General features: G+C 39.9%; 2 long non-coding RNA genes across 2 annotated transcripts; one reads left to right on the top strand and one right to left on the bottom strand.

Annotated features, from left to right (window-relative positions):
• Positions 1 to 13,674: 13,674 nt before the first annotated feature.
• LOC135942672 (uncharacterized) lies at positions 13,675 to 52,542 on the bottom strand. Its single transcript, XR_010575117.1, has 4 exons — positions 52,400 to 52,542; positions 47,484 to 47,513; positions 27,801 to 27,923; positions 13,675 to 13,804 (listed from the first exon to the last, which is right to left on the bottom strand). It is a non-coding gene; the product is annotated as an uncharacterized LOC135942672 (long non-coding RNA).
• Positions 52,543 to 52,591: 49 nt separating this feature from the next.
• LOC135942673 (uncharacterized) lies at positions 52,592 to 68,897 on the top strand. The gene is made up of 3 exons (XR_010575118.1): positions 52,592 to 52,854; positions 52,904 to 53,066; positions 68,319 to 68,897. It is a non-coding gene; the product is annotated as an uncharacterized LOC135942673 (long non-coding RNA).
• Positions 68,898 to 72,089: the final 3,192 nt, after the last annotated feature.

Genomic DNA, 72,089 nt, shown 5'->3' with positions numbered 1-72,089 from the left:
GTCTTAATAACCAGCAGTTGTAATGAGCAAAGTTTTGCCTTAATCGAGGCGCCATTTTTGCTCAAATTCCTGGTTTGGCGAGGGGCTGCTGGATTTGAATTGAGCCATAAAGCGGCATTTCGTCTAAATTTATTACCGCTGCGCAGAATAAAGGGAGCTGGGTGCTGGGCCGGGCTGCCTCTGTGAAAGGGATGAAATTAAAATATGTACGACAGAGTGTTATCTGTTGTCTACACGGGGTAGGATTAATTACTTTATAAACACACTATCTGGCCGCGCCACACATGCGAGCAGCGTGGGCCACGGTCTTTGTTACAGCCAGCAGTTTACTTGATAAAACACCGCAAAACACGGTCGACGGCCCAACGAGAACGCGACTCTCCAACAAAGCGCAATCAATTTTCGCCTGCGCGTCGGCTAAATCCTAAAAATCTGCTGCTTTATAGTCGCTCTCGCGCAGGGGCTTTTATGAATGTTCGTATATGTATGCGCGTACGCGCGCAGATATCTTATTCGCCTGCGCTGCCGCGTTAAATAATGAAGTTTTAAAGCCTTTATCAATTAATTTACACCCCTCGCATAAATACGGCGGCGGGGCGGAATTAAATTGACTTATCCACTCGCTGCCGCTGCTGCTGCTTCACCCTCGCTGCTCTCTCGCTCGCAAGCATTAACAACACATCACGGCGACGTCGAGGAGGAATATTTAGCAGAGCCGACAAGAAGCGCTGCAGCAGCGGCCCTGCTTGTTTGTATGGTGACGGCTCCTACTGTTCGCTGTCTGCAAATTTTGTGTTATTGAATAAAACTAAATAAATGAATATATTTGACAAAATGTTTTCTTTAAAAAAAAAGATTAAAAAATTAATAATTGATTAATTATCTATTTTATCTCAATACTCTTCCAAAGAGAAAACCGCAGAGACCAACTGGTAAGCTTAAATATATAATTTTATGGCTTCTAGCCCGAAAAATGTGAGTGGAGTATAAAGGAATCCGGAATCCAATTTCGTAGAAACGTCCCCGCAATGCATTTTTCTTTCACTGTAAGAATGTATCAAAGAGATAAGTTTTTCTCACTCATCACTGACTCCCATTCATAGGTTTTTCAGCTACTATCCATCCGGTCAAATGTCAAAAATGTAATAGAAAAAATATGTTTATCAACGGTCAAACCTCATAAGCAAAATCTATAACAAAAAAATAGCGTTTCACTAACTTTTTCGGCGGTTAAAAAATTTGGTTAGCTATTAGAAATTTTTAATTAATGGAATAATGGAAAAATTAAATAACAAATTTTCGTACGGAACAGAGGCTGTTTTGGCTCCTCAAGTCTCATCTACTTCACCTCCAAAACAAATTTCATTCCACGTTATCACCTGCAAATAATTTTTTCAACAAGTTCGCAGCCATATGGCAAAAAAGAGAATTGTATAGATTATTTGGATCCTTTGGGTATTCTGAAACTATTAAGGCAAAACTGTTATACGACTTGCATATCCATTCGTAATTAGGTCTGCTGCGAGCTCCGACGATGTGGAGCAGGATTTTTCTCTCACTCAGAGCGTGTATTCCCTTCTGCGGAGATAATGACATGTATCACTTTTAATCAGCCAGATTGACTGCGTTTTAAGCAGTCAGAATAATAACTCTCCCACTGACGAGCTGCTGCTTGTGCACGGAGGCGACGGGGGAGCTCTTTCTCTCTCTATCTGCTGGTCGTGTATTATAAAGGATTAGTGCTGCTGCCGCTGCCGCTATAAGAGAGTGGAGCACATGAAATACTTATAAGTTAGTCACCCAGCTAGCAGGCAGGCAGGCAGTCGCGAGCATTGTGGATGTGTTCAACTGAGATGTAGACAAACCACTCGAACATGCATATCTGCAATATCCATTAATTAACTGCCGCTCTCGCTCGCTCCGTCGTTATTCTCCAACTCGCTCGCTCTCTCGTCCTGCGTCTGCAGTCCTTGAAACCAGAATTATATGTACTCACGGAGAGCGAGCGGAGACGGCACTCTGTCGCCTCACGGGCCAATTGCTGCATAAGTAATTACACGCTGCGCTGATTAATGAACATCTTCATTCGTTCACCCACGCTGTTCGCTCTCTTGTCGACTTTTTTCAGCAGACTTCTCGACTTCATTACCCTTTCCCAATTTAAAAACCGACAAAGTGCCAGTGATTCGACCCTTGCCAACAGACTTTGTAAGCGATCGTTACTTTTGTTCCGCAATCTCCATTAAAAACGAATTTCCGAGCATCACATCGCAGGCGTCTGGGCTTGGTCCGTTTTTGCCGGCGCACTCGATCATCTGCTCCTTGGGCCGACCGGCACCCCCTATCAATAAGTCAAATTGGTTTGGCCGGCCAGCCGGCCGCCTGCAGTCTCATCCAATATATCAAACGTGCCGCAGCGTCCCCCGACCCTTGCGCGCAGAATTATATCTTCCAAATACACCCTCTCTATCATTTTCACACCCTTGAGTCGTTTATTTATCTAACACTGGCCGAGATGACTGGCGCACCGACCAGTACTGGACGTGCAAACGGGTAATAAGCCGCTTTTGCCGCCACTATTTGCTGCCACCCGTCCATCGCCAATATGCTTTTCTAGCAGGGAAAACCTGCTGTCGAATAGTTCAATCGGATCAGGCGGGATTTTTTCAATAACGATACCTTTTTCGTTCCTCTGAATTCAAAGTAATTTTAGACTTTTGTAGCTAACTTTTTGCAGAAGAAAACAATTTATTAATTTATTTATCTAAAAACGTCATCCCGCAGTAAAATGACAAATAAATTTAAAAATTTACTCTTTATGAAGGCATCAGGCTTTATCATAAGATATTAACTCGCTGAAACCCGTATTTTAAATAATTTTTGGTGATACTAAACATTTTTGGCTATGTACACTTCCGGGTTAGATTTTTTAAATCTAAATTGAGATAAACATATTTTTTTATTTCTCTTGTATCACGTACACAGGATCTCAGCAGATAGGCAAACTTCGAAAATTTTCCTAACAATTATAATAGACTCCATCATCTGTTTACATCTTAAAGTATATTCATTCAAATAATTAGGAGGATCCATCTAAATTTTAGATTATAAAATAAAAAACTAATCTTACAGCATCCAAATTTTAAAATCAAAATAAGTTTGAATTTTTTGGCGTTAGTTGCCTCGTTTGTTTGTGCGTATATGTACAAAAATCGGCCACTTTAGGACGTCAGAAATGTTAAGGCGGTGTGGCATAAGAATTATTATCTTCCTTAGACTAATGATAGCATAAATGAAGGTGTGTACAGCTTTACTAATTCTCTGATTGTTGGCCATTATTAATAGTTCAGAACAAATAATATGTATGGAGAAGAAGAAAATCCAACCTAAATCACAAACATCGCGAGCAACAATAATTTCCACCGTGTTGGTAACTTTATAATTTCCTGAAACCCCTCTTTGCTCATTGTCAGCGTTAATATGGCCATTTGTACCACGCTGCTTCTGATTCTGAAAAATTCTACGTCTCTTGATTCCAGATTTTTGACTAAATTTTTGAATTTTACTTCTTTTAAATACTTGGATTGAGACATTTTCATTTTCTACCACAAAGAGCCTTTAGTAAAGTGTAAGTTGGAGGAAGTACAAGTGCTGGAGACGAAAGAAAGTGACATTAAATCATTGCTGTCCCCGAGGTGTAGTGTGCCATGTATTATATGCATGCAGAGCAGAAGGAAATCGTTGTCGAAGCGCCCAGATGACAAGCGAATGGGAGTGTGCGCCTCAATGAAAATATACACGCCAGCCTCTCGCTCATTTGCCTTTGATGGACAGCTCACGGTGCTTTTGTCGCACTCAGACAGACAGACATTCAAGAGGAAAAAATCGGGTGACGTGAAGGGCGACTCGATGCGCGGGGATGACACCCTTGGGCTCTCTTGAAGCGAAACACAGCGAGTTGCGTTTCACTCCCCAGGGTCGCTTCAATTTACCCGAAAGAAAACAAAAGTTTCGACCGTTTGCGTCATGTTTAAACTAAATTATTGCAATCTGTTCTGAAATCTGGGTTTAGACTCAAAGATTTAACTTTCCCATTGGTGAAGTAAGTGGTTTATAGAAAATTTTCAGTTGGCAAGGGACAGACTTAGGCAAAGGAGGGCTACCCGCTGCGGTGTGTTACTGAAATGAAGGATTAATGCCGCACACCCGGCCTATTTTTACATTTACCGTGCTGACGACAAGCGTGAAAAATAAACACAAATTATATGCATGTAACAGAAATTGGCCGTGTTTGGGGAGAAAATATACTGAAGTGTGTGAAATACTACCGACGTGAAGCTCACTTCTTGTTTTATTTTCCCTCGCAGAAAAATACGATTCCATGGATAAATTATGGACAGGTAAAATGTTATTGCATGACTTAGCCTCTGGAACTAAAATGCATGGTTTAGCATACGGACAAAGCTTTAATATGAGACTCTGATTTACGGCATCAATTAAAACAAAAGCAGTGGCTCTCGCAGCGTCTATGCACTCGGTAATGAATAAATAAGCAAATAAACACGTCTCTTAAAGCCCGATCGAGCGTGTGTTTGTACTGTGCTCGCTAAGAAATAAATCGCTGCTTTACAAACACCAGCACATCAAATGAAGAAATCGGCTCTCTCGCTCGCTCGCTTGCTCCGACCAATGCATTTGCGAGTGTGAGTGCTGTGCAATTAAACATGCCTGACTTTATTATTAAAACTTATTAATTACCACCACAAGGTGAACACTTACACGCTCAAGGGGCTTTAATTTAATCTGCTGCTCGGCTGTCTCTCTTTCTCTCGCTATATATACACGCCGCGTGTAAAAATCTCTCGCACTCGCAGCAACAACAACCGATCGAGATATGTTTCCAGTGCCTCGCGACGGTTCTCATTTTTACAAAATATTAACTTCACTGCTTGAGGATATTCGCACTTTTTCTGCATCATCAGGAAAGAGAACTAATAGGTGCGGTTCAGCGACGTGGAACGTGATTTATTTACTTTGATTACATTTTTTACAGAAAATACTGTGATAGAAGTGTAACTAAAAGGCAATTAAAAAATCGACCTGATGAAGCCTAGTAAAATAATTGTCAGGTACGCTTTGGTTGCCTCACCTGACGAGTGTGCCTCTTGAAGCCAAATCATACACAAGCAAGCCGCACAACTGCTGAACTCCGAAATTAATTAACCGGTTGTGTGGGTCAGCAGAATTTCCTTTTTTGACTAAAATTTTCGCTCCCACGAGGCCATCATTTTTTAAAGAAACCCTTGAGTCAAAATAGGGTTTCGTTTGTCCAGAAGCGGCAGCAAACCGGCTGGGAAAAGGCCAATTATTCGCACATTCCCTCTCTGCGCGCTGCAGAAGCGAAAAACAGATTCTCTCTCTCTCTCGTCGCCGGCAACAGCAGCAGCGCGTTTATTAGTGCCTGCTTAATTAGTGCAGGCCTTTGTAGCTGGCTATATATTTATGTGTAACACACACTCACGGGCACACCTGCCTTCGTGTACCTTTTAACAGCAGCAGCAGCAGCACTAACTAAACGACGACGACGACTCTGTGCTTTAGAGCTGCTTGTCCTCCTTAACTCTCTGCATGCATGTCATGTTCTTGCAGCGCCCTTTAAATGGCCAATGCCGCGCGCTCTTTGCTGCTCTTCCAACGATCGCTCTTTTCTTTGCTACATCGCATACACGTTCGCTCGGCAATAACGAGCCGACAACAAATAATGCCAGCAGGCCAATGTCTTATGATTTGTGCCACCTAAGCTGCCGACTGTTACTTAACAAAACGAGAACCTCGGCATCAGCATCGAAACCACTCTAGAAAAAACTTTGATCTCTCTTACAAAGGGATGTGTTAGTTTTTTTATATTTAAATTTTGAAATCACTGACTGCAAAATTTGCTGCATAACATAAGATGAAGTAGAAAAAAATTAAAATCACGCTGTGATCATGCGTTTTCTACGATTAAAGTTAAATAAATATTATGTTTTTTGTTTGTGCAACACACACAAAAAAACAGCTGAAGAATGATTGATTTAAACTTATAGAATATCGAGGATATTGACAAATTTTCCTCTTCTTTCAACAAGTTTGTTTCCCTATTTAGACGAGTCAGTTAATTAAATTAACACTAATATACATAACCTGTGTGTGTAGTAAAACGTCTCAAAATGTTATTTTCAACTTTGTAATTTATTCCCGATATTCGAAACAAACACCCCTTAAAACAATCAATTCTGCTCCAATTAATGATTTTCATTTGATATTAATTTTTCATTAATAATTGATATCCGGAAGTCAGTCTATTTTCCCGTATTTTTGTATGTATATTTACTCATTTACAGGAAATTTCCTCAGACTTCCGGAATAATTGCTCCAAAATTGACTAAGAAGTTATTAAGCTCCATTTATATCTAGGAGAAAATTAATTCTATTAACAATTTAACTAGAAAAACTTGACTAGCTGGTAATAGGCCAAAACAGTAATTAGATTGCTCCTATTACATCATTCATATTATCTCGGATATCTTTTAATTTTTAATTGGTCAATATCCTGCTGCAGCAAACCTTCTAGAATAATATTATTAACTCATGTCGTTTAATCCAGATGCTAAAAAGATTCTCAGTACTATCATTATAAAATTCTGACTTTGTTGAAAACAAAAACTTTGCAGCACCAGTTGATTCTGATTTATCCGGTGCGGGCAAAAACGCCTTGGAGTGCGAACGAAAACGTCTGGATTTTGCGATAATTACTGCCACTCATCGTGCCCGCCGGCGCTCGCTCGCTCGCAAACAATGAACAAACACCACAGCACTCTCTCACATATGAATATTTACAATTGCACGAACTCGCGCGCACATGATATGCACGGATTGAGATATTATACACAGCAGAGCGCGTTTACCGAGAAATGAGTGACAGCTCATTATGCCGTTTGATAAATGATCTCATTTAATTACACTCGGCTGTGTGCTGGCGGCACTCGCAGCGAGTACAAAGACCGCTACACAGTTGTTTGATTTCGTTTTAATTAATCCTTCACAGAAAATTGAGCCATCGTGTGCACTGCTGTGCCACCAGCAAAAGCACTTTTTTCAAACGGAGGCAATAACTTCTTAGAAAGATATATTTATCGAAAGCCATTCATAAACGAGGGGTCAGCCTGCGGGGTAAATATAGAACTGCTATTTATTTAGCGAGCAGTGTAATTAAGGGCAATAATGTTGTAAGATTACAATAACACAAGTTATTTATAGAATTATCAGAGTCACGCCAGGTGCGTCAGTTTAACAGTAATCGCTGCAATTATGCCGTGTAAACGGACGTATATATTTAAATAATAAACGCATTATTTTTAATTTTACGCTGCTCAATCAATACGCGTAATTACCACTATCAGCGACACTGAATTGAAAAATGGAAACTAATAGCGCATGCAACCGCGGAATCAATTACCATCTTATTTGCAACAGCAAAAAATACGCATTGATAGAATTCTCAACTTAAAACTCATACAATACATACACCAATTATAAAACTTTAATCAATATTTTAAATAATCTGCTTCAGTCCATTTAGGGATCCAGTTAATTAGAAATGGAAATGCGGGCCATCAATTTGCATTGGCGATTTTAGAATTGAACACGTACAGCAGCTTTATTTTGTTCCAATCTCTCCTACTCGGAAGGCGCGGCAAGAATAAATAGTTCTCTGCATTTTTATTATTATTATCAGGGAGGAGCAATCGCGGGCGACTTTTGTGGGCAGGCAGGCACTCTCTATGAGATATCGGATGCTGGACACGCTTCTGCTTGATGGGGCTCTTCATTAAGTAAAGGCGCGCGAAGGTAATCAGTACCGACCACTGGGGGACCATTCGGCCACAACAAGTATCCCGACACCAAATGAAAACAATTACAAGAGCGACCACGCTTGGAATACAAATGCAATAACACTGCCTGATGGCTGCTCTGCTCGCACTCGAGCCTTCTCCTCTTCGAGACACACAAAATTAATTAACTTATCTCCGGGCAACTCCCTTGAATTCATCTCAAAGCCTGATTCACATAATTTAGTAGCGTGCCAAACGTGAAATGCTAATTACCATTCAATCTGATATCCAAACCGAGGGAATTTGACTTAACAAAGAAGAAATTTTGGTTCACAAGAATATCTAAGCGGGCACTTAGTGTCAGGAGCTAGCTAAAAAATTTATTTTTGAATTAAACAGCGTGCAGTAAATGCACTGAGATTTATTTTTAAAAAATTATTAGAATCTTTCAAAGGCAATGATGATTTTATGTTTGATCTAAATTTATCTAAACAAAAATCAGGAAAATTCGACCTAAAATTAGTAAAAATGTTTCAATATTATTCTGACACAAACTAAATTGCCAATAAGAGCTGGGGAAATAGTTTCTTGGCTATAAAAATCACATTGAAAATAATTTTAACTTGAAAAAGGGTGCTTCTGTCACGCCGAAACGTTTTGGAATGAGAAATTAAAGAAGGATGGAATCCGTTTTTAATTTTGAGCGATTATATGCTTAAAACTGTCTAAAAGCTACAAATTATAGTCAGGTAAGTAGACTGTTTCCTATGACAAAACCACTTTTAAACAAAGCTCTTTAAAGCCTTCTAATTTTAATCAAATGTATTCCTTACCCTTGCCAGGTCCCTCTAGTATCACTCTCTCGTTCAAATTAGGATAATGAAAGTGAAGTTCATAAATTAAAATAACATTACCTATACATGTAATGTGAGATGGGTGGTTTTTTTAAACGTGGGTGGTTAAAACGAACAAATAATTGGAATTTTGCGAATTTTGCTGAACTTCTATTTATCTGGGCTGAAAATTTGAAAGCATTAGCAATAATTAATTGAAACTTTTTTTTCAATTAAATTTCGATAGGACTCAAATCCTGATATTTATCATGCTAAATACCTGGTTGTGACAAAATCGCACATTATTTTCATTTTCCCCTAATTTACAATATTTGGATTTTCCATTTGGTTGGAATTTCGGGGCATATTTCAATTACAATTAGCCTCGAGCTCTCTTGAGACTCCAGTTCTCTCACATTAATGTACACCTTGCCAGGCATGTGCGCGCAAATATAATTTATCCGTGCAAGTCGTGTGCATTTATTTTATTTATTTACACCTGCAACCGCCGAGTTTTGTTGCCGAGGCGACCAACCGGGGCGCATAACTCTGCTCGCGCGCCGTTAATGCTGAGTTATTAGCGCCGTTTTCACCCCTATCCTTAATTTCTTTAAAGCACGCCCGTCCGCCTGTCAACACCCCCGCGGCGCTTATAAATTTTGATCTCGCTCATTTGTGTGCACATTCGCGACGACGCCTCAGGCAAGCACTGCTCTGTGTGTTTCCCCAATGGCTCCGATTCGAACACCAAAACTTGATGAATTTGCAACCAGCTAGGGATTGCGTTCTCTGTAATCGGAAAATTTCCTAAAGCTTTTCGGTGTTTTGAAATATTTTTCAGACATTTTCAAAACTGCAATATTAATTCAGATATGTTACACCTCTCTATGCTAATTAAAAACAAAGCTAATTGTAAGAATTAATGCTACAGCACAAAAACATAATAATTCTGCAGAAAATTATAAAAAATTACCACTGAAATATTTCACAAGTAAAATATTTATACCAATATATATTTTATGCAATTTTAGCATATATTTTATACTTTGGTTCCTCTGCGTTTTTGTTTAATTACTTATATCGTGCACTCCTTTTAATTTTTCAACGGGCCTCTATTCCCTTAAGGAACGTACATTTAATTTATTTTACTATCACTACCTAAACCTAAATTTGGCGAGTACACACCCTTTTCTGTGATACAAATGTTTGTAACAATCAAATTGAGGTATTTAAATTTGTATTTCCAGCAAATTTCTACGATTATGTGGCTGAAACTTTCAGGGAATTTGTTTTTATGTCTTAATCAACAATTGTAAAAATCAGAATGGTCGTGTTACATTTAAAATCACGCAGCAATAACCCTCAATCCTATAAAAAACAAAAAAGGAGAAATCCCCTTGATTGAGAATTATTTCCATTATTTCCATCCATGTAAATTCAAAAGGGGGAAAAAAGAAATTGCATCTTCTCGGCACGGGTGCAGATTTAAAATTGAGAACATTAGAAATAATTATCCTGGAGGGCGACAGACGCACTCGCTGCCTTCTCTCTCATTTCGAAAAGGAGGCTGCGTGCAAAAAAGTGGTGTGTCCCGCCTTTTCCATGCTTCTGCCAAAAACCCAATTCCCAATAATTCTTTTTAATTAGCCCTCGAGCAGGCGGGCAGCTCGAGAGCGGAGCCGCTGCTGCTTTTGAATGGAACCAAAGGGTTGTGACACGTAAGAAGGGCCCCGCTGAATTACTTGCAATTACCATTGTCGAGAGAAAAATTTTCCCATGCAGCTCTGCCGCGCGAGCGCGTTGCTTTGTGCCTGTTTATTTTCGTATACGCTCGCTGCTGCTGTGGGAGATTATAAAAGTGCTGGGTTCATTTTTCATAATGATTTCGGACCACACGTGGTATAAATACAGAGCTTTACAACTGGTTAGCATGCATTGCCACCCAAACACTGAAGAGAATTTTTATTACATAATAGATCGGAATTAGACACATTATTCGTCGGATTAAAACCGTTTCCGTCTCCCACAACCGGGCGCATCCGAAACTGAGCCGACAGCCACACTAAGCCCCAGCTGCTTCCCAACGGATTGTTTTTTTTCAAAATCTGCACTCAAATTTTTCTGTTATTGCCGGGAGAAGCCGTAGAATTGACTGAAAAAGTCCGGTTCTGGCGCCAGTTTCGAACAACGAAGCAACGGTTTGACAGTCATGTTGCTCGTCAGTAGCTCATCTCGGCTCATTTGTCTGTGCTTCTTTTTCAGTCACGATACGATGAGACGAGCCAACAATGCATGTCAAAATCACACACACGAAGTGTGTATATATATACACGAATTAATATATGTGTGTGCTATGTGCATTCTGGGAAGCCACAATGCCTCCTCGGCCCGCTGACGACCAGACTTGTTAAGTAAACATTTTTCGTATATTTTTATTAGTACACGAATACATTTTGACTCAGCAAATACCCACGTTTTCAATGCATGTTCGTCCGAGAAGAGCATGGCCATTGTTGCTCTTACTACCTGGGTGACCGCCAGCACGGATTTCTACTCGCCGCGTTGCATGAGAATCGGCCAACTTTTGTCCGACAACGCATTCCGAAATGTTTTATAGTGGTTCAATTTTAAAAGTAACTAGCGGTCTTGCTACCTCACCGGCCCAACTCCTACCGCTTTGACTACGTCGAAAAATCTCCGTGGATTGGCATGGTTTTTTGCGAATACCTCAGATTTAAAAGCCGATTCAATAAATGTAAATAGTAAAGTTATAAAAGTTGTATGATGGTTTTAAAAAAAAGATATTAAAACAAATGGAGAAAATTCTATAGTTGGACGTTAAAATTGGTGATTATTTGCTTCAAATTACTGTAAAAAATCTATTAGCAAAACGTTCCAAGAGCGCTAACTCTATTGAAATCTCGGTGTATACTTTTGTGAGTTTAAAGAGTGAGAGGGTCTCCAATCAATCTGGGACACACTGGGTTTACTGAAGTATCAATACATAAAAACCTAATTGAGGACGAAGCCTCAGACTTGAATACTCACTTAAACTTAACCAACCGAAAATTACAAATTAATGGGTTTTAATTTTAACGCACCCGCGCTCATAATTGGAGTTAAGTCCTTTTTCATTGCGTCTTAAGAAATTAAAAATAGCATGTCCATGTATATAAAATAGTATGTAGTAATTTTTATTGATAGATGTCATCGAAAGCAGATGTACTCAAGGAATTTGTTGCTTCCTTGGTGTGTAAGCAGCTGTTAATTTTTAAGTAATTCTATGAGAATCTCTGTGGAAATACGTAACAACGTCATACACCAAGGAAGCTGCATTTAATTTTAACTAAAAGAAATAAAAAAACATTTTCTATGATTGGTTGCTTCCCAAATCCACCTAAACAAAGGGGGATCAGCCTAGAATGCGCAGACAGAATGAAATCTAACGCTTGATATTATTTTACATTGTTGCTAAATATTTTTTTTCATGAATATAGTGACAGTTAAAGCCGAAACATGTCGAGGACAATAAAAATCAATGCGTCCTGGTCCCGGCCAAATTGCGCAACGTTCAACAAACACCCAAATTTTCATTGTCGAATCGAATGTTAACCTTTTCTTGCAACAAGGAAATTCGCGTTTGGTTGTTGAAAGTTACGCAATTTTGCCGAGACCAGGACGAATGACTCTTTAGAACCGAGAAGTCCAACTTTCAAATAAATCACTGAAAATGCCTTTATCTTGCCTGTTTTTCTTGATCCTATTCAGGAAGAACGTCAAAAGTGTCAACATGTTGTATTTTTCGATTGAGTAAGTGCAGTCAATAGTAGTTCGTTTTCCACGGTCGTGGGCTTTTCCAGGTTGCTGTGATGTTGCGGTGACAGGTGAATTGCTGCTGGTGAGGCCTGATTAAGGGGACAAAAATATTGCTTGTGTCGAGTATGCGAGAACGAAAGGGATGATTTTTTTTCTGAAATTTTCGTTTTTCCGCCTTTTCCCAATTTTTAGTGATTTTGCTTCAATCTTTCTTTTGTGATGTTGTGGGGATGTCAATAAAAATCGAGGAAATTGTCGATTTTAAAAGGTATAAAAATGGTAGAGAGCATGCATTTCCCTTGAAAAGCGTGTGTCCCACCTTGTTGGAGGCTGCGAGGAAGATTGTGCTCATAAAAGCCGCGCATTAATAAATGCATGGCGGGCAGAAATTGCATCAGCAGCCGGATCATTATCGCTGGCAACACATAATAAAGGCGCGCGACGTGTTCGCTTTATGGCCGAAAAGTGCAGGAAAGAAAGAAAGTCAAATTACGCTGGCGCCGCGCGTATAAATATTTAATAACCTGCACATATCGTCCCGTGCTGTGTGTGTTTGAATGTATAAAACATTTTTACGAGAACGAGCGAGCGAAATTTTAATATCGCTCCATTTCAGGTCTTTATACCAGCAGAGAGCATAGCAGGAAAAGAGACCCTTTGGGACGACTTATAAAATAAATAACGAGCCATCTCGCACCCGGCCGTCATAATTCAGCGCCAGCATTTTTATTTGCCCGTGTGTCTGAACAACGCACACATGGGTGTTTGCGGAAAGATGGCAAATTTGGTCTCATTTACGACGAGAGTGCGGTAAACAAAAGCCGATAGGTGGATTTCGCTCGCGTGCTGACGAACTGCAGCGAGAATGGAATTAATTCCTGCGCTGCTGCACGCGGGGCTTCCTCTTCGCGAGCATTGTTTGTGACACAAAGTACAATTGCACAAAAAATGTGGAGTAAATGGCGATGTACTTTGAGACTCTCAGTTTGTATGGGTTTTTGCTTACTCCGTGACATGGCACATTACACACTGCCACGTTTCGAATTATTTCCGCTCAAAATCAATACGTTGCGAACGAGCATAGGATAACTGAATAATGCTGAAATCACAGGGTTTGTGCAAAAGGCTAAATAAATATGTAACAACACAGAGCATAAATCGATTTAATTATTTATTGGTTAATTTATCGATATAATCATTGCGCTCATCACACACTTTTATATCTCTTGACGTTTGAACCCTCACTCTTTTTTCCATGCAGACTAATGGAGGTTCACGAACCTGCAACAAAAAAATTTATTCTTTGAAACACTTTAAACAGGAGAAATTACATTTATTCGCCGCAAGCTTAAATTTTAATCTCTGATTGCGCCTAAAGCAACAGATTTCATAGCATTTCTCGTGAAATGTTTAGTGCCTAAATAAAAAGAAAGTGAATTTGCTTAGTGCGAACCGAGTGAAAGAGCACGGCGTAAAATATGGATAAAATCCTGCTCGAGTCTCTCTGCGCGCAGCTCTGTTCATATTTTTTAATAAAGGGAGTTATGAAAATTTTTACTGCCGTTGTATACAAGAAAAGATGCAAGTAATGGCTGTGTTACTTCGGGCGACAATAACTTTTTAGCTGTGTTTCATTACACGACGCTTATACGCATATTAAGGCAGCGCGCCTGCTCGGGGAAAGAGTATACGCTGCTAAATAACGCGCGCGCAAAAAGCTGCTGCTCTCTCTGTCTCGGCTCCGGGCCACATTTGCCTACATCATGTTGAAGGAGTTTCATAAGTTCAAAATGAAGTCATTCGCATGTAAGGGCTTATTCGCGTAATAATACGCCGCTCTCTCGAGCTGTGTCGCGACACGAGGGAAAATGCGTAGGGGGCGAGAAACTTTTCTTCCCAGCACCCAAAAATGCTACCAACGCCGAAATTGCGTTCTTTCAAGATTAAAAACTGCTCTACACAGAGTTAACAGCCTGCTCGAAAAGTGAAATGATTTTCTAAGCATGGATCTGAGCACGGTTGTTGTAAGGTTTCACTCAGGATTTATTTTAAAAAATTTGCTCGAGTTAACGCCTAAACAAAATACTTCTTGCCTTAAATATTTTTTATTTTAAAATTTGCACAACTGCAGCGTGCAGCTTTGTCATTTTGGGACTTCTTTTAACCTTCTAATCATTTTGAAAACATTTCAGTGATTTTAATCATCTCTTAAATACGCAAAACAAAAGCAAAATGGAAAAAAATGTGCAAATCATTTAAGGACGTTCCTCGTAAACTAAGGTCATTTTTTTAGAAAAGCTTGACATTGCTTTCCAATTTTTAACTTGCACTTAATACTCGATTTCAGTGAAGTCGGATAGGAGGTGTTATTTTTCAAGGCTATAAATGTGAAACTAAATGTAAATTCTAAAATTTTATGAATATATTTTTTAATTTTGGAAAAATTCCAACAAGGAATTTGACAAGGTACTGTCATATCATTTATAATGGCAAAAACTAAAATTTTGCAATTTAATTACTATGTACCACACTATATGATACTTCCTAGCTAACAAAAAAAGCACTCAGAAATTAAGGAACGTTGTTTTGACATTGGTTATAAAATTCCAAAGCCCTTAAATTTAAATATATCCATCTTCAGTAGCAACACACAATCTATAAATTTCTCAGTCCTAATTGAGTCACATACGTGAAATCTAAATTGCTTTATTATATCTACGCATTTTCTCTCTCACGGCTTGCGGCTGATGATCTAATGGTACTGCAGAGTTCAACCTATTTGTGTCAACTCTTGAATGCAATATGCAGCTACATTTCAAGGAAAGCTACGATAGAAACATAAAACTTCCAACACTGTTGTTATTTTTCTCCGGCTATTTATATGGGAAACAACGTCAATGCAAGAGTAAAAGTGCGCACTTGCACGGAAGATGAGCAGGCCTCGTTTGGGATTGCAGTAATTTTTTTTCTGGGAAAGCAGGTCTTGGAGTGACTGCCTGTTCTCTTTCACGTTATGTCAAACACGGTGCGGAATGGCGAGCGCGGGGCAGGATTTTATTGCGCGTCTCTGCACACTGATGATGGAAAGCAATTTCGGCGCGTCTTTCTCTCTTATTCCACTGCTGCTGTTGGCTCGATGCAAAATAAGAGCCCGAGCGAGCAGCTTACACCAGAGTTGGAATTTAATTTGAAATAAAAGAGCCGGCCGGGGATAAGTGCTCTCTCTCTCTCTCTCTCTCTCTCTCTCTCTCTCTCTCTCTCTGGCTTGGATGCTGGAGCTGGATGCAAGGAGAATGAACACCGTGTCGCCGCGCCATTCTCTCCATTGTCTTTTATCAGCGCGTGTACAACCCGACCCGACCCTGCTACTGCAATAAGAATTTCTGCCCTACACTCGGCGCTTATAAATGAAATCTGACATGGACTCTTTTAACTATCATCTTGTTAAAAACTTAACTAAAACATTCATGCTGGATGTTTTACGCAAAAACAATTAAATTATTGTTACTTAAATTAAACTATAAAAATTCATTTCATTTCATTGTATTTACTGACTCGAAGAAGGGCTGTGATTCATGATGTTAAAACGGTGAATTTTCTCTAGCTCTTTTGAGGGTTAAGTCACTTAGAAACCAATCGATATTCTTAGCGTTCAGATTTTGATTAATTTTTAAGTTTATTTTTTTATTTATCAGTAGCAAATATATAATTTGTCTTTATCAAATCACAATTATTTAGCGTTTGAATCGAACCAAAAGACAGGAGAAAAATAAATAAACACTATCGTAGATTTTATTGTTTTACAAGGCAATGAAGAAGTTTTTTGGCCATTCAGTGACTCAAGGGGGCAGCACTGCCTAAAATACAACTCTCGCAGCCAGTCGTTTGTCCTCGCGTTTTATTTATTTTTTTTTTAATTTATTCCAAGCACAGCGGAGCATCGAAGGATACGCGCCGACGTCACATTATACTCGGCACACAGGGTCGGAGTCACTCCAATTCGGCGCTGTTTGTGATTGCGAAAGAAAATTTACTCCTTGTTATCGCAGCGGTTATGCGCAAGAAACACGAGCCGCCGATCTATTTCATACCGAGTGAACTTTCGCACATCGTAAATCTCGCGGCTACGCTCCGTCGGTGTGCAGGCATGAGAACCTGAAGGCAAACACAATTAAAATAATATAGCGCCCTTGCTCCACCTTCATGTCGCGTTTGCCAATCTTGACGAAAAACTGTTGCAGTGCATGTGACTGCGTAAAATTCATTTTTATTCACAGAGAAGACAGATAATATAAAACAATAGAATAAAATGTAAAATTTTATGTCAATTCAAACCATTTTTAGCTATTTTTGGGGTCCGTTTTGCAAATTATATTTTAAAGAGAAAATATCATTTAAAAATTCGCTTAAAAAGTGAAAATATACCAAAATTGCAGCTTTGCTTCAGTCCTTATACGATTTCAGAGTAATTTTTAAGTTTCCTTAAGGTGCAGAATTCGTTGCATTAATTTTCAAATTTTAAAAACTGTCGACACAGATTATTTAAGTGTGGGTTTTTTTAAATAATCAAATATTACGGTGGAAATTTTACATCGGAATTCAACGACCTTTCATAACCCTCTTTAACTATGCCATTCATCGTCGCAAAAAAAAATTAATTCCGCACACGTGGTCCGCATTATTTGCAGTGGCGGAAGCGGAACGGACGGTGTTCGAGCACCAAAAGTGCGCATCCGCGTGACAATTGGCGGGCGTACACGTGTCCGTCGGCTCTCGGGGATGTGAGTGTACGTGTGTATTTTGGGGAAAGATTAGAAGCAAATAAGTTGACGCGGTGCGGGAGACCGACGGCGGCACACATCACGCGAGCAAGCGAGCGAGCGAGGCAGGCAGGGGTCATGTAATGGGCGGCCATATTGGTGTTGCACATAAGCATTCGTGTCAGGTGCAGACCACGCCTCAAGGAGGGTCCTTTTTCCACCTGAAACACGTGCTCGAGGCGTGGCCATGGCCAGCGAGAGTCGCGTGATTTTCGGACTTCGCGGCCCTTTGTCACGCGAGGTCGTTGATGGATCGCCAGCGGACGCCGTCCTGGCAGCCCGCGTCGAACCGCAGCGAACAGGTGGTGCACCTGACGTCCGCAGTCGCACTCGAACCATGCAGCCGGGTCGCCAGTCAGCATAACACTCAAAGGGTTCCCGAGGAGTCTGCTGTGCACCACACATCTAACAATTTTGATATTTTGTTTTCCACTCTGGGTTAGAGAGATTCCCGCACTGCGGTTAGTTTAACAAAACTTTATTAAATATCCACAGTTATTATATCGTTACACTTTAGTTGTTAGAATTTGGGAGTATGGGAGATATACTGAATTTTTTAATCATGAAATTAAAATAAATTGCTTAAAGATATTGATTGATTTAATTATTCATTTATGTATTTATTTAAAAAAATATTTATAGTTTCAAACTATAAGTTTACAACAGACAAGATTAATTTAAGGCTATTCCATTGTTAACTTCTTGTTTGGCTGTAGCGGCTTGTGACAGGGTTTAAAGTTGTTCTTATCACAGTCGAGAAATAATGGTAGACGTTGATTGGTTCATCACAAAATTTGCACTTACATTGATATTAAAAAAAAAAATGAAATTCAAAGAAATTTAAGTAAAGCTTTCCAGAAAATTGTGAAAATTATTTTTATTTTTACTTGAAATACCATCTAAAAAGTTACGAAAAAGCCAAAAATTTCCCAGGTTGTCGTCTAAGTTAATGAGAGAATCGGTTCCAAAGTTTGCATGCTTGTCAAGCGGCGAGCGTTAAAATTGTCTCCTTATTGGAGATTGTGAGAAGGAAAATTTTACTCATAAATCGCACACAATTATATCATTGAATAGATCACGATGAGAGGGATCGAAATCGAGTGAAAAAATCATTGACAAATTGTTCAGTTATTTTAAGAAATTGGTCAAAATCTGAAATAATTTAACTATCCTTGGTATACTGATTTTATTATTGCATGTTGTAGGGATCAACTATGGTGCTAATTTCACAAACAACAAACTCAACGAACTATTTGCTATAGTCAACAAAGCAACATGTTCTTAAGCTCTATTTAAATTAAAACACTTTGTGTGATAGGTATAGAGTTTTTGTTGTTTTCCTAACAAAATTGAAAAAATATATATAATCAATTTATCAAACCTGCTATTGTCCAAAAGATAGGTCTATATATCATTAAAAAATTATGCTGATGTTGCAATACTGCAGAAGAAACCAACTTCCAAAATTTACTGCATGATGCATCAATAGGTAATTTTTCTGTTATTATTTTTCTTTTGTATTGCCACTTATCATAAGGCTGTGCATAAAGTTATTCAATATTGACATTAATAACTTTACCAATGCGAACTGTCTAACATGTTGATTGCTTGCAATTCTGATCAGTGCAACTGCCGCAAATCAACATCATTATTTAGATTTTTAAATGCTGTGTTTGATTGCGATCAGCAAAAAAAAGTGATGGCAATTTTCTCGTCAGAAATGACGCGACTACATGCGCGCAGCGAATTAAATTACAGGCAGCAGCAAAAGCAATAATAATAGCAGCGTATATCGTTGGCTGGCAGAGTGAGTTCGAATTTATTGCAAATGCGCGTAATGACAGCATCAAGTGGCGGGTGGCTGGCCGGCCGGTGCTCGTCGTGTTCAATTGATAGTAAAGTACGTGTTTCATTCGGTGTTAGGCCGAGTGTGTGATATCTGTCCGCCGGGCGGGATCATAAATTTCGCTTGCAAATTAAATGGAGAGAGCGAGCGAGCCGGCATTATTTACAGCATTATGCGCGGCGGGCTGTCAGAGTGCAGCGCAGTGTCGCCGCCGCAAACGGCCCACTTCTCCATATTGATTTCAATACGCACCTGCGAAATGCAATCCGCGCCTTTTTGAACGCGGATTCCTTTGGTTTTGCGGGGGAGATTTTTCACCCAGGGGAAAAGTGAGAGGTGTCATCCAGGTCGACTCATTAGTATTTATACTTGATACAGGAGGGGATATAATGATGATTTCTGTATTGCTATGTATCCAAGAAATTACTTCTTTTTATCTTTGCATTGTTTGTACCGCAGCGTATAAGGTTTTTTTAGAGCTTGATTGATCTATGTCTTATTTTAATAATTTTCTGAGGTGAATGAGGAATCGATCCTAAAGAAATATTTGTGGTCTCCCTATAACTACGATTGAGTTATTATAATGGAATACTTTTTTACAATTTTAAAATTTAATGCTGTCTATGTACTTACAATCTTGATAGTAACATCAAAAGTTGATGGATTTGAGATTTTTCCGATTTCCCCCTCCCAAATTTCGACTCTCTAGTAAAATATTTACATTCTTTAATATTGAAAAGTAAAAATTATTTGCTCAAGAGCAAACGTAATTCAGAGATGTTACTGCGTGTTTGCATTTTAGTTCTCATTTCTTTGACGATATAACCGTCCTTTAGTTGGAAGAAAAGATCTGGGCGTTTCCTAATTGACTAAGATCGTCTTCATTTATCGACTTTAATTACAGCTGTCACCAACAGTCTCAACTGCATGACAGAACAGTCAGTTTTTGGTTAAAAATAGTTGGCCTTTGGCTCGATTAAAGTTCCTATTTTTAAAAATTAGAATTCCAATTTTACGAGTTTTTGTGTAACTGCTGATAAAAATACAGCCGTTTAACTGAATTTGCAAAGTTTAACAACTGGAGCCTGTTTTTTTTTTGCAAAAATCACTTAAAGCTGTTACAAAGTCCTTTAAATTTCCCAAGATCCATGACATCGGTCACTTGAAAAATTCCATTTGTTAAAATATTTCTACAAATCCAAATAATCTAAGCTGAAACTAAGCTGAAGTTCTTATCATAATAATTTGATTAAAATTAAAATATCAATAAAGCTAATTTGCAACAGTTAGAAAAAACGAGTCGTATTATAATTAAATTTTAACTTGGAGATTGGAGGAGCGAGACAAAGCACAAGGGCTCGAATGTCAGCAAGATGCCTCGGCGCGTTAATTTCCTTTCGTTTGTTCTGTCGGCGTGATGCGCGCGGCGGACCAAAATAAAGCTCGCAAGAAAAATTAGGCGCCCAATTAAACATAAGCGCGCGCGTGTTGGGATATATGTGTTCTGCTCGGGGTGTTGGGAATGTTTACAAGAAGCATCCATAGCGGGGCGAAGCGCAGCAGAAAATAAAACGGCGTGTTAGAAATTGTTTGACACATCGTCGCCGCTGCCGTTGCCGTCGTTGCTGTGTGTGTGCCTCGCGGAGAGAGATCTTCGGGAGCAAAAAGAGCTGTGAAAGAGGTGTCACTCAGTCAGCCGCTTGTCACTTGGCCAAGAAGCTCGCTGCTCTCGAGCGTTTTTTGACTCGGATAACTGACAAATGATGTTACTTAAAACTCTCCAAATCCAGCCGCGCGACAGGGAAAAATTAACATTTTAAAGTGTCATTGTGGATTAAACTTTAAAAATACAAGGCTCACAACACTCGTGCTCAGCGGTAGCTCTGCGCGCTGGATTAATTTATCTACATCAAATAACACGTCCGCGCGTGTGAATTTTGTTGCCAACGACCAACGGTGTTCAGTTTCACACTCATTTTTATTCGGAAATCCTTGAAATAATATTTCGTGCGCGCGTCCTGTCCAGATAAATACTCCCGTCAAGCGGGAAACGCACATTTATTCGGAGATTAGTACGGCAGTTATAATTCCTCGGCTCCGGAATTCGAAAACCCCGTAAACAAAATAGGCCTCCAACCGGTGCCAAATGATTTTTTGTTCAAATTCTTAAATAGGTCTTGTGTGAAGATTTACTTCAAATTTGAATATTATTCATGCCAGGAAGTTAAAATTGCTAGATTACGGACATTGAAAGGTGTTCTCTTTTTGTTCGTTCATCCAGACCAAAAATTATTTCAAGATCTAGTTTAGTTATCGTTATAAAAAATTAATTCAATAATTGGATATTTTCAAATTTATTTTAGATCCCTTGCACCATTTTGTAACTGAAAATATACAAACAAAAATAGAAGCTTGCTTACTTTAGTAACTTTCTTGCTGTAAATTATTCGCAGCCATAAATTAAAGACATTTTATCTAACTTTTGGCATTTTTCCATATTTAGGCATTTTTTAATCGTAATAAAATATATTCCGAGATGTGTTTACTGATGTCACCTTCAGAACTAAATAAGAAAAAAGATCGACGAATCGAGGATGCACTGTTTTTCTTCACGAAATTTGCATCAACGTCAAGTCTGGTTTGAGCAGGAGGACACGAAGCATAAACGAGATTTTGATGCCTGCTCGTATTAAAACAAGGGTGCGTCTCTGGAGTGCAAAGAGCGACAACTCTTCTCTGCTTAATATCGCCTCCCCACGCCAAGTGGCACGGAAAAGTTGTTGGAAAATTTTGAAAAGCAGATTAAATTTCATTCTGTGCGTGTGCTGAAAAGAAGAAAAGGCAATTAATATTAATTATCAACGGAGTGTGCTTGAGAAGAAAGTTGCGTCTCCAGGGAGGGAAAATAAGGGAGGCGATGTCGCCGCCACTCTTCTTCTTATTCGTATTACCACTCAAAAGGAGCAGCCGCTTCTTCTTCTTCTTCTTCTTCAGAATTATTATGAAGAGGAGGAGGAGGCGACGCAAAAGTGAAGAGTCGAGAGAAAGATATGGCGTGCGACACAATGCTGCTTTGTCAGAGCGAGAGAGAGAGAGAGAGAGAGAGAGAGAGAGAGAGAGAGAGAGAGAGAGAGAGAGAGAGCGTGATTTTATTGAATTATAAAACAGCTTGCTCGCTGCGAGCGAGAATAATGGAAATGTTGTTCGCCAAATCCCAAACATTTCTACCCTCTCTCGTTCGCTCCGCACGCCCGTCCTCTGTTGTTCCATTATAACTTTGTGTTTATATTTATGCAGGCGCGACACAAAAGCAGGAGAAAATATTCAGCAGCTTTTTTAATCTAGAAAACTTACTTTCTTGCTTGCTCGCGCTTTACAGCACCCCAAGGAGGAATGCTTGCACCCGCGACTCATACTCATTAGCCTAATCAGCCCGCCGCGTGCAAATTAAACCAGGCGACCAGGACCAATTGCGTCGCCCCCGAAACGCCATTACTCTTCCTTCCAAATAAAGTCGGTGTAAACTTTGTCGACTCCGCGGAAAGGTCAAGAATCTTCCTCCGCCGAAAAGACTCTGAGGGTAATTCAAAGTTAGGCAACCTGCTCTGCACTACTGTTGCAGGGGGCTGCATGCATCTGAATTTGGAAGGCTCGTTGGTCACTGAATTTTGTTTTTAATTAATAATTTAATGATTTCAAGTTGGAAATCCAAATTTTGTAAAATTTCCTGCAAATTTTTCCCTCCTCTCCTCGAATGAGTTACGACGGTGGTACCTCTATCGGTGATTATTCTCGTTTTCTCATAGTTTTTATTGCAGAAAGTACCGTCTTCTTCACTGGCCGATAAAGGAACACTTAAGCAAATAACGCTGAACGTCCTGTACAAGAACAGGAACTCAAGAAGTGCATTAAACCCCGAAAATAAGATTCAATTAATCTTTTCTTTTTCCAGACATTGAAATTATTTCCACTCTAATTTTATTCTGAGTTTTTTATTAAAATAATGCTTCATTCAAGTCTGATAACAACGCAAGTTTGAAATAAAATATATATTGTGCCAATTTTTCTCAAAACTCAAAAGAAAGTTCAACATAAGAATCCAGCTCAAAATTTCAAGTCTCTGATTGTAAATGACAACTGCATTTTAGGCTCTTTACTGTTCGCGAGCGTTCCTCTGCCGAGCGAGAGAAGCACCTATATAGCAGTCATTTTAACTTGCAAGAGGGTGAAAAAAGTTTTGCTTAAAGAGCTGGCAGGGCGGTGCATTTTTCATCGGCGCACGAGGCGTATTTTACCACTCCACAGCTTCATTAATATACCACCGCGCGCCACCCTCCCGCCGCAGCCCTGCCAGCAGTGTGTTTCCCAACTTCTGCGGTAATCTGTAAGCCAACGCTCTTTTTTCATGCATACAGCCCGTGCCCGGCAGCCACCCCAAGTGAGAGCAGAGAGAGCGAGCGTAGGCGCGGAAAAGCGGCATTTTCATCTTCCTTTATGTTTTGTTATTACGGCCCCACTTTTTAATCTAACCGCTACTTATTTACATCTCCTATACAGTTGTTTCAACTTTTTACTCAGCCAGCCAGCCAGGCAACAGCGGCGAAAACTTTTTATTCGCGCCAACATGCAGCACACCGAGTTTTCGCCATCGCGAAAACATTTACGACTATAGCAACGCGCAGCGCCTCTCCATTCTGATGCAGATTTTATTTCCGCCCCAGCACCGCAGCGCGCAACCAAACACCGCCAGACCAGACAAATTGTCTCGTGGCACTCTCGGCTCATCTGCAAATTGAGTAAAGCACTTGAATATTGAAATTTTTAAGAGTTTCATAAAATACTTTTTAGAGAGTTCCCCTCTGCAAAAAATTGTTTTCCTATTTTTTCTATTATTTAAGAAAAAATATTAAAAACAATTTCTTGGATTTTCATGAGGTCTTTTTGAATTAACTCGTAGCGACACCAAATGTTTGGTTTGGCGTTCCAAGCAGCATTGAATGGGTCCAGACCAGACCAGAAGTTTGTCCTCTCCAAACCTAGACTCCTAATTAAGGCCGCGTTGATGGCTGCTGCGCGTTGGGAATATATATGTGTGTATTTATCTGCGTTATTGGGGGGATATTCAAATTAAATTACCTGCTTTGAATTTCTAATGCGCCGCCGACCATGTGCTGGCGAAATGTGTGTACACATAAAAAGGATCCAACCCCTAATTAATTTTTCAACCTGCCAACACCTGAACGAGGAAATTAATGATATTTGTCTCTCTCGGCGGCGGCGGCGACGCTTCTTTTTTATGATTATTTTTTCCGCCTGCTCGCTTGTTTGTCCGCCGCGCGACGACGAATAAAACCAGATAGTCGTAAAGGATATCGGCGGCTCCATCTCGAAAATACACTCGGCTCTTTTGATTCACCGCTCGCGCGGCGGCGGCGGCGGCGGCGGCGACAACTCGTTGCTCCTCTCTTCTTTTGACTCTAATGAGGCATGCTTTATACCTGAGCCGGACCGGTGAAGTCACCTTTCGTCAGGTTCACATTAAGGTTCACCTCATGACTGATATGCACACCTGACTGCCCGCTGCCCGCGGGGCAGGCCCTCTTCGTCTCTCCTCTCATTTTTGAAACTCAAAACCCGTCACGGCCGTAATGGTGGGAACGCACAAACTCGCTTGCCGAAACCAAGACTGCGCACAGCACGCTGCGATAATTGGATCAGTCGAGACACACTGCTGCCGAGACACCGCAGAAATTTAGAATCTTTGGCCAGTGCATATGCGGAGTGGAAAAATTGCCGCATTACAAATGTTTTCTCGTTTAATTTTCTCCCTGCAAAAAAAGAAATGCAAAAGCAGCAGCTGGCTCACGTAATCCCCATCCACGAGGCCTATGCGTCGTTCCCCCTTTAGGCATCCTTGCCGTTGGTGGCGGCCGCAAAAAGGTCGGAATTAATTCCGAAGGTGGTTTGAATATGTAATAATCTTCATCATCGCTCATGTTCACAATGAGAGAGAACACACGCGCGCCGCTTGGGTCGGTCGGTCGGTCGGACGGGTGTGGGTTGCAGATGTAAGAGCATTTCCATAAGCCCGGCCGGAGCAACCCTCCTTTTTCCGTGTTGCAAATAATTTTTTGCTACACGAGCTGTTGGTGTTAATCCCTGGACGGAGTGTGTTTCCATTACACACAGCGCACGTCCGTCTGAAGTAGCCCGGGCCGAGGCACATGGACGGACGGGCGTTAATATCAGGCAGGCTAAAGCGAGAGCAGTCCTCGGGGAGGCAGGCAAAACATGGTGTGGATGTAATACGCGCGCCTCCGCCGCCGCCGCCACCGCCCTCGCTCTCTCTAATGTGAATTTGTATGCATGGACCCTCGGAACAGTTGTTGACCAGTGTCCAAAGCCGTGTTGAATTTATATTACAAACAGACGCCTATTATGCATTCATCCGCGTGTACGTACGTAGAAGAACCCCTTTCGTGCGCGCACACATGCAAGCCTGACGCCGGCGCTTGGGGCTTTTTGCGTCACTCCGAGCAGGCCTGTTTGGATAAATTATGGAAACAAAACATGCGTTTCCGACAGCCTCCCATATGTGCATAAACTGTATGCAAAATGTCTGAATCAGAAGAGTTTACGGAAAAAGATTTGTGAATGTGAATTGCAACTGTTCTCCAGGACGTCCAGAGTGACTTTGTCGTTTGTAAATTTACAAACCAATTACAGTAAAATCTCACTGATTCTTGAGCAATGGCGGCGAAGATAATTAACATCTGCTGCTATACTTCCAATGTATTTTGGTATTGGCTGACAGATTGAGGCGCCACGACGGCAGCTTTTTTAGTTTCTGACTAGTTTTGCAGAGCTCTGAGAAACTTTGAGTCGCTTTTTTAGTTCCATGGCCAAACTGGAAATGCTTGGGCTGTGCAATAAATACATTTGGTCGTCGCATCTCGATCAGAGAAGGAAAAGGATGGAGAGAAATAAAACGTGCACGATGACGAGAAGAGGACGAAACTGCCTGCGCGACGAGAGAACACGTTCCATAATTCAGCGCGGCGGCACCGATTTATCGACGCGCGGCGCTTATCGTTTTGATGAGCAGTTTTTAGTATACAAGCCCCCTAAATTCTCGTCATTAAAGACGACATTTGTCATGCCAGGAATATCCGTGTAGCGAGCCGTGTTGGTCCTAATTAAAAAAAGCGACGAGAGAGAATCGGCTCGCCGGCCGCCGATAAAAATAATGGCTAATGCTGTCTGTTTATTGCTACACTGGTCATGATGTTTGGCGTCGGCGGCCGGGCCAGGCCGGCCCCCGGGGGCCGCGGCCGCCGCCGAGGCAGGCTGCGAGCCGAGACGGCGGCGAAGATTGCATGGCCCGGGCCGTCGTATAGTGACAAGCCGAGGATACAAGACCCCACCCTAGGACGGCCGAGCGGCCTAAGTAGAAAACCGTGTAGTTGGGCAGAATGACTGATGGCTGGCTGACCACTCGCCGCCGCACCACCGCCACCGCCGAATCTAACGCGCCCGAGCAGTCCGAAAGGCGACCGACCCGCCGCCGCTGCACGGCCAAGAAAGAGCTAGAGGCCGACGCAGCCCCGCTTTTCCCACGGCATCGCGCACCAAACCAAATCCAGCACATTTGTCCGCGGCCTTGCCTATGACTGACTTTTCTGTATGAATCATCTGTTTGCAATAAGTTCCATCACATAGAAGTTTGAAATTTTTGGCAATCATGAAAGGAAGAAACACGTCGAATTAAAATGAACAAGCCTGATAAAAATTAGAAAAAGTTTCCATTCTTTTAATAATTCAATTAAGATACATATTTGTTAGTTTCTGGAAATTTTAAAAATCGTAAATCAGAATTAAGTCTTTGCTTATCTTAGGAATAAGTACGATAGCAATAATTTAATTTTATACCATGGATGAGTTTCCTAAATTAAAAATGCCAAATTTGAAAATAAAATTGTGAGAGCCGCAACGTTATTTTTAATTGCATATGATCCATATATTTTAGAAGAAAAATCCTGGACCATTTTTCTGTAACCCAAGGACAAAAAAGTGCTTACTGTTGCTAACAGACACGTGTTCATGAGACAACACCTGTATGTCTCTGTTTTCCTTTTAAGTTCAAGAAAGTGATCTATACCACTCCTGTGTGGGTAAGGAGTTGGCAAATGCGGTGGCAAACAAATCAATTGCTACAGTTTTCTCGTCTGCAATAAAAACAATACATCTCAAGCCGCGTTTGTGACTGTACGCGCTTTGAACACTAAACTGTGAATGATTTGCAGCTAAATAATTAAATGTTTATCATGAGCAACATGATGAATTCTGATGCAGTTGTAATGCCTCTAGCGGACCAAGCACTAACAATAAGAAATAAATCGATACAACGCGCCAAATAAAATCGTTTCCGTGTTGGCATTTCCTGAGGAGAGAGAGATTTAGTTCCCCTCACGTCCTCTATACGAGGGTGCTGGGTAAAAGCCTGCATTTCACCACCAGAAAACCGAATTAGAAGCCTCGTATCAGCACGGGGGCAACGCGGTAGACGCACGACAGGGTTGCATGCGATTTTGTAAATAATTAGTGCACCGACCTTTGACCAAATAATAAGCAACGATTGCTGGGCTGCAAACGAGATCGTTGGTGGAGTGGGGTGGCGGTGGCGGTGAAGGAGCAGCTGACCACCGTGACACCCTCTTCCATCCTTCCTGCGCTGCTGCAAACAAAACGCACACAAAATATAATCGATCGGACCCTCTCAAAGCCACCGATTTATTATTTATATTTCATCAGGCGCGGGGCGACGCGCGCCAGACCGGCAGGAAGCGGACGAAAATGTTATTTATTATCATCATTGTCTCTTTCTCTGTTGCGCCGTGCACGGGGATAATCGAGCATTAAAATCCCTTTTTTGTGCAAGTCACGCAGCATGAACGTGAGGTGTGGATGTAACGAAGGCTTTATTTTATTATTTTGCTGCTCTGCTCGCACTCTCGGAATCTGATTACGGCTGCATTGTTTCCGAAACGCGCCTTTTTACTGCGCTATCACTTTTCCTAACTCTTAATGTTCATGTTTACCAACGGATATAATGCTTGAAATCTAATCCGGCCAGAAGAAATTTATATGTTTGTCTGTTTGCCCGTCCGCGCGCCTCTGTTTGTTGTGTAACAGCTGAGAAAGCACGCTTGCTTCCCCTTGCAGGCTGCATCCTCGTCAAAATATTGTCGCATTTATTTAGCCAATTTCGTGTGTGTGTGACAATTTTCTATTTTTATTTTTAAATTGTTTAACTACAAGTGTTGATCTCAGTTAAAATGATTTTAATTATTTAACGGTTCTAATATTTTGTATCTACTAATTGCTTAGTATAATTTAAATATAATTCAAACAGAAAAATTGCGTCTGCTGTAGAAAATACTGGTTTTAATTATAATATATTATTAAAAAAATCATATCACTAGAGATTCTGAACTAATTCTACTTTTGTATAGAACCAAACATAAATAATCTTAAAGAACTGTAGTTTCGCATTTATTTTTAAAATTTGAAATCTGGTTAGATTCCATTTGTATTTCAAAGACTGCTCGTTTCAAAAGGTCAAGAACCGTCAGAGAAAAAAATACTCCTTTGCTTCTGTTGCGGTATATATTTATTTGTGTCTCCCCTTGCCGCGCGCATCTTTTCTTCTCTCCTGCGGCGTCAGCCAGCGGAACCCCCTTGGAGGTTTTCTACTCCGCCGCGCACGCCTTGCCATCCGGTTGCATACGTCGCAGGAGCTTCTCGTTTGCTCGCTCCAGATAAATGCAGAGAGCTTTACAGGGAAAAATCGCTGCCCGTGGACGCAGCATTAATTTGAAAAAAAGAGGAGAAATTAAAGCGGCGTGCTGCTAATCCGGGCCGCTTGTAGTGGCCGCCTATTTATTTGCCGCGTTGTAAACACCCAGGGTAGTTGTGTCGAGCAAGGGCCAGGCTCTTTCTCTCGCACCAGCCAGCCAGCCAGCGTATATGTCACAAAGTGCTCAGGGATTACGGCCTGCGCCGGCTATACTTTGTCATCGTCTCTGGCTCAGCCTCTGTGTGAAAAATCCAATTCTCTCGTGTGGAACGGGGTCGAGGCATCTACTCTACGCCCACAAATTCAAACAGACTTGAAAAATCAACAATTAGGAAGAAATTTAATTTTAACTTGGCTTTGAACAAGTAATAGAAAATTCTTTGAATTTCAGATCAAGCTGCAAACAGTGGAGCTTTTTGTTTCCCCGTTTTTAACGCTCGCTGACTGACCAAGAGTGGTGAATAGCTTTCGAAATGAGCCAGCTAAAGCAGTTGTGGAGCCGTGTGGCTGTTTTCCACTCACTGCTAACAGAGTTGTTCGGGTGCTGGAGAGCTAATAAGGGCGCTCGGCTCAATCTGCCGCCAAGAGGCTGCCAATCAAACTTACTTTTCTTTATTAGCAGAGGAGCAGACGCCGCACCCGCGGAATACGTACGATTGGGGGTTGTTTCGCCCTTTGGGAGCTGCGTTTGCTGCGTGCAGCCTCCCCCGCACGTGAATTTTTCACTCATCGCCTAGCTCACAATCAGTGTTCGACCCACCAGAAGATGCATGTTTTGATTTTCAGCTCGGCATGGCTCTGTTTATTGAAAGTTCAGTGCAGTCCAAAATGACATATATATTAGCCAATTGAAGTAATTAAAATAATCTCTCTTTAATATAACATCTGGCTAATTTGAGTCTCTTTTGTTTGAGGACTTTCCAAAAAATATTGAATTAATATTTTAGATTGAAAATTCCGTAAATTCAAATGAAAATAGGTTGTAGACTGAGAAAAATGAAAAAGTCGTAGATGGATTCGAGGTGACCATGCTACACAAGAAAATATTTGCAAATCAAAAGTGATTTCTAATTTACATTAGCACAGTAGACTCGTCTCCTGTAGTTTCATCAAAATTCAACGTTTTTAAGCATAATTTTTTTTATAAAATAGAAAAGGTTGGCAACAAAATTAGCTATAGATTTTACGGTTATAAAGCAAAGGGCGGAGACAGCGCATAACATGTGCCAAGTGGCCGGTTGTTCCGCTGTGCCTTGTTGCGTGTGGGCCGGGGTTAAGCACCCTCAACAAACGCCAATTAACACAGTCAGGCTGTATGGCAAAACTCAGGCTGGCCATTCGTCTAATGGCAGCAGCCGGCCCCGACTTTATTGCGGATCATTGCGAGGCTCGTTTGAGTGCGTGTGCGTCTTGATTACCAGCACTCTCATCCGATGCTGCCGCCGCCGCCGGGGTTGGACGCGCTCGTAGCTACAGGGGTGTTACAATAAAGCAGAAGCGCCACGCGAGATGAGCTTTCACACTTGCAGAGTGATAAGAAAGTGCACTTAATTCATCAGCATTAAATCTTCCCCTGTGACGGCTGACAGGTACCAGATCTCACACTTGCCGCACAAGAGCCTTTTAATGGCAAAACTGAGCTGCCATTATACAAAAATCCATTGCTGTAATATTCGTATCAGCTTTTTTCTACTTCGATTTCAAAATGTCCACTTACTCTTGAGTCTTTACAGCTCCAGACAATAATCAAATTACAGCTACAATTGATTGTTGTATAAACAAAATTACTTTTCAAATATATTTCCATGTTTATAAAGATGAATAATTTGTATTAACTACATGATGTCCTTTAAAATCAATTAACTTGAACTAGAACTAATGAGAGGTATTTTTACAATTTCCAAATTGGTGTTAGAAGTAAAAAAAATTAAAAACCTGATTGCATTAGTCTAAACAGATCTTCAAAAAATTTGCAATTAATATTCCAACTCAGTTTTATTGGTTATAATTTTGTAACTTGCAAAATTGTGATATAATTTCTGATATTGATTTTAATAAATTGAATAAATCATTTTTTCATCATATTTGAGAGGGACTTCATGGGCTTTCCCATTTTAATTTAATTTTCTAAAGCAGCTATAGATAACCATCATTAATTTGAAATTTCCTTTATAAAGCATCTATTTTTTATCATTTCAAATTAATCGTCATTACAATTATTAGATTTCGAAGAAGTTTCCAATCAGTCAAATCACTGGTTGATGCAGGAGGCCTCGCGGTCAGTGCATTGCACCTATATGAAATGCTTTTGCTGGAAAAATATTGGAGCAGCGTGTGGTGAAGCAGAGTGTCAACAAGCGAACACGATGCACCAGTCGTTGCTATTGCTGCTATCATGGCTCGCGGGACAAGCAGAGAGCAAGCGGCAGTCAATGTAAAATGAAATAAAAAGGGATGCGCGTGCCCGAAAAAAGAGATCGCGGACGCGGACACGGCGGGTAGCGTTTTATATCGCGCGCACTCGAGGGCGGAGCCTCGCCAATGCGGAGAGGGGTGCCGCGCCGGTGGCGGGATTTTTCATGCACGCTGCCACTACTTGCAGTCGTCAAAAGGAGGGATTTGCTTTTGGCGAGCGCGATTTCTCCTTAATTCGACCAAAGCGCTCCGCTCGTTTCGCGGTGGCGCCGCGGACTAATTTGTCGCGGCCGCGGCGTCGAGCCGAAAACACCGCACCCCGTGCCGTTCGCCCTCGTTGCCAAGAAAGTGACATCAGGTTACAGGGTTAATTATTGCAAATCTAAAAGCAGAGATTGATATGCGGGAAGAGAGCAGAAGAATTATTGATATTTAATGTGAGGTTTCAAAAAGTTAAGGTGATAAAATAAAAATTCCAGCACACTTTTATTAACAGATTGTAAAATAGTTGAAATGTGTTTGAAAAAATTGAAACTAAAACTCCTTACCTAAAAAAACAAAAATATAAAAAAACTACTTGCAAATTTTAATGTTTATCAATCACTGAGCTCATCGTTAATTTGTTTTTTAAAATTTCATCCCCCTTGACCGTTTGGTGATTTTTTCTTATTGATTGGCAACTAAAAAATAGTTAAGCCCCCAGATGGGGTATAGGAAGCTCATGGAATTAGGGCTGCAATCACCAGCCGAAACTGTAGCAGGACATATCTGTAGAAATGTGGAAAAATAACACACACAGAGGAAGCTGCATTAAATTTCTGACAATTTCGGAGGTTTTTTCTTTCTATATAACTCGGAAAATTTTGATTTGCTTTGATATTTATATCGTTTCTTGCTCTAAATTTCAAAATATAATTTATTATTCTGATATTTCAAGTTATTTAAGACGAGCTGATGACAAAATATATTTCAGTGCCCATTTTAATTAAATACTTCGTTTTGTGGAACCATTTTTTTAACCAAAAATTAAAGGTCTGTGCTATACAGTATACTGAGGTGCCTTTAATTTCCTTTTTTATATTTTAAAAATAATAAACCAACAAAAGAAATTTAAAACTAAACCCTTAATTTCAATGAATAATGCTTGCCAAATTATATTGTCAATTCATTTTACAAAAGAACAACTCATCTAGAGAGTTACTCAAAAAAATTCAAAATAATACGCAAAATTTAACAAGCATATTGCTGCAGGAGCAACAGCAGCAGTGAGAAAACGCAACGCAGCCTGCGCACAAGCCGGAGCAAAGCGCGTTTAATTTAAAGCTCATCAAATCAGAGAAGTGGCAGTGTCAAAACAAGTGTGTGCATTTGCTGCAGATGTTGCCTGGGAAAAAAATAATTAAACACCCCCGCCAGCCCGCGACGAAAGGGTTGCGCTTCCACTTCGGCACCCCTCGCGCGCATATTTCCTGTTCCTTCTCTGCTCTCTCTCGTAAATATATATATCGCGAGCGGCACAGCTGATAATGTTTTAATTGTCAGTCGCACGTCAATCATCTCTCGCTCTCTCGCCTTTATTTTTAATAAACACAGGTCTTCCTCTGCGCGTGTCACGCGTAAGTGGAAAGAAAAACTTTGGCAAGGCCTCGAGGGGTAAATTTCGTCATTCTGCAACTTCTTGACACTTGCACCGCGCGCCACGGTGTTGCACCACGCGCAGAACATATAACTCTTGTGTCTTGGCGGTCTCTAACTTTTTCCATCTGCTGGGAACGGTTGTATTCGACGGGAAACTACGCTCGGCATCATTTTCGACTTTTCTTTCCCGTCTGCGATGTCTGTCCAAATAAGGCCGGCAGCAATTATCGCTAAAAGTGTTTGACTTGTGTCGGCGAGCCTTTTTAACATGGATGATGATCGTTTCATCTCGTCAAACAAGAGGTGCACATGTACACCTGGGCCAAAAGTCAACACCAAGTGCATGCGATGATGAAAACACACAGCTTTTGCTCTCTCTGCGCTGGTAAATCCGTGTGCAAACACTCTGAAACTTCAAAACACGCCACGTCAGTGTCGGCCATAAATCATATAAATGTTCCTAATGATCTGCCTTTGTTGTGGAGGCCTCTTTTATCAGGTTAGAAATAAATGTATTCCCATTCCAATCTAATGTGTTTTATATAACAGCTGACATCAGCCAAATACTCAAATTTCGTCTCTTGCGACAACCACTGTTTCGAATGTTGTCCATTGTGTCATAGATATTATTTTTGTAGAAGTAAACGATCCGAACGAGGCCGCCGAGCAAAAACAAATAGCCTAGGAAACCATCTGTTATCTCGCCGAAAAGTGCTCATGAAATCCAATATTTTCCGTCGTTGCCGCGTGTTTGCAAATCTTTTGAACGCTTGTTCATCGTGAGCGCGCATAGGTAACCGCCGCCCTTTGATATTTATCCACACGCATCGGCAAATATTTGACCGCAGCTAAAGATTTCCTTTGCCAGCCACCGCTCTCGGCAAACATACACACCACCGGGAACAATTGACTCACAGGACGCGTCTACATATTTCTTAACTATTAGTTTCTATGCAAACTGTTAATCCCCCTGCTCCTTGTCTCCTTTGTGTATCATATATGTGAAATTTTAAATGACAAAAACGGGACAGTTTGGGATTGTAGACCACACTTTTAGTCTATATTCATTTACTTAGTTTACAAAGGTATATAGACAAAGTGCCTTAAAGAATTATTTGAAATATATTTTATTTTTTAACAAACATAGCTTTAAGAAAACAACAAAAATTTAAAAACTGACTAAACCCGTTTAAAAATTTACTAAAAGTTAATTTATATAAAACTTAATAATATTATTTATATATTTTTTATTTAAAAAAATATCTTAAATGGTTAGTAATAGCCACGTGTTTTTATTAAAAATATAAATTCAATAAAAATTCATATTATACTATTATATTATTCATATTATACAATATTAGTTTTTTAGAAAGGGCATATATTATTTACAAAATTGTAATATATACATATTTATATTGTATCTGCACAAATAGGACATTATGAACAATGTTGAATAAAATGACTTGTTTATTTCTAACTATGAACTTAAAATTATTGAAAACAATTCATCAGCAGGCTCTATAAGTAAAATTAATTCCAAATATCGATTTGCAAAAAGCCCGTAAGTTTAAAAAATTGAATTTGTGTAGCAGAGGGCAAATTGGAGCAATCACGCGAAACAAGGTAAATGCAAAGTAAAATTGTTTATAGCTGGCGATGGAGCGTAATTATATGTGATTATGCGCGTTTAAAATGAAGTTGTACATGTGAGAGATACGGGGCTGTGTTTACACGGCCGAGGCGGGCCCCAACACACACACAATATCAAAGTGTGTGTTTGAGCCGCGGCAGGGAGGCGGAAGCGATTATATTATGCGCTGTGGACTTATAATTTGTGCACGTGAGACAGGTATATGAGCTACGATTGTACACATTGTGGGACAAAATCAAGATCGGCGCACGAAAATCAGCAGCCACTTTAAAAAGCCATAAAATATAATGGCCCGTGTCATGATCACGGAAATCACTCAGCAGACAAACCAGCCTCGCTCGAAGTAATTACATGCACTGCGTTTAATGATAAAAACTGTCCAACCCTTTTGCTATTTGAAAACGGTCTAGCCAGAGGAAACCGTAAAAAAGAACCGGTGGCTGCCCTCGGTCGGTGGGTGGGAAGAAGGCCTCGAAAGAAAAACTAATTATGATGCAGCTACTTAATTTAATTGGCTCCATCCTTAGACCACCGTCAAATGAAATTGGAGACGTTTGTGGATTTTAATTTTGAGTTTTATAGGCACTTAAAAGATATCTCAACCATCTCATTAAAATTTGAAAAATGTAGCTTGAGGAAACACTGAAATGCACTGTGGCACAAGTCACAGGGAGCATGTTTGTGCAGGCAGCCCCGATTCCTCATCGCAAATTGATGCTTGTGCATGCTAAGCGTGTAGTGTACACACAGCAGCGGCGATAGTCATAACATAAGAATGGAAAATATATAAGCGCGCGCGTTGTGGCACAATAAAATTTATAACTGGTGCGCCCTGGCCGTTTATAATCCTTTCTTTCTTTCGTTATACCCGCTGCTGCTGGCCTGGCTGCTCTCGCCTTTAATCCTCATCCTTTTTGGGTGGCCTTTTCCACGGAATAAATTCACCGAGCACGCGATATTACTGCTGCTCAGCCCTGTGTTCGCCTCAGTCAGCGCCGGGAAAAGACCAAGCAAGGCGGCGATGCACACGAGAAGTGGAAAAAAGAGGCTAAAGAGCTCTAGCAAGGCCTCGTCCACTCCACGGGCCTGAACCCATCTCATTTTATTCATTTTAATATAATTGAAATAATAATTATCCAATTCATTTGAGTTCCTCTTAGGTTCAAATATTTGCATGTAAAATTTCATATACAAGCAAAAAAACCTGTTGAAAAAAACCAAAAACGCTTTAAGGTCGTGAAGCAAAGATTTTTATTTTTTTTCTATCGATTCCATCATTTGGGTGCAGACAATTAACTTTAATTTTTTATATTTGATTTTTTGTTGGATTGCAATTGGATTGGATTGCAAGAAGAAGCTAAATATTATTTCTCTATCATGAATTGTATATTTTGTGAGGGGCCCGTAATTAAGAAGGTTCTGCCAATAAATGTGTTTATATAAAGTGGGGCTGCTCTTTCTTTATCTTTTCGCGTGCAGCAGATGGTTATGTAATATAATCTTGTTGAAAATATATTCATGCACACCTCTCAAGATTACAAACTAGACAAGGAAATATGATCTTGGCTCTTCCAGCGCGCATTCGCTCTTCAGTTTACCCGAAATCATTGTGCAGCACCGGGTTTGAAAATGTGGAAAAAGCGGTGCCGGTTGTTTTCATCGCGCGTCAGCAGGTTGAATTCGTAATCAACGGGTTTCAGGAAGGTGATAAATATTTGACAAAAGCGTCGGAAACGGTCGCGCGGGGAAATGAATAAAAAAACGCTTGATCTTTCGCGTCGATAGGCGGACAGAAACACTCACTAAAAGGCCAGAATACTGCTTTATTGGCACATGCAGGGCCTAATGAGTGGCGCTAATCTGAAATTAAAATCCTCTGCCTGCCGATGAACAAAAACAAAAGGAACGAAACGACAAAAGGGGAGAGCCAGCTAAATAAATTAATTCGGCGCTGCGTGTGTGCGTGCATGCTCGGAAGAAAAACGAATTAATTTTTGTCTCCTCCAGAAAAAGGTGCTCTCTCTCTCTCTCTCTCTCTCTCTCTCTCTCTCTCTCTCTCTCTCTCTCTCTCTCTCTCTCTCTCTCTCTCTCTCTCTCTCTCTCTCTCTCTCTCTCTTGCTCGCTTTATTCACACACATTCAGAGCTGCCGCGGGGTTGTAAAATAAGGGAAGAGCAGATTAGTAAAAGTGTAGGCGTGGACGAAGCGAAAAAGCTAGCGACCATAATAGTGCGGATATTATTTTTGTTCCGCTAATGTCATCGGCAGAGCGCCAGAGCTAATGGGGCAGAAACCACCCCGCCGCTCCACTCGCTCGGGCCACAGAAAGAGAAATATCATACGGGCTGGTCCACAAGTCAACTTTGCAATCGGCAAAATATTTTTTTTTAAATAAAACATTTATTGAAAAAACATTACAAGTCCAGCCAATTCCGAAGGATTATTGGCTCATACTTATGAGCTGCAACAAGGCAGCTCTAAAATAAATATGCACTTTACATTAAACAGAAAAATATTGAGTTATGTGTGAATCTCAAGAATTTTTCCCTAGCTAAGCTTTAGATTGCAGCTCAACTGAATGAAAGATGGAAAGACAAATAAAATTAATATATTGTGTACGTTTCAATAAACATTCGTTGAAAAATCTTCGGCGTGAATGAATACAGAAGATATTAAGAAATTAATTAAACAATAAAAAATAGACCAAATTTTCCTACACTGATTCTCACAAGAAATTAAATTATTGAACAATTGCTATCCAAACCGAGCAACTATTTTTTAATATCCATATTAAAATAGCAATGGTTTGAATCATTAATTGCATGAAGAAGCAAAAATGTGGTTTGAAAAGTGCGGGCCGTCCTGTATGGCGCGTCCTATTATTTCGCCAAACAGCTGATGCTCCTTTGTCGGGGCCGTCGGTAGCACGCGGCCGCCGATAAAATATGTTGATGAGCACAATTGCATCTCTCGCACCAATATTTATATGAGCGCGAATAAAAAGAGCCGCGCTCTCTCCTTTTCGCGGGCCCTAATGTTCTTTTTGTGTACTTGACTCCTGTGCTTCGCTGCGCGCTTTTTCCCTTTGTCTGCCGCGCGCCAATCTGTGTTTTATTATCCTCCTCGTCGCATACGTGCATGTGTCGGCCGCTTTTTCAACTGCACTTATCACGCAACCCTTTTTGTTTTCTCGTCGTGTGCATAATGGCAGTTAAAGATCGCTTGCACAAGTTGCTGTCCTGTGAATCTCAAAAGCCTCGCTATAACACAAAAGTAGTGCTGGTATTTTACACCAACCGATAATTATTCAAACATTGAATAAAAAAATTAAATTTTTAATTGAAATAATGATGACTTTTTGTATAAGTACTTGAATCTCTGAATATTCATGCCAGTGTATTTATTTTTCCTCCATTGAATTTACAGAGGCTATAGGGGTTGGTAGCCATTTTTCAGAAAACCGCAATGAATATCAAATGGGCTACGTGTTTATTTTTCCCATCTGCGTGGCCGTGCGAATTGGCTCGAATTTAATAAAGCCGTCGTGCGTGCGATTGCCTCCGGATTTGTTTGCAGACGGATTATGAGTGTCTCCATATCTCGCACTTGTGCGTCGGGGCAGCGGCCAATTTGATATGTACATACGCGGCCGAGAGTGTCTGTTTGTTTATTCATACACGCAGCGAGAGAGAAATACAATTCGCGTATAATATTTGCGGCGTGCACGTGTCCTGCAATAACCCTTGACTTGATCCGTGCTCGTTTGCTCTTCCCACGAAAGCCCAGCGCGTTCTGTGTGTGCGCGATATTATCATAACTGATAGCGGCAGGGATTAAGGGAGTCGCGTGCTGGACCGCTGCTGCAGCAAACAAGACGCACCCTTTATTATTGTTTTTATCACGCTGCGCGCACCCGTCGCCCGCACGCCCGCTCGCCGCTGGTCAACTTTTCGCCTCTTGCTTTAGTCTGTTTGAACAGCGAGATTGCCTTTTTGACTCTCTGCTCCATCGAAGCCGCTCAAACGTTTGAATAAATTATAGGGCTTTCCTTTTGCACTGTTCAACTTCCTATACTTCCGATCAATTTTTTCCATTTATTTCATGAACCTTTGGAACTTTTGTATCAATTTGATATTTCCAGCCAATTAAGCTGAATTTACGCTGCAATAAAGGCTTCGTTTTTTCTTTCTACAAAAAACTGTTTTTCCGATATTAAGTAAAATTGATTAGGGTTAAATGAAAGCTGTAATTGATTTTCATATTTCACAGTTTAAAAAAAAACCTCTTGGAAACACTATAAAATGGAATGATACTGGAGGCTCAGTGCGGCGTGATATTACTTTTTAAAGGATCGTTTTAGCTTTATTTTGCTAGTACTGTTCACCATTTATTGCTTTTAAATTTTGTATTCAATGTATTTATTGTATTGACCGTTGCAAGAATAAACAAGAATAATAACAAAATAGGAAAAATCCTTGTTATTGCTGCTTAAGCCATGATTTGCATTGATCCACTTATTTGGGGTATATAATTTTCTTTAATCTGAAAAGTGCAATAGTAAATGGCCTCAAATCACAATCATATGATTTACTGTTAAATTTTTTAACAAATGCGATATTGATATGATTTTCGATATTCACTTTCTGTCGAATGCCTTTTTACATGGTGGAACACGCTTTCGAACATTTTTCGTGCTTTTTCATCGCTTCCAGAATCCTGCCTCCTCGCTACTCCTTATTCCATATAGACAACCGAAATAAGTGGCTATATCATTTTCGCGAGTTTGGTGCAGATGTCATTTTAATATTTCATGCAAAAGCGTGACAGAGGAAAGCACTCGATTGTGTATTCAGACAGATGTCTCTGAAATTTATTTCCGCGAAGAGAGACGCTCTCGACGCTATATAGCGCGCTCCGTTGTCATGCAGTAAACACGCGCGTTTATTTGAGTTGACGCCTAAAAACTGCGCGCGTCCTAAATTATTCACTGCACAGCAACGACGTGTCACATCACGCCATTATGACTTTGGAAAGAATAAAGGTGAGAGCACAATTATAATCAGGTGCAAAAAATGGAAAGGATTTTAACACTACTTTTATCTTCAATCCGAACTTCTGCATCTGCGTTTCTTTTTTTGAGATTGAATAAAAAGTGACATGAGCTGATTTTAATCTTTCAGACATTTAGTTTAATTTGAAACTAGGATAGATATTCTTATCTGTGCGATAACACAGAAAATATCTTCCACAACTAAATAAAGCTGATCGAATTGCAAGGAAAAAATGAGTTTCTTGCTCTCCCTTTTGTCCACAAACAGGATCAAATATCAAGTCCCCGCGGCTCGAAGGAATCACGGGACGATTCCTCGCGACTTTTTGTGTCCTTCGCGACAGAACATATTATTCTATTTCCAGCGCAGAAAGCGCGGCAGATCGATGCTGATAAAAGTGGGTGCTGCGTTGTTGTTGGCAATTCAAATGTATATAAAAAGCAGGCCACCCTCAAGCATGTAAGAAGGGATGTAGCTCTCTATTGCCACCCTTGGTATACATTATAGATGTCACCTATATAGCAGCTTTCGTTATATATTCTGAGGGAATACGCGCGATAATATCGAGAGATAGCCATCTGACAGCGCGCAGAGGTTGTTTCCATGATAATTCGGTCTGGCTGCTGGTCAAAAGTCAGTCGGCCTCTGTGGCTGCTGCCCCCGCACAGCTGCTTATTTGTTTTTATTTCCGAAGCTGGCTTACACCAAATTCCTCGCATTTCGCTTTTCGATTTGAGTGCCGAGTGCTAATGCGGCTGAAAATTGAGTTAAATGAGATTAGCCGCGCATGCTGTTGTGTCACGAGCGACGGTGGGTTCGGAATAAGTGCGCGGCAGATGTGCGTTGACGTGACACATTATTCGTTTTTCGTTCACACGGGACATATGTGTGTGCTCCTCAATACAGCATTAAATACGTGACCATTTTCAAAGCTTGGAATTAAATATAATTCCCACAAAACATGTTCCAAAATGTATTTAAGTAAATAGAAAATGTTACTAGAATTCCAGTTGGAAGTGTTCAAAGGATTGGAGCCCTCCGAGAATCAAGCCATAACCGCAAATTGCTGCCGAAGCCTTAAATGGGGTAATAGATGAAGCTTTTGGAAGAAAGCCACGCTTCAGCAATTAAATGTATAAAATGCTGCTGGCAGGTCATTCTTTTTTGCTGTTTCGTGCTTGGAACACACATTAATTAGTGTTTCTCTGTTTGTTAACAGGGAAAATATATATCGCTCACCGAAAATCTGTTTGTTTTTATCTCAAAATATTTCTGAGCGAGCGGAAGCAGCTCTTTTATTGTTTCCAGCGCAGTCTAGCCGCAAACGTGTCCGGCGTGCGATTTCCCCTGCGCTCTCTGGCTCATTCTCGCAGCCATTATTGTAAAATTTATTGTTCTTTAATTGCCAGCAGTGGAATTCCCTCTGGTAAATGGACGCAAACACGAAAATACCTTTACCAAAGAATTCCACAGTTGCGTGAGCTTTCAACTAATAATTTATTAAATTTATTTTAACGAAAATGCACTGTCTAAATTTGGGAAATAAATTAAAAAAGGAACGGTTTACACAATATCCTTTTTTAATTGTTATATTAAATAAACTCTGTCTGATTCCATACATAGATTTTGTTGACTTTATGAGATGATGCGTGGGAAATGCAAACACGGCGCTAAATAGAATAATAACTGTTTCACCCCTGGTGGAGGCGGCGGCGGCGGCAGAGCGATTCATATCTGGTGGCGAATGCATCTGTCGCGCTCTGGATGTTTATGACCAGCGGCGACGAGATCAATCACTCTCTCTGCGTTTGATTCACTCTCGCGCAGCACGATATCGCATGATAATAGATAAATTGCAGCAGTTTGTTTGGCGAGAGCACGCCCAAAAGCCGCGTCAACACGCCGGAACTAATTTAATCAAACGAATATATATACGCAAACGCTGCTGCCGTTTGCCATACAGCATCATCGGAATAAAGGAGAGCTATAATGTTGAGGCTATAATTTATTACGCGATTCTCCACAACCGAGGGCTGCATCTGCCACAACATCAGTTCACATAAAATTTCATTGTTAAATATAGAACAAACTCTTTCCCTGATAAATACAATATGTATCTTAACCAACAATTACAACGAAAAATTCAAGGAGGCTACAAGATAAATTTGCCTTATTACAAAAATGTGGCATTGCCTCCTGCTCTGGATAAGAAGCACAAATAATTACAAGACTTTGCTGATCAGAACTTGCAATTGGCACTGAAAAAAATTGGTTTTAAAATATTATTATCTCCAATTTAAAAAAAAAAACCATTGACGAATGTTGAATTAAAAACACTCAGTGAATCTATTACTGGCTATATTTTTGTGCAACTATCTATCATTAAAAAGACACAATTCTTCGCGGTTGTATTCTAGAAAGATTATATAAATTTCCTAACACATAAAACTACGTGCCAGGCGATTCGGCAAACGACCCACTTTCCACTTCTGGGATCTCAATCGGAGCGCAAGATATTGTGCCCACTTGTGCGAGCTGCGCGTGGAGCATCTAGCTCTTGCTGTGCGTCGAGTGCCGGCCATTAATTCGGACGAGTGTGTGTGTAATATTATTATTACCGAAAACAGCGAGGGAAAACAACATTTCTGCGCACAACACAGCGAGCAGTGCTTTGTGCGTACTTAACTACTGACTGATTTAATATCGTGCGTGCACCATTTTGCTCGTCTGTTTTACGGCTCCGTGTGTACACGGCTCATGGAGACATTACTAATTTAAGCATTATATGCCATTGATTTGGCAATGAAATCAACGAGGCGCTTGCTGTAAAACGACAATGAAATGTCGAAGAATTAAAATGCGAGTAATGAGGCCGGCGTTGAATTTCGTGTGCACGAAATGTTTTGATGCCTGGTAACAAAACTAATTTCCTCGTCGCTGTCTCGATTTTCGGCAGCGATAATTAGAAATTACACCGGCCGCATGAGCAATTGTGATTACGATCAAACGTGCGGCTAACAAGAGCCGTGGAACCCCATTGGCGCGCCACCACTGCTGACCTCAGGCCAGAAAGCCTAAAATGTAAAAGCGACAGACAAATGAAATAAACTCTGTTGATTGCCTGCTTAACGCGTGCATTGCCGTCTGCTGCGTGCGGTGGAGAATGATGAAAGAAGTAAGGTTTGACGGACTCCTGTTTAAAATCATTATCAGATTGCATTGGATTATTAATTGCAGCAGTTGCCATTGAAATGGAAAAGTAAACTCTCATTTATTGGTTCAATTAGTTAAGTTATAATTAATTAAAAATGTAAAATTAGAAAATTAAGTCAAATATTTTTCACGTAAAAGAATAAAATAAAAGTTTGTTAGTTAAATTTGTTTGAATTAAACTAAATAAAATTATTATTAAAATTTTCAGTAAATATTTTACTTTGTTGAAAAAAAATCGAGTTACAATTTTTAAACTTGATGTATTGAGCTATTTTATACAAATTATTATTTTAGTTTTAAAATATTTTGTCGCCCCAGTACCATCGATGCACATAGCCAGAGGGAGGCAGCAGGAGACAGCAGGAGACAACCCCAAATTTCTTCTGTTTATTTTCACTGTGATTTATTTCACCATTGGAACAAATCGATTGATTGAAAATATCGGGGCTCGTCACGCGCGCTCTCTCTCTTCCGTCATTTCAAACACCGTGTGTGTGTTTTATGGGGTCGTAAATTTTAATTGACGCTGGACCGGGTTTAATTATTGGTTTTTAGCCGCCGCGGCACGGCCATGGGCGCAATTTGTACAGGCGTGAAACAATTCGCAGTAGCGTGCAAATTGATTAATCCGCCTTCGCACCCGGAGCCAGAGAAAGCGCTGAATTTTCTTCTTGGCCGGGCTGCTGCTGCTGAGAATAATTCCATTAAAATATGAGAGAGAGGCGAACAAAGGCGCGGCGGATTCTTCGGCAGCTAGACAGGCAGCCGAGCTGGAAATTTGTCGTCGTGCGCCAACAACTTGTGACAAAGAATTAAAGTTGCGTGTGGCGCTCAACCAGAGTCAAAATGGCACCCGCAGCTTGAATTGCAGCCAATTTTGCTAAGATTGATCGATCCTTCTCGTCAGCAAGATGCTTAACGCTCTCTTTCTCCTGAAAATTTCCAACCCTCAAGCAAATGGTTAAATGAATATTTAAAAATTTCTTTTATTTCTGATAATGTTTGACACAAATTTTCTGTCAAGGTGACAAGAGGTGTCAGTTCTGGATTTTAATGCTTTTTTATATTTTAAAAACTGATAATTTTTTATAAATAGGGCAACCAAATAATGCCTCATGCATCGACATAAACAATAGCTCTAGATGAATGAAATACAGACGTAGGCTTCTTTATGTTCCAATTAATTTAAAATTTCCCGCCAGACTCCTGCAGCAGCCATATTTTCGCGGTGGCGGCAATCAATTGCACCTCAGCCAAAGGTAAATATTTTTATTGAAACTGAATTGGACTCACTATCTACTGCCATGGTGCTTCAGAATAAAATTTATGACGTCCAATAATGATTGTGCGTGTGTTGCAAAATCTGTGCAGAAAATCAGTGCTCGTGAGAGAATCGAGCGAAACACATCCGAGGCCATCAACATTTTTTTTTGCTCTTTCTCTCTCGCCCTTCACAAAACGTGCGTGTGCAAGTGTGTGTACAGCACGAGTACAAGGCATGGCAGAGCTGAAAATAGTGAGAGCTGTAGTCGAGCAAGATGTTACACAAGGGTGCGTGTTACTTACTCCATTTGCCGCCCCCTGGGAGGCCGAGTGCGCCAGCGATTGCGATACCCTGGGGAGAGCCACCCTTAAGGAGTGTATGTGTATTTTGCTCTTTTCGCGCCTAGCTGTGCGCGCTGAATGTAAAAGTGCAGTATAAGCCGCAATGACGCGCGTCCTCTATTTATTCCCTGCCCTCGCGATGCAAACGCACTGCTGGCCCCCATTCGCCCCCGCGATAAATCACGTAAACCACTCTCGCAATCTATCTGCTCCTGATGATTATTTTCTAAACTGTTTATTTATGGTAATTCTCACCCTCTTAATTAATTTTCTGTTTCTGGGGCAAACGTAATTTAAAAATATATAGTTTATCAAATCACATGTCTATTTGATTTTTTCGCACGTACTTGAGAAGGCAATCTCAAGGAAATTAAATCAGTGCGTGAAATAATAAAATTAGGAAAAACCACATCCACAACAAGTATAGGGATGAACTGAAAAAGTTAAACATTTTCCTTTCAATGCCTGCACCTAATGCCAGCGGAGACTAAGAGAGAAAGTTACGGATATTGAACCTTCGTCAGCTATAGTTTACTAACAATGAGTGCGATTAAATTAAATTTATGTTGATAAAAATAAAAGTTATTTTTTCCTAAAATATCTTTTTTTATTTTCCAACAGAAAAGGATTGTTTATTGTCTACAGACACGGTTTTGACTCCCTCCCCTCTCGCAACCGCACCTATATAATAATAATATCTAAAATGCGGCGTTGTGTTCATATCTGCAATAAAACTCGCGTAACGAAGAGAAACATGCACACAATGCGCCGGCCGGGTCCAATAAATCAAAAGGCTTTTAATGCAGCCGCCGGGCTAGTTACTTAGTTAATACAGTTTAATAGAATGAGTGACTCTATTTATGACACAAGATATCCGCACTGATGGACGCGAAAGCCCTCGACGCGCGCGCACACGGGGGAGGCGTTTTTTCCTCAATAAAGTGCATATCAATTTAGCCAGATGCAGCGCAGGCCGACGTTATAATGGAGTAAAACGCTCTCTCTTTCTTTCTGTCGAGGGAGTGAGGGTGTGTGAGAGGGTGAGTTGCCCGCCGACCGGGGTCGCGCGGGGTAAAAGATTGGCTTAATCCCGCGGCCTAGACAAGACGAGCTCTCGCAATTTGAATGAATGCGTGCACAACAAGTAGAGAGAAAGCTGCACCCTCGTCCTATTTATTTGTTATTGAGCAATTGCGACTCAACCGATCGAATTATTTCGCATTAAATGGTGCATTTCATTTCAAAGTAGTCTCCGCGCAATTGTTTTTAAATGTATGCTGTCTCTATTATACGCTTCTTAATTAATTGCAATCCACTTCACGATTTCAATTATTTTTTTACGAAACAAAAGATAGGAAAAAGTTGTAGAGTTAAGGTCATTAAAAGAAGTCAAATTTAGACCTTTATTCTCGGTTGTGTGTCAGGTTCACCAACCAAACTGAAGATGTTCAAGATCAAAAGTCAATTAAACTGGTTATTTTTAAGTCAATTTCTTTATTATTTTCTGGAGCAAAAATGAGCAATATTCAATTCATTTAATGGTTTAATTCCTTTGATTTCCGTGAAGGGAGATGCACTCTTGGAGGTCATAATTCAATTTAGTTCATATTGAATACGGCATCAAAGTTTAGCTAGTCTATTTTTAAATTTACATGTCTCTGAAACTGTATGTGTGAGGGCGAAAAATTCCATGAAGTGTCGAAAAATATTGAGTGTGTCAAACTAACAAAATTTAAATCCTGTTTGGTGTCTGAGGAGATTATCTTTTTCTGTAAAAATATACATCAATATCTTGCGCTTTTGTTTCAAACTTAAAACTCAAAATTAAAAATTCCCCTCCTTAAATTTGAACTAACTTCTTGGACACATATCAACTAATTAAATCAATATTGTATCAATTCAAGAAATAGAAATGTTATCGATGAAATTGCCATTTCTCAATTTATATTTACTGGTTTGCGTCTCATAAAGGGTTAAGAGATATGACATTATTTTCATAATCAGTTAATCTCGATTTATGCTAGTTTCCCTAGTTTCACTTGAGATGAAATACAGACCGAGTTCAGTTAAGTGGTTTCCATGGTCAGTGAAGCAGCTTCCCTTGCAGTTGCAATTTTTATGCAGGTCAAGTACGTATAACTTATGCTGATGAGGCCATGTAGTACGGAAAAAGTGAATTAGACCTCTCCACTCTCTGAAAATTTAAACTTTAAGACAAAACATACCTCATTTGTCATGAGATTTTCGTCTGTATTTGGTAGGAAAGAAAAAACGTTGAGTCTGGCTGACCACGGCCAACATAAAAATCTGGAAATTCCACGTATCTGAGTAATATAGCAGCGGTGCGATGATAATTTTTGCTCGGTTGCGTGCGTGTCAATCAAGGCGACGCGATTGGGTTGTTATTTCCAGTCGAGTGCATTAATCGAAGGCACAAAGGACGGCGCGGGACAAGCATGCATTTCTACCTTGCTGCATGTTACGAGCGGAAAAGTGTCGAAAAGTCATTGGAACGTAACAGCTACAAAGACCGACGCGCGGATTGAATGCACGGCTGCGGTACTTGTGCTTTGTGCGACGCGGAATGACAACTCTTACGTCACCATAGCGGCCCCAGCATCTGCTCCTCGCTGGATCGGAAAAATAGAGAAAACGCTTCGCACGATCGCAGTAATCTGATTAACATCCAGTTTTCTTGTTAAAAACGTCATATTTGGCGTGGCACACAGCTTGTCTGCGCTGACACTCGTCAAATAGTGAGCACAAAGGCGGGAACTTGTATTTATAACAAACACGAAACGATGAGAATTTAATAATATTCCTCGTTCGTGTGACACCTCGGATGTATTTTATTGTTAGCGCTCACCTTTCGGCACGAGAACCTCGCAGCTGGAGTCTGAAACAAAGTTACAATTTTTACAATCTGAGAACCGGAGGATCAAGTCAGGTGGCGAGAGAGATCATTTTGTGCAAATCAGCTTAAAAGTGGCAATAAAATGAAAAAAAGAATCGGGTTTAGCGGAGGCGTTGATGAAACAAACGCATTCGGCGAGCGTATTTCTCTCGCACTGCTTAATATGTAAATAATTCTATTTGAATTCCATTATTACACATGGGAACATTAATCTGGTAGGCATGAGCATAACAGGATCAACATTCACTCAGCCCAAACAAGCGCGGGGCTTCACCTCGCTCGCGCTTTATAACCATCCATTCTCTCTCTGTTTAATGTGCACAGGCTGGCCCGTGATATGCAGACGGAATATGGAGCGAGTGAAATCCAATCCTTCTTATCGATTGTGAACACATGCTTTCCATAGGAAAAATTGGATAACATTGCCAAGGAGATAACCAAAGCTCCTATAAAGCACACAACATGACATTCTTTCCAAAATTTCCCATTTCCTTCCCTTGCGAGTTGCAAAACATTGCGGTACCTCCAGCAGCAAGGATATGTGACTTTAGAAATGTAGCACTTTACCCCTCTTGCTGCTGCTTTCCTTGTTGGTTTTTTTCTTACCGAATGACAGAGGCAGCTAGGGTAAAAATATGTTTATGCAATAAAAAGTTGTGATACGTATGAAATTAAAAAATTAGTTTAATCAATTTAAACCAATGAGCTACGTATTTAATTTATTTATTATTGCTAAGTTTTATGAAATAATATTGAAGCTAGAATTCCAATTAACCCGTTTAGGAACTAAAACAAAGCATATATAATAGTATGTATACAGCATCCAAAATAGGACTGGGAGTTCAGCCAATATTGAAGGCATTGAAAAATTGTTCAAATGGATAAAAACTTCAATAATATACCAAATTTAAGTATTCCATTTCCATCTAGAATTGCCTTGTCCTTTATTTAACACCTCTCATAATTAATATCAACTTTGATATTAATCAGAAAGCAATATGAAGCTATAGCACAAAATTAATTAATAAGGAGGATAAGTGTCAAGAGTGCGTGCGAATAAATGGCTAACTTTGAACCCTGTCTTGCGGGTCGACCTGTACGTATGCATGTACATTTACATAGATAGCATGGCGCACGCAGGCAGAGGAGGCAGCCAGTGCAAAGCGCGACACGCGGGCGAGTGCTTTGCCCCTTTTGCCACGACAAATCCTTGTTCGCTGCTCGCACACGTAAGTGCGCAAAATTGCTGGGTTTCTCTGCTATTCTTTATGTAAAAGCGTAGCTGCTGCTTAGCATCTGTTTACGCCGAGTGTGCGGCCTTTTCAAGATTTCGCACCGCACTTCCCGTCGCTCGTCATGACCAAATCCGCGAGTCGTCTAGACTTTTTGCGACTTCACTCTCTTCGCGGCTGCACACGTTGCGAAAATGCGGCAAATAATTTCAAATATTATAGCCACCCACTGATAGTGAGTGCTAATTTGACCGGCTGACAGAGTGAGCGAGAAACAGAAGGGAGCATTTCACAGCAGCGATAGAGATTACAACTCGCACAGGTGGCAGCAGCGACCGTGTGTATACCCTACTTCCACCGCACATTATTCAGCCACAATCTATTTTATGAACAATGTTTAATAAATTTACTCGATTGTTGGCTTCAATTAAAAGAAATTTTTTGCTGGAAAAAATTATGAATCTCTCGGCTGAAATGCTGTTTTCTTCCCTCTCCTTAAAGAAAAAATTTCAACGAGAAGATTAATGCTCCATGTTTATTTTGCGATCGCTTTAAAGTGGAGAGACACGTTTGGCGGATATTGATCAGCCGCGGTGCAGTGGCTGCGTGCGTGAAATTTCGATACGGAGCACCCTCTCCATTACGCAGCCCCGGAGCTTTTGGAAAGTGCTTTGAATTCGGCCGACGACAATGTCAGCTATCGTGTCGGACATAATGTCAGCGCCTTCGTCGTCGTCTTCTTCGCCTACGAGCAAGCCAGCCAGCAGAATGCGGATCGATCGGCTGCTGCTGGTGTGTATCGCTCGCTACACTGTGTTCTACCAGGCTGCGGGGTGGGTGCTCCTCGGCGACACCAGCCCCCGAGTATTTTGATACGGCGCCATCAACAAAAGAAGGGAGGCTGCAAAAATCGTGCCTCTGCGCCCCCTTATTATTTAAATCCTTTTCTTTATGCTGAAAAGATTTCCCTTCTCGAAATCAGAGCGCAGGCGGTGTATTTTTCTGCCATATTTCTTCACGCCCAGCCGCGATGATATGCGCAAGTAAGCAAGCAGCGCGGCCCCCCGGCTTTTATGCTCGTCGTCTTGATTCGCACCCTCGTCGCATGATTTATTAAGGCCGCTAAGTGGAATAGCACCACGAGAGAAAGAAAGAAAAAGAGAGAGAAAGAAGGCGAAGAATGGATGCATGCACACACGGACGCGATTATTTCTTGCCGCGAGAGGGTGCAAAGGGGTTCATTATTCAAGAATACTGTGAGAACTAATAAATCAAAATTCCATATCATAAGGACAAGAAAGAGAAAAAGATTTAGGAAAAACATACTTTCTGTTGAACCCTTAAACTATTGTGAGACAGTTGGAAAACTGTGAATTCATAGCTATTTAATTAAACACAACCAGGAATTATAATTGTTCTCTATACGCGGTTTTAAACAAATATCGCTTTGCGTAACCTACCCCTTAAAACAAATTATTTGAATAATACTTAATTTGAGTTAGGAAAATTCCCTGATAAAACGAAACTGTCCAAAATTGCTCCAATTTATTAAGAGGTAGAAAAAGATGAACCCCTCTATTTCTGACCAATTTCTATTACGTCGTCAATTTTCGTATGTCTTCGAAAAAATTTTGCGCGTCGTGAGTATTTTCTTGCGGCAAATAATTTACTCAGCCCGAACCAACACGGGTTTCGCAAACCAAAGGAGCATTTTAACTGCCCTTTTTTAAATTTTTCAAAATAACTATTTACTCATCAATCAAAACAAGAAAAAGAATCAATGTTATTTTATTAGATCTGTCAAAACGACTTTGGTACTTTGGTTAAACTTAAATTTTGTTAAAAAAAAATAACAATTTATTAATTTTGTCTGTGAATTTCTTATTTAGATTAAAGAATAGTGTGTAATTAGTGTAGACAAAGTGATTGACGTATTTTAAGAGTCACCCCATGCATATTAACTCAAGATAAATAAATAAGACTAAACTTGCGTATTGATTTGGCATAATGATTTTGTCTAAGCGAATCAACAAGATGAGCTGTGAGTGGCGGAGCACTAATCCTCATAGAAAATTTACGAGGAACAAGTGTTGCAGAGGCGCTGATTGTGTGAGTGGTAAACACACACACACGATGAGCACTATCCGCGTGCATATCATCAATAATGCAGCAAACCTAATTGCACGATCCGCCCGCGGGCCAATTCAAACGGGGGTGAGGTGTGGGCGCGGGGTGAGTGTGAAAGAGAAAGGGCTTCTGCGGCTAATCCCGTTCGAGAGGCTTTCAATCGGATTATAGCTGCGTGCTCGCGTGCCATCCGCAGAGCTGCAATCTCATGCACATTGCGACAGTTGAAATCTTACGCGCAGTAAAGGCGTGTAATTTTGCACCAATGGCAGATATTCAATATGGCCGGAACAACACCGAATTTAAAGCTTCACTGGAATAAAATTTTAGAGTTGAATAAAATTTAACTTATGCAAATTTAAGCGTGTTTTCTTTAATTTCAGTGAATTAAATCATTTCTGATTATATTTTGATTACTTTGAAAAGCTCAAACAATCAGATCAAGTAAGAGATTGAATTATTACTGCAGTGCATTCAGTTCTTGCATTGGTTGCTGGGGTTCAAATATTTCTTTTGTTCGGTGTTGTCCACTTCTGTGCCACTTTATATGATATTTTAATGAGCGCATGTTCCGTGCTGCTGGCTGGCCATAAATGTATTTGTTAACATAGATCTTATGATTATTCCCGCAGCATGCGAAGCGTTTTGGCCTGCCCACCGAGTGTAAGAAACACACACACACACACACACACACATGCACGGGCTGCTCTGCATATAATTACATAGCGCGCGTGCACTCGCGGCCGGGGCCGATTGCATGAAAAAAGAGGTAGCTGCTCGCTGACCGCGGCCTCAAACGCAGAGCTGGCTGCTTTTCCATTTTGACAAAGTGAACATGCATATTCTCACGCTTCTGAGTAATTCCGCTCTCTTATGCCAACAGATTTTAATTAACTGGCTTGTTTGAGCGGTGTAATTGCGAGAGCCATGTGTGCCTTTCAGTGAAGGCCTTAGCATGCCTTTGTTAATTTTTGCACCGGTTTTGTGGCTTCGTGCGTTTTATTCATAAGGTATTGCGGTATTAGAAAAATTCTTTGATGAAATTTAAACATGGAAATTTTTCTCGACTTGTTTTCATCCGCAATCCTAAAATTTAACCCTAAATGTTTGGTCTCTATAATTTTTCATTTTCCATAAATCTTCAATTATTACAAGTTTATTATTCAAGTTACGGGCGCATTGCACTGAAAATGACGTGATTAATTGGGTTTCCGCGAAATTTGTAGCCTTTCCTCGTCTCAATTTTAATTTTGAAGTATGTAGAGCTTTACAGGTTAACAATTAAGAACATTTTTGCATTGGCAATGTATAGCAAATTTAATACATAGTTCATTAATTGGGTTTATTGTTTGTGAAATTTAGCAACAGTTTATCTTTTGTATAGCTTTAACTTTAAAAATGCGACCATAATATGAATTGGTTGACAATAACCAAAAATAAAATAAAAAATAAGTTATGATAATTTTTAAAACCGTTTTAAGTTGCATTTGGTGATCGAAACTTGCTTACCTGCGCACCATGCATCTTCAGGCTGAGGGTACTGACGGATCGGTCAATGCCAGGAAAACATTTTTCGCGGCTGACCAGTGGTCAGTGGAGCAGGTGTCCGAGGTTTGGAATCTCCGTTGAACACGCAAATGACGGTGTTTTGCGCTGGAGCGAGTGGCGCAAACGTCTTTTCGAGGCGAACTGGCGGCCGATGCACGCGGCAAGCAGTGAACTCCTCAAAAGCATAGTGTAAAAAGGCAGCCGCAGATAACTGCGACTCGGAAAAGCTTTTATCCTTATGGCCGTTTTATATACTTAAATAATGGGGATAAATTGTGAGGCAGTCAACACCTTTCGTCCGAAGACATAAATTAACTTGTCTCTCGAATTGGGCGGCTGCGAGAGCCGGTCGGTCGGTCGGGAGACGCTCGCTATATATGCTCCCTTTCTATCTCCGCGAGCCGAGAGACGAGCAGGTAAAAATATGAATTTCACCTTTGCAACCCTTTGCTTTGCTCTAATTAGCCACAGACGAAGCAGCAGGCCGCGTCACGCAACAGGTTTTTGCTCTTTTCGGTGAAAAAGTGCGGCAAGCAGGACACCTTTATCGCTCGACCTGGCAAGTTCAGTCAGTCAGCACTCGATCATCTCAACGGGCTAACCAGTCCGGCTGGCTGCCAGGCAGCAGGTGAGTCAAGATTTTATATTTACGCCCGTCTTGTTTAATTAAAAGCACCCTTCGCGGATCTACTTTTGCTTTTTGTCCGAGAGGCTGAAATTTAAAAACCGCAAAAACCGAGGGGCTTCTCAACCACCTAAATATGTATATATAGCAGCGCTATATAAACATGTTGGCCTCGGAAGGAGTTCTTGGGGGAAAATTTATCAAAAGTTTTTGCATTTCTCATATATAGTATTCAATAGCACGCTTAAATAATAAGACAGTTTCAGAGGACAGAGGACACATAATATTAATGTAATTATCATCTTTGGTAGCGGAAACCTTGTGCATAGCTCAACAACCAAAAGAGAATTTCCTTCTTGCAAGAAAGGGACAGTGAAAATTTGGGTTTTTGTTGAGTTACACGTGATTTCCGCGCTTCCAGGACGTTATCATGAAATAGGTACTTAATCATGTCATTTAGGTTTCAATAATAATACATGCAATCACGTGAATTACACGTCTATAAAAAATACTTTTGTTTGACATGCTGAAAAGATGACTGTGCACAAATCGTCCACCACACTTTGATTTTGTATTTATTTGTTTACTCGGGTCTGCGTGCATAATGTGGTACTAATAGGAACCACACCGCGGGGAGAGAAACAAAGGGCATCAACTTTTGCCAGATCTCCGCGATTTGAATCCTCTTCTCCTTTTCACCCGCGCGCTGTGTTTTTTACCGAGCGCAGGTAGGCTCTTTTCAGTCGGACCTTTTCAGCGGGCGGCTGATTAATGATCTCTCAAGTACAGTCGCAGTCAAAACAATTAATAACCACGCCGAATAAAGTGCGCATTGAGGCGCGGCTCGCGCGGATTTCGGCCTGCCTGCGTTGGGAAAAACTAACGAGCGGCCCATTCAGGTGGCGGGTGCGCACGGTGACTCGTCACTCGGATCGCTAATTAACACCCATTCACGCCCACGCCAAATATTAATTGACTCGTTTAACGCCGTGAATCGGCCTAATTGCCCGGATGAGCAGCATTTCAAAAAGTGCTTGGTAACCCTCTCTTGAGCGTGGGACGAGCCACTTTTCACACCCGCACTGTTCGGAGGAGCAAAATCTTTTTAACTCTCGGTGCAGGGATATCTGAAGAAATGTTTTCACTGTTTTTATCAGAATATTCGCATAGACGAAATATTAAGTTCCCCGGATGTTTGAATTGAGCGATTGGAATTTTTACCGATTTGATCGCTACGCGAGCTTAACAGGGAAAAAAGAAAAGAGCGTCCAGTAAATTTTGATATCTCATCAATTTAAATCTTTGCGTGATTTTTCCTCTTTTATCGGCTTTAAATTTATTTATGTTAAACGTGTGGAGGAATAATAAACATAAATATTTTATGTAAATAGCCTATGGGAAATGAAATAAAAATCTAACAAGTAGCCCAACAATTCAAGGTTTGATGTTTGATAATTGCCAACCGGAGCAGTTATAAAGTTTCAGCATCACAAAATAAGTACAGGCCGCTTTTTTGACAATCCCTTTCGAAGATTTCAAAACCTCCAACAGCTCTTACATTCAAAATTACAAATTTACGAAATGGCTCTATTCTACGCGAAATCTACAAAGGATTGAAATTTTAGAGGAAAACTTAAATTCCACGTTTCAGCAGTACTGCATTGAAAACAAAATTTATACCATCCGGATTAGCTGCTACTATTGACCATTGAAATCGTCCGAATCAAATTATTATTATTCTTTAAACTCCAGGGAAATGTATTATTTTCGTAGTCTATGTATAGTTTTAAGCTCAAGGAACTCCAATAATTCTAAAAAATATTACTTTTCATTTACCGAACTTTTTTGCTAACTAAATTGTCACAAATCTTGCTTTAATATTAATATTATTTATATTTTGAATTGGCCATGTTAATATGTATAAATGCAGATTAAAAATACAATTTGAACTATACGATACTAACTAAATACCATATATCAGTCGATATAGATTATCTAAAGTGCGTTGAAGGGGTTGAAAGCAAGACTGAATGAACTCTGCTGAACAGAATAGAATGTTTGAATTCCTTCCACGCAGGAGAAAGAGCTGGTCGGGATGAAAAATCTATCGGCAGTGCGAAAGCGTTTGGTGCTTGGTGGTGCGCTTGGCGTCGGTCGCTACCCTTGGGGTTCCTTTGCAAGTCATTTGTTGAACAAGGAAAGTTACTAATCCAATACACGGCGCTCTTTGTTAAGCGCCTCTCTCTCACTCACTCTCTCTCTCTCTCTTGCTCTCTTTCACGTGACGACGCCTTTCTCGTTTCCACCAAGTGTAAATGCTGCTTTTATCGCGCAGGTATCAACAATTGATTGGCACTCTCGGCACCCCGCGCGCGCTTTTCCTTCTCTTTCTCTGCGCTGCGCGTTGCTTTCAACAGCCAGCGGCGAGAAAATCAGTTTGCGTCGAATGTTGCCGACTGCCAATGTACAAAAGGACTGCTCCGCCAGATAACGTTCTGTTGTGGCTGAACGTTTCTTCCCTTCTGACTTTGAGAAATAAAACTGTGAAAAACAGGAAAAAACACAATTCTTATTGTGATGCAATGAGGTCATGAATTACATGCACTGGAATGATACCTCGATTCAATAGATGTCACGACAAGTAGGAGAATTTGATCTATGACGATATTATTAGATTTGCGAAATAATATAATGAAATTTATGCATAAAAATCAATAGTTTCAAACGTAATGTTAAGTTTTGACTACAAAATACTTTGATTGGAACGTTTTGTATCATTGTAACGTTCAGTGGTGTCTCCTGTTGTCCGAGCATTTACAAAACATATTTTTTATAGTAAGAACTCAAATAACAATTGTTTTCTCGAATTTTTGTTTGAAAATAATAGCATGTGTAGGTTTGTTTTTGTTTAAATTCTTGACTGCTTCATATATTTTGATTTTAATTATTACCAAGTTTATATTTAAACCTACAAAAGGCAAAGTAATAAAAGTAAGCCATGGTGATGGCCAGACTTCCCTTTTTAGATTTTCAAATAAACAAGCATAATGGGCAAGGCAGCTTTTTGAAAGTGAAAATGGGCGAAAGTCCCCGGGGAGGGCGGGCAGCGGCGCTTTTTGCGCGGAAAGAAGTCGCAAGTCGGCTGACTGCGGCGACTTGTGTTGGGTACAGATTCGCTGCTCTCGGCATTGTTAAGTGAAGGCAAACAAATATAGTACTAGAAGGGAGAGCAGCTCTCTCTCTCTCTGCCTGCACACTGCTCAACGCACAAAGGAAACTTTTTTAACAAAGCGCCAGCAGAGAGCAACGGGTTGCTTTTAGTTGCAAAATGCTGGGGTGCAGAGAAAGAGAGAAAGAGGGAAAATATGGAAAAAAGCTGCGACAACACAGAAGTATTCATACAATTTCTGATCTGCAAACAAGACACTGGCGAGCACCCAGCGGAATTGGAAAATCAAAATTTACTAACAGGAAGAAGCAGCGTCCTCGGGGATGAAATATTTTTGCCATTTACGCTGCGCGAGGCGGGGAAGAAAAATGTATGTGAATGTGCATTGTGTGTGCGGCTACGTTCCTTTCGCCTGCTCACTCTTTCAGGGGCCGCCGCTGGAATAATAATAATAATAATGGAAAAACAGTATGCTCCACTGACTTCTAGGGAGACATTTTAATGAAGAGCAATGGCTGGCAAATGTTATCAAGGGCTCAACAGCCAGCAACACCTCTTATTTAATGAAATTATTCCAGCAACAAAAAGCTCGGCGCCGCCAGCAAGGAGAGAGCACGAGACCATTCAGACTGCTCCTCGCAAACAAAAGGCTGCTGCAAACAAATGTTCGCGCAACAGGGAATTTCGGGCAGTCTCCGTCTTTATTTCACAAACCAAGGATGGAAACACCGCGTGGCGTCTGTTTTTTCCTCCTGGGACCATTTCTACTGAAAATTTCAGAGTATTTAAAAAATTTAGTGTTTGGTAATTGTTAATGAAATTTGCACCATGAAAAACATTTTGTGATTTTTTTATTCAAAAGTTAAGGAAATTACATAATGTCAAATTAACAGCGACGAGTTTTTAAATGTTAGTATTGTTTAAACTTTATTTAAACTCCAATTAAAGCAGTCTAAAATCAACTAACTTGATTCTGGAAATCATCTAAATGAAACAGTAATTTTTAGCAAAAATTGCTACATGAAATTTTTTTGCAATTGAACGTTTCAATTTTTCTCTTTGCTTCCAAGTGGATCTGGCTGTCACAGAAATGACACTGTCGACACAATTGCAGAACAAGCGAAGCGAAAATTTTGCGCAAATTCGCGTGAAGCGCTCCGATGAATTCTGGTGGAGTGCACAGAAACGTAAAAAGAGCAGAAAATGTATGTATATTTCGCTCTGGGGCAGCAGCTGCATGCTTTTCGCGCTTTTGGCTGGAGAGCAGCTATACGGTTACTGCCGTGTAGAACGACCTGCGGACAAATTGAAACACATGTAGCCATTGAGAGCGCACTATTTCTTCATTCCGTAGGTCCGCTTTGCAGCCCGTTTTTCATCATAAAGCACAGACAAAAAGGTACACGGGCAGCTGGGATTTTTCACGCTATCGGGCAAAGCGGTGAAAGGTCACTCAGCCGCGAATGGAGAATTATAGCTGCCCCAACCTGCACCTGTGTCTTTCCCTGCACTTTTGCATAAATCTGGACAAACTGATGGTCTTCTCTCAGCTAATCACTGCTGCTGTCTTTCGCTAAACGTGCACGTTTAGTGGCGCCTCTGGGTCTGGTGCCGTAAAAATGTGACATGAGGAAAGCAGCTCCACGTTAATTTCACCGCTCCCTCAACTCAATTATTAATAGCAAGCTTTTATTCACTTCCAGCTAGAAAAGTGAGTAATTATTTTAATCATTAAAGACATCAAAATGATAGTTGTTAACGGGCCGAGAGTGGCAGGGAAACAGTGGAGGTTTGATGAATAAAGACTGATGCACGGCACCAATTATTCCGCATTGAGCAGGAGCGGCGCGCAGTAATGATCACTTTTCCTGCTTGTAAAGAGGCCTCATTATTTTTCACAAAACCCTTGTTATTTCAAGAACAAGTAGAAAGAGCGCGAGGCAGAGTCATCGTCGTGTATACAATGTACTTCCTGAGAGGAGATTGTAAATTGGAATTAAAAAGAGTTGGCCCACGGGGCGAATATACGCCTCTGCTACTGCTGCTCATTTCGAGCGCTGCGTGTATAGCCGCCTGCCTCTGTATATTCGTTTTGCGGGGCTGAAAAGCAGCAACAATGCCGCCGTCGCCGCCACCGCGATGAAAAGAGAGCAAAAATGAACCCATTAGCAGCGAGAGAGCAACTCAAAAACACTACGCTCGCGACGCTGCTGCTGGTAAGAGCAACATAAGCCACACCACCAACCCCGCAGCCAACAAAAGAGCCTCCGCCAGCTGTAATTAAAACGAGAAAACAGCTCTTGAGAGCCGAAAAACCAACAAACTTCAGCACCCCCAAATCTGCACACTGGGTTAGCAGTTTTTTATTTTCAAATTTTTCCCCAGCACAAGCTTAGCGAGTTTTTTTAAGATTAAAAAATGAATAATTAAATCCTAAAAGTATAGAATCTTGTTATGCTTGAAATTTTATGACAAAAATTTAAAGGAAAATTAATGTATCTTAATGTAAAGCTTTTCGGAAAATTTGTGAAAAATCTTGAAATTCTGTCTAAAAATGAGAGCTACAAATTTCCCAGATTTCCGTTTAAATTTTTGAGAAGAAAGGCTAATCAACCGGTGAGCACTGTCTCCTTATTGGAAATCATCCTGGTCCCAGAGTAATTGCGCACCGATCAACAAACACTCAAATTTTTACTATCGAATTGAATGTTGCCCTTTGCTTGCAACAAGGAAAATAAGTCGCATCTGGTTGTTAAGCTGCGCAATTTTTCCTCTACACACCTAGGCGAAATTATAAATTATTTCGCCAGAAGGGAAATTTATCTCATAACCACCATTGGATAGATCGCGACGAGAGGGATCGAAATAAAGCGAAAAAATCATTGACAAACCGTTTATTGTTTTACGAAAAAATTTGCAAGAACTGAAATGTAAAAACTATAATTACTTGTTTCTGATTTCACTACCCCACATTGTGGAGATAAACCGTAAATTTCACAAAAAATCAACTTAATGTTTTACAGTCAACAAAGCAAAAGGTTTTTATTGCCTGTAAAGCTATACTTTAAAACAATCCCATATTGAAACTCTCTTGAGAGAACTTATAATTTAACTCAGGGGAAAAGGAGGAGTATGGCATAGGGTTTCATCCTATAAGGGAGAGTCTTTAAAGGGTGGTGGTGGCCTTAAAATAATGCAACTTTTTATAAAAAAATAAGCCAGCAATCTCTTTGAATGTATTTAAAAAGTTTGTGACAAATTTCCATGTCAATTTCTTTATTTTCCGATCATATTCTTATATGATAAGTGAATTGCACCTTATGTAAATTCAGTGAAGCATCAATAAATTGATTTGTGTGCATTTAAAAATTAAAAAACAATAAATAACCAATGTCATATTATTTATTGTTTCCATTTCCTCAAGCAAGTTCTCTGCTTTTATCATTTGTATCGATCAAGGCCTTTGTTAAAATACGTTTTTTAACGGCAAAAATCTGTTAGTCATGCCGTGATAAAATCCACAGATAAGCCAATATCCACGCAAACGCGGCTCCTCATTAATAATTAATGAGCCGTTTTATTTGCTTCTCGTTCGTGGCAGTCTCGGCGCGAATTAAAACGCAATGTGTGCGTGTAATCAGCCACGAAACAGCGATCTTCGTGTGTGTTATATTGGGAAAGAGGGTAGTGAACATGCATATCGGACAGCCGCAAAAATTCGGTCGGCAGCTAATTACGAAGCAAAAGTGCACACAACATGTTTGTCTACGGCACATAATGATTTCGGTCGATCGATGTTGCGGGGCGTGATGATGTGTTTAAGGAAGCAGCGCAAGTTGTGCCGCCGCCATTCTTTTCTGCTCTGCAACCTCGCCTGGCTCGTTTACACGCACGCTGCTATTACGATTATGATAAATCTGATTCTGACACGCTCCCAAATTCCTATCAAACGTGCCAGCAACCATGGCTGCCAAAACAGAGCACGAGCAGTCTCAAATATTTCAAAAACATTTAAAATAAAGTTTTAGGTTAGCACTAACATATTTTTCAATAATTGTATCAAAATATAAAATTTAACATATAATTTCAGTTAAATTGGTCATTAAATCGTTATATTTATGGAATCCATATTATACTTCTGACTAAAAACTTTGCTTGAGCAAACTTTGCCACCCTGCTTCGTTACTATTACCATGAATAATACAAAATATAGCTATGATTATTCATTTATTTTTTAATTGTGTTTGCTTCTGTAGATCTTATTTTTCCTTTGAAAAATAGTGGCTCTGTCAACACTGACGTTTTACTAACGATGCGCATGCTATTATAATTTCTTTATTTTATACTTGACGGCGCGCAGGCCAAGATGGCAATCTGCACTGCACTGCACACAGCTCCTTTGGCCAAGCGTATGATATTCTCGTACATACATCGCATTCTTCAATTTTTCCAACATGGGAAAGGCACTGACGCGTGAAAGTGCAATTTATATCCATGTAATTCGCCGCGACAGAACAATGCCGAGGTATAATTAAGAAGGTAATCTAGCTCTTAGCGGGCTGATGTAATTGTTGTTCTTTTAAAGACAATAATTAAATTTTATCTCTCTCCTGCGGGCATTTTAGATCACGCATTTAACAGAAAAATTGGCAAGACACTTAATTTGTATGCAATTAAGAAGAGCGCCATCGTGTGACAAAAAACGAATTTATTTCCATTGATTTCCATAAATTGTTTACCATTAATGATAGCTCAAAACTAAACAAAAATGAGTAGATTTAGAAAAGCCTATAGGAAAACGGGATATAAAAAATTAAACTAAAAGGTTACTTTCAATTATGTTTTTTGTTAAATTATTTTTCATTTTTTAAAAGTCACTTATTTGTTTGAAAACAAAAAATAATTATATCATCATCAATGATATTCAATTTAATTTCTCCATCAGAGATCCACTTGACTTAATTTTTCTTTCTCTTTCTAATGTGTTAAAAAAATTACACTAATTTTGGATCGGTTAAGAACGCTGATGCAATTAATTACAAAACTGTGTTAATTGGTAACTAAAAATAATATTTAAATTTAATGCTGGCAATTAGATCGGGTAAACAATTTAATTTAAAATATATTTAAAATCTTTTAGCCCAGAACTCACAAGGAATTCTGAAGTACAATAAAGGTGCTGTTGGTAAGCTGACAGAGAAATCCACTACTACTTTTATATGAATAACGAGATAATAACTTACTCGAACGGATAATTACAGGTTGTGGCACACGTCAGAAAAACACCGAGTGCGAGAGTATTACATGGCAACTCTATCCGCCAAACGGACCAAAACGCGCGCACCTTTCCGAGGAATTTATACAAAAAGGGAGACAGACAGGTGCAAACGACGGACGGGCTCGAAGAGGCGAGGACAGCTGAGTTCACCTCTTTATTCACCTGCTTTTTTGGAGAAAAACTACGTGAATGTGTCGGGAGAGCCCATAACTCAGAGTAAATTGCGCTTTTACGGCGGATAATGCTTTCATATGCACACAGGCCCATCTCCAAATATTAATTAGGCTGTTGTAAATCAACCCGCGGCCGATAAATATTTGTTTAACTCTGATTCAAGCCTGATTTCCCTATGGCTATTTAGCCGGCACGGTCGTAAATCATCTTTCAACGCCAATGTTCTCTGTTTATTAATCATTTTTATCTTCCGTTTTGATGGTCTTTTATCGTTTGGATTATGTGTTTATAAAATTATATAATCCATAGGAACATTTATGGTTCACCAATTCTCATAAAGATATCATCACTTGCGTCTGAATTTTTGCGAGGATTTTATTATTGCAGTGAATAATAAAAAAAATTGTAGCATACAGTCTAGTCTGTCCTCTCAGTCTCTCAATTTGCACTTCGCAGAGAAATAAACAAACAAACAAACCACCAAATTGTTTAATCCTAGCGTCGTTTCAAGAGCGATTTGGCTGTCTGTCTGTCTGTAGAGCCTTGGGTGAGTGCGCGCGCCTTCTTAATAATAATAAATTCACTCATCTACTGTGTGTATGTGTTTCTTATACACGGCGCGGCGGGACGGGGGATGAAATAATTAGAATATGTTTCGCCGAGATAACATTATTATTATGCCCTCGGCTTACGCGCGCCGTCTGAGCATCACCAAAAGCAACTTTATTAACAAGCGCACAGTCTTAGTAATGAGATCTGTGTGTGTTTTTATTACATGCACCATACACAAACAGCACACATAAGCGCGCTAAACATCGTCTAAACGGCGGATCCGCCGAGGATTATTATAAGCAAACACACACACACACACAATCAGCTCGGCGTCTTATTATTCACTGTGCTAAGTCAAGTGAAATTATTTATCTGTGGAAAAGTGTCCAGAAAAAAATAAGGCAACGGCACTTTTAATTTTTAATTAGGGGAAAATTAACAATTGTAATTGCCTTTAATTTAAGTGAAAATATGTTCGAAAATTCGGTCTGTATACTGTTAATAATTGATAGATATCTTTAAAATTGTAATAATCCCTATTTCTTATTGTAACCAAGGAGAAGGTATTCTTGTTTTATCAGACTAATTGCAAGCTCAGCAAATTCGTCCACAGCAGCCGTTGAAACCGCAGAAATGACAGGCTTAATTAGCCTGTCGTCAAATAATTTGCGAGATTAGGATCGGCTGCGGCGTTTGTTGCCCTCTTTGTTTTAAAGTTTGCGTGTGCAAAAGCAGCCTTGTTGTAAAGGTTAATTAGCAACTGCTATGCTGGGTGGCATTTTCGCTCGCAGCTAGTTTGTCAATCTCATTTTACAGTTGACTCCTATGTTGAGGTTGCCAAATTACCGGAACTGAACTGCCGCGCAATAATGCTTTTGGCGGGTGCACGCATGTTTTCTTTACTTATTTCTGTCTTGTTGATTTAATTAAATGATGGGCAAAGAATTAAAAAATCTCATTTCTTTGTTCCTGGATCCTGCACATCAGAACAATTCAAAATGGTGTCTAATAGAGTACCGCCAGTCAGAAGACTGCATAAATGCATCAAGTCGTATAGACACTTTTGGCGGCCATATTCGTACATACAAACTGCTCATATTGCAACTATGCAAAAACACAAATGCAGTCAGAAATTATAGGGTTTAGCAGGATTTCGAAATAAGCTAGCGTGTCCCGTGCTGATGTTTTGAATAACTCGCCGGCAGAAAGGGGATTAACTCATTGATATCATTTACAGAGAGCAGCGTGGTGGTGGCAATAAAAGTGATACGAGAGCAGTGTTCGAGCTGGTGTAACTGCTGCGCTGCGAGATAATGAAGGTGGTAATTTATTTACAGCCGAGCAGAATGTTGCCACCTTTGCGCGCTGCTCTCTTTGATAAAACGCACACACACACACACACACATGGAAGTGAGTGCGCGCGAGAAAGCTTTTAATTGGGTTCTGTCAAACTGCTCTTGTTGACTCAGAACTCAAAGGATTATATATAGACGCGCGCGCGGCGGTCTGTTTCGTTATCGAATGCGTCCTGTTGGGAAAATGAATCAACAGGGAAATGTCATTATTGTAGTGTAAAATTCTGCCTTTGCTACAAAAATCATACCTGGCAAAATCGAAATTTTGATTCTGATAACAGAGCAGGGGAAGACTCCCATTACACGCTCAAAAATTGTACTGACTGTCGGGAATTACAAATTACAAAATAACAACACTGCCTTGTCTAAGATCAAATATTTGTATAATATTTTGTTTGGGAAATGAAATTTACGTACCTCCTTAATACAGCCTAATAACACATTTTGCACAAAAGTGGTATCATAAAGAAATATGATTCAAGTGGCTGATATGTTGCCTGGTGTCATGATATAAATTGTTAAATTTTGCGGAAAATAATAAATATTATCAATTATTTTAGGAAATTTCTGTACTGCTCAATTTCATTTAGTTTATTTCTCCAAAAATTTATAGTTAAAAAAATCAGTAAATTACAAGAAAAATCATGTCATTGTGGCTTGAGCTGCTGGTGGACAGTCAGCAGCTCGTTTCATTTCATGCTCAGTAAAATAAAGCTTTGTATTTACAATACCTTTACAACTTCAACATTATTGAAAAAAAATTATATCTTGAATTTTTGTGGCAATTTTAAATGGTATAAATCAAAAGTTAAGAACAATAAAAATGTTCATGTTAATAACATTAGGTGAAGTTGCATTAAATTGCCTCAAATTCATCTAAATCCCAACTAGACGCTATGAGCCATATATGTTATAAGTTAACTTGCACGTCTGGAAACAATAATATGTATTTCGCTGTTGAAATAATAGTACCTTATTGTTCGAAGTATTTTTGCATTCATTATTACAAAATTGTTTATAGCGGTTGTCGATGCAACTGCTATTTTTCCTCAGCTAATTAACTTTAAGGTTATGACAAATAAAATAATTAATTTAGAAGACTTTGCATTTTATGTGACCAGAATGTTTTAACTGAATTTTATAGACATAATTGTATGTCATAAAACAATGCTTTCGCAGCATAAAATCTTCGTTTACAAAAGAAAAAATACTGCCAGAGACCACGATGATTATTGTTTATTCAGTTTAATTGGGTGTCACCCGTATGTTGTTGCGTTGGACTAAATAAGCAGTGGACAGATGGCTTTTATTGTCGGAAGGATAAGATAAAAGAGCGAGGAGACGTTAAAATGTTCGGAATTATCTATATGCGAGCTGCTGCTGTTGCGGCTAAATACGTTCGTTTCTGTATCTGTGACTGTCTCCGCGTCGGCAACACAATCATTTGTATACGTATATCATTTCGGTCCGCGGGAGTGTGCTTGTGAGCTGATCAAGTGACTAGCCGCCCGCTGACGTTATTGAATTTATTCGTCCGCTTTAATAAGTCTAAGTGCTGAAGCTTGTTCACTTCTGAGTGCGCATTCGCCGCTTGTTGAGCAAATAAAAACACAAACACACACTCGCGCGCAGGCAGCAGTTGCTCATCGCCACAAGTAAATTAGATAATTGATAAAAATGAGGCCGCCTTTTGTTTAATTAATTTATCTGCGACCAAACGTCCCTTCTCGAGCTTATATCGGTTTTATCTGAATTAATGAGAAATGCATTAACGTCTGTGAGAGAGGATTTCGCAAATAAAATAAATAAATTTAATAAAGTATCCGTGTTTGACTTGAGATTTTTATTACTCCTGCTTTCTCATTTTAAACGTGAGAGATAGGATCATAAAATGAGTATTTTGTTTAATTAATTTTAGATTCAGAATAATAATTTAATAAGTGCCTGTGATTTTTAAACCTTTTTCTGGGATTAAAGAGGATATCCTTTCACAAGAGTGTTATAGTATAGACGTTTTTTAAACCAATTTTTAAATAGTCTGATTCAAACATATTTAAAAAAATATTCAAAAGTGCCTCATTTTTATGATTATATATATGGGGCTTATATTTCTTGGGTGAGCTCATCACCTTTGAATTAATTTTTGGAAGAAATTACTTTGGCGGCTTTAGCGCTTCCTTTTTAAAAACGGGAGATTGTATTTATTTTAATGTCACCTTGTCTAAACCGTTCATCAATGTGGACCTTGGAGTAAAAAATAACAAAATATTGCTAACCCAAGGATTACACCTGAATTATTTAGAGGCAACGGCGGGAATACTTGTGATGCCACAAGTTTTAATAATTTTCTGACTCAACACAGGTTCAAACCCCTTTATACTGTAAAAAGTGGGAATTAAAAAAAAACGCGTTGCTTTATTTCAACTTTATACTGTTTTTTTTGTGGCACACATTTTTAATTTGACTGTTTTAAATTGATGTTTCGACATATTCCAAAATCACACCTGTACATATTTATATGCATGTATGACTTGTATAGAGGAAGAATAAACAACAATATATATGAATTGGTATAAGGAGAGTAAAATATCATAAAGACCTTATAGACTGCATTCAAATTTAAAATCTTTTGTAATTTTTTATTTTTGATCTTGAAAAGTCCACTGCTGGACCATATTAATATGAACAAACTTGAAACTTAACGAATTTCTGTATGAACAAACGGAAAAAACATGGTTGTTATAAAATTTTTACATCTAAAAAGGTGTTCGCCATTAAATCAATTTGAAATTCAGAGGAAAAGTATTTAGGCTTCAGCAGTTTCAATAAAACAGCCTTCAACATTATCCATTGCACCAATTCTAAAAAACTACGATATATAATATAATATCCGATAATATGCAATGAGTGAAAAAGTCGTAGTACTCCACCGCCCCCGTTCCAGCTGTTAAAAGATACTTTAGTTCGCGTGTGATCATGTAAAAAACTCGTGTTCGCCGGCCGAAATCGGGCTTGCGACGCCATGCTCGGAGCGGCGCCGTTTTCGCCTGCGATGCGTGCGCGCGGCGGCTGTGGAACCGTATACGAGCCGGCGAAAAACGACGTTTCATAAGCGGATAAATTGCAGTGGCCGACGTGAGAGTGACGCAAGGGTTATTTTGTTGAAAGGGTGTGTATATATCGGTGGCTGCGAAAGGGGTTGGTACTCCTCTCTCGTAATGTGTTTCTCGTGTTCGGATCGACGTTGCCGCAACACATGTAGTCACAAGCGTCGAACATACGACTCACTCGCTCTCTTTTCTCCGCGCACGCTGCAAAACTCTCGCTAGCTCGCCCTCTTTTCGCCCCCTTAATTCGTCAGCCAGCCCCTTATTAAAGCGCGCGGAAATTTGTGGAGAGGAAACTGCTGCTTCCGCGCGTGCACACTACATTGCAGATTCTGCGCTATTGTTATATTAGCGAACGGCAGATTGTGAGGACCGCACTTGGAAACTTTGACTAATGGATGAACACAAATCAAATTTATAAACGCATTCAGTAATTGTGGTTCAATTAATTAGTGGACTAAAACTATGTTTATAAATTTATTTAGAAAAGTAGTTTATAGTTGTCTCATCTTGAAAAATAGAATTTCCAGGATTACAATATTTTTATAGTAATTCTTCAACAATGAACTTCACAACTCGCTGGAGTTGACAATAGTTAAAGCATCTCTATCTTTTTCCTATCAGAAAGGGAAGATTGACTTTTTGGTTAAATTCAATTGGTTTTGTAGGACGCTCTATAGCTAATTTTCACTAAAAATATTGTGTTTCGGTTTTACCAATGTATAGGTAGATAAAATAAAATTTGTTTTTACTCTTCAACTATAATAGTCAAATAATATGTAGAATCAGTAGAGGTCAGTTTCCTGACAACATTTTAGAAATTAAATTTTTTTATCTTTTAAATTCGGTACATAAATATACAAATAATTAAGAAATTACTGCAAGAAAGGGCATGCAATACTAACAATTTATGGCAAGATATTTTTCAGGAAAAGAGCCTTTTTATTAACAACCAGGACTATTATCCCCGCGGATAATATTGGCATTGCAAATTCTTTAAACGTATTTAAATCATTAAATATTACGTTTAAATTATGGTGCAAACCACTTTAATATACTAAAAAACTGTCTAAATCTATACAATTCGTCATTGAAAAACGACCCTTTAAAGATTAAGAGTTGAAAATTTGAAGAGAAACTACATCTTAACTTTATGATATTAATTACAAATTTTTGCTTTTGTGCTGTTGCTTTATTTTTTGATTCATCGTGTAACTTTTAATTATTATCCTTGTTGATTTGTTGCAATCATTGGAAACTATATACTTACAATGATTTCCGTTGAGACACAAATTCGGCGGAAGATTGTTCCAGAGGCGGTAGCTTTGCACTTGAAAACAGTTTAGAGGGTTTTAGAGGGTTTGGTATAGAGAATAGCCGGCCATGAAAGAAAGGAAATGTATATCCAGTAGCAGAAAAAGTGTCACTTTACATCCCAATTTTGGACCAACTTTTGAAGGGCGTCTCTCATCCTCTCTCACTCGCTCGGCTCTGGATTCAATTTCCTGCGACCATTGCGTATAATTAGTTTCTCAACCAGCCAGCCAGCCAGCCAGCGAGTGTGTGTGTGTTTGTTGTCTCTTTCAGAGTTGTAACAAATCTGCCGGTTTATGATTGCAGATGAGCCGGTAATAAGTCTCCTGACCTGGCACAAGTCTGCTGGCAGAGATGGATGCTGCGGCTATCTGCGCTGACACGCCAAGATTGAAGACTCTCTCTGAAATACTCACACACATGCCCTCGAGCAAGCCTCTCGCGTATAATAATAAATGGTTCGTTTAGCTGCAGCGCCTCCGCCAACTGACTGACACCTCTCGGCACCACGTGCTGCCTAATTACGGCACACGCAATTTCCATTAGGCAGCCAGCGCATCTCTAACACCCCAATTAGCTCGTACCAAGCCAATTGTGTTCTTGGTTAGGGGCTTGTGTCTAGTTTTCTGACTTAAATGTAAAAGCTTTTGGAACAATTATATTTTGGAGTAATTATCTTGATTGAATCAAGATTTTTACTCCAAACAATTCCTTTATGTAACGAGTTAAAATAAGTCAGTCTTAGTAAAATAAAATAAAATTTTTGAGCTAAAAATTAATACAATTGAAAAAAATTACCTTGTTCTGCACACAAAATACAATAAAGCAACAGCCGAATAATTTTTGCAAGTTTTGGTGAACCCTTTGCAGAGGGCAGTGTTTTTCGGTTTTTTCTCGTGCGAAAATGGTTTTGTTTTAAATTCGGCCGTTTATCCAATCGTCAACCACGACCCCTAATCGGACAGGCCTCGGTCGAGGCTTTGACTTGCGTTACCCTAACGACCTTTTTCAGGGTAACCCGCGACCTGAGATCCGCTCCCAGGCCGGTTTTTAATGCTTTTTCAGTAATTTTGAGCACATTTGGCGATACTCCGCGACAATTTTTCACCCTTGCCTTTCACTGACCTTCCTCAGGTCGCGTGACCTGAGATCCGGCCCCGGACTGTTTTTTGCTGTTTTGCTAGCGCCGCGTCGCTATTTAAGTCTTTTGATCAATTTCGCCACCTCGACGGAGAGTTGTTCGAAGGGCCCAAGGGGCGCAAGTAACTTGTCAGGTTTTTATTAAAATAATTATAGCTAGCTAAGAAATGATTTTATCTGAAAATTTGTTTTGAATATATGATACCTCACTTTGACATTTGAATTCTCACGCCCGGACGAATAATAATTTGGATTAGCACATAACAAGCACTTCCTCCTTATTTTCGGCTGGTTTGCAATTTTTATCTGCACCTCACATCACCGTCCGAAAAGCTATTTAAATTTTACACTCTAATCTCCTCTGCTGGTGCGGTTTTAATCCCTGCGGAGTGTAGCCAGAGCAGGGACAGGTGTAAATTGGGAGAAAGAATTGTGTCGCGTTGATGGATCGGCGGCGGATATCGGCGTTGACATGCACCGCGGGACGGAAATGGCCCGAGGGTTGCAGTCCCGCCGGCCGCGAGGCGCCATCTGGGGCTCGCCGAATTAGCCCTCGACGCACAAGACAAAATTTCGAGAGCAGAGGAAACTCGATCTTGATGCAGAGACACCCCCTGCGGAGAATCGCCATGCATTTTTCTCGGCAGTATCAGCTGTCGTCCAAACATTGTGTATTTTATTACCACTCGCTCGCCTCCTGATCGTTTTATTTTATATTTTACAGTTTTGCTTTACGAGAGACACAGTGTTGTGTTGCTGCTCCACAAAAAAATATCGTTTTCTGCCTCACGATGAGTGGGAAAATTGTTTTTATCTTTCCATCGTCGGTATCTTCTCGTCCGCAATATTCTTTGGCCGACGAATGAAGCCACTGTGTCTTATCTTGTGATTGAGTAAATTGGCTTGAGGAGCACAGGTGGCCATGTTTGCCCGCTATGCTATTCAAGAGCGCGGTTTATTAGCGATCATCTTGATATCATGCGTCATAATGACAGCCTTTATCGGCGGATTAATGACTCCTTAAAACCTTGTTTGCCGGTACTTTTGCACACCTTGCCTATTCTAAAGGATACATTATTACAACTATGTATAAAAATACTATTAAATGCATGATTTTTTAATTTAATTTTATTTGACATGTCGAAGAGATCCATCATACAAAATAACCAGGCTTTTACTCCTCCCCAGACGCGTCAGACTGCATAATGCATAATATACGCAATTTCGAATCCCCCGAATTTGAATATTGCTCGTTCACAGATGAAATTAATACTCGCACCAACTGTGTGTAATATTCAAATTGATAGCATTGTTTGCGTATTATCTGCCCTCGAACACCCCCCACAAAAATCTCACCCCCGCGAGGCGCGCATGTATAGTTTGGCGGTGTTTTAATTCACCGCAGATGTCGTTACTATCTTGCCTCGCTATATTAACGCGCAGGAAGCAACCAACGGAAAAGGGGTCAGTGGGGTTATGTTTCCAATTTTAATCATTCCTAATTTCGACGGCAGTGAAAGGTTAAAAATAAAATTTAATGCCCGACTTGGGAGTGTTTCAACTTTTTTTTTATATTCATACCACAATTTTTACAAATTTCAATCAGTAAAAAGATTGAAAACTAATAAAAAAAAAATCTGAGACTTCAACAGTTTTAGATTTTAGTAATTATAATGATAGAGGATAAATCAAAATTGTTTAACTTTGGCGTCGTGAAAGTCTGGAACAATATATGTATGCTACCCGCACTGAAAGACTGCTCGGCGGCACAGTTTCCCTCCCTCTGCAAGGCGTAAGTGACAAGAGCAAGGTTTTAAATTGTGATTTTTGTGCGAAGTAGCATAGAAAATACATATCCCAAAAAACAAGAGTATAGATAATTTTTTTCCAGAAGTTACTTACATATCATCATATAGAATGGTCTATAGAATAAGTGACAGTCGATATTTCATATTTTACAATTTCCCACACGCGGGGTCAGCATTGTTCGCAGCTGAAATCAACCCCTTACTACTCGTGCTGTGTTTTGAAACATTTGTCGCCGCGCACTTTAAAATCAAAATTACGTGTCGCCGAATGCATTTGATGTGTTTTGTTGAGTGACACGCTGCATTAAACTCCCTCCGGGGGTGAGCAGCAGCGTAACCAGTTTTGAAAATATGCACACAGCACAATCGATTCTCGCGCCCTTGCAGGAAGCGAAATAATGATGCAAAGGGAAGTTATAAAAATAAAAAGTCGGCAAGGAAGGATGCCAACTCGTATTTTCTGTATTTCCTCTTTGTCGCTGCGTCGAGCTAGAGAAAAATCGTTTTCGCAATTACACCAACTCGTATATTTTTATTAAATTTATTAATTTTTCCAAACTAATTGTCCTTTGGCTACGAGTCTAGCTTTGCTCTAGTTGTGTTCGCTCGTTCGTTCGTTCATGGTGTTGCAAAATGAATGCCATTTCGAATGTAAATCTGGCTAATCCTCCATTTCACTTTTTAAATTGAGTTTTGATAATCGCGTCGAGCAAACACACACGCTTGCGGCTCTTTCGCGCTGTATACACAGAGAAGTATGAATATAAAATAATGTCGTGTTCAATTATAAAATTTAAATTCGCACGACGCTTGCTTCCTTAACCACGCATAATACAAGAATAATAATGTTGTTTGTGCTGCATAAAAATTAGAAATTTATGCTCTTTTTGCGCTGAAATAAAAGCGGATCCTTTTTGTTCGTATACAAAACTTTCTGCGACTGCTGACTGCCGAGCCGAAATCTTAAATCCCTCGACTGCCGGCCTAATGAATATTATTATTACCATCGCAGCGCCGCACAAAAAGCCTTTTATATACAGAGCAGAGCAGAAAGAGCTTTTTAGTTTGCATTAGAGCTCAACGAGAGGGACACGTGTCTGAGTGGCGCGCGGACGACGACGGCGGCGAG

This window comes from Cloeon dipterum, chromosome 4 (genome assembly GCF_949628265.1).
Source record: "Cloeon dipterum chromosome 4, ieCloDipt1.1, whole genome shotgun sequence".
NCBI classification, from domain to species: domain Eukaryota; kingdom Metazoa; phylum Arthropoda; class Insecta; order Ephemeroptera; family Baetidae; genus Cloeon; species Cloeon dipterum.
Note: the sequence above shows the minus strand (reverse complement) of the source record. Positions and strands in the feature narration are given on the sequence as shown.